Source organism: Pithys albifrons, chromosome 11 (genome assembly GCF_047495875.1).
Source record: "Pithys albifrons albifrons isolate INPA30051 chromosome 11, PitAlb_v1, whole genome shotgun sequence".
In the NCBI taxonomy this organism is placed as follows: Eukaryota; Metazoa; Chordata; class Aves; order Passeriformes; family Thamnophilidae; genus Pithys; species Pithys albifrons.
The window spans coordinates 19,141,513-19,213,601 of NC_092468.1; the positions used below are offsets into that span (position 1 = coordinate 19,141,513).

The 72,089-nt window shown below is 40.1% G+C and overlaps 2 protein-coding genes across 3 annotated transcripts; one reads left to right on the forward strand and one right to left on the reverse strand.

Annotated features, from left to right (window-relative positions):
• The first annotated feature begins 3,240 nt into the window (after nucleotides 1-3,240).
• DNAJC19 (DnaJ heat shock protein family (Hsp40) member C19) lies at nucleotides 3,241-6,909 on the forward strand. Its single transcript, XM_071566303.1, has 6 exons — nucleotides 3,241-3,330; nucleotides 3,750-3,801; nucleotides 4,054-4,127; nucleotides 4,473-4,549; nucleotides 5,453-5,523; nucleotides 6,776-6,909. The coding sequence occupies exons 1-6, from the start codon at nucleotides 3,328-3,330 to the stop codon at nucleotides 6,844-6,846; spliced, it is 348 nt and encodes a 115-aa protein (XP_071422404.1). The 5' UTR covers nucleotides 3,241-3,327; the 3' UTR covers nucleotides 6,847-6,909.
• A 1,884-nt stretch (nucleotides 6,910-8,793) lies between these two features.
• On the reverse strand, nucleotides 8,794-41,209 carry FXR1 (FMR1 autosomal homolog 1). Of its 2 annotated transcripts, XM_071566125.1 has the most exons (17): nucleotides 41,086-41,209; nucleotides 31,517-31,569; nucleotides 28,655-28,748; nucleotides 27,348-27,419; nucleotides 25,825-25,973; nucleotides 25,291-25,384; nucleotides 24,322-24,438; nucleotides 24,053-24,223; nucleotides 20,797-20,875; nucleotides 18,302-18,411; nucleotides 17,571-17,657; nucleotides 16,708-16,915; nucleotides 14,915-15,118; nucleotides 14,017-14,217; nucleotides 13,196-13,276; nucleotides 10,667-10,758; nucleotides 8,794-9,818 (listed from the first exon to the last, which is right to left on the reverse strand). In XM_071566125.1, exons 1-17 carry the CDS (start codon nucleotides 41,134-41,136, stop codon nucleotides 9,648-9,650), a joined length of 2,034 nt encoding a protein of 677 aa, XP_071422226.1. In that variant the 5' UTR covers nucleotides 41,137-41,209; the 3' UTR covers nucleotides 8,794-9,647. The 2 variants fall into 2 exon arrangements, with proteins under 2 accessions (XP_071422226.1, XP_071422227.1); XM_071566126.1 differs by lacking the exon at nucleotides 13,196-13,276 and having other exon boundaries at nucleotides 41,086-41,204.
• Between the last annotated feature and the right edge of the window lie 30,880 nt (nucleotides 41,210-72,089).

The following is a 72,089-nucleotide window of genomic DNA, read 5'->3' on the forward strand; positions in this document are numbered from 1 at the left end:
TATACCAGCTGCTTTGGATCGTCCAGTAAGATAAAGCTTCCAAAAGAAATATAATCTTCTATCATAAGGCACTCTAACCTCAGAGTGGAAACCTGAAGATAGCAGTAGGATAAAACACTTGCCAGAAGAAACTACAAAAGCTTCAGGGTTTCTCTGGCTTACAGAAAGGGAACAGTTTAGGAACACAGTAGGCAAAATAAAAGGTTTTGTACTCCAACTGAGACTATATTTCTTAAACACTCAATAATTTTGCCTTCCTCCTGATTTCAAATACAGACCTTTTGCAGAAAGGACAAAAACTGTAGTGCACCTGTTTCACTTGAGCCCATTAGAGCTTATTAATTTTCCCCTGTGAATGACCTTCTGTACACCAGCACAAGGCTGAGCGATAGAAGATGCAGAGGAATAAGATGCTATAAAATGGACTCATTAGGCAAATCAAACAGAACTTTGATTTCACTGTCAGTGATGTCCAAGCTGGGACCCATTTAGTTCTCCATTAGCTCTGACAGGGAAGCGCAACAACTGTGGGAAGAAACAAACTTTGAGTTGTCTTGTGGAGTAAAAAAATATACACAGCATATTTTAAAGGACTTGGGAAATTTTATCTAAAAATACTGTGTTGTTTTACCTAATAAAAATCAAATTATTCCAGCCCCAGGGTAAGCCTTGTCCATTTGCTGTTATCTAACATGCAAATAATAATGCAAATTCCTCCATCCCACCTCCACTCTTTCCAGGCTTTCCCACTTATTTTCCTTTCTTCTCCATAAAGATGCACTCTTCTTTTAAGCAAGCAGAGGCTTCCCAAGATCTTTCTGGCTTTTCTTTTAAAGGGCTTTCACAGGGGAATTAGGTTTATTATTACCTATTCCCAACTCAGTTTGCACACTTCATGACATCTGTCCTTTCTCTCTAAAAAGGAAAAAAAGAACCTCTAAATATAAATTGCCAAAAGCGCCTTTGCCAGTAGAACTACCATTTCTTCTAAACAGGGACTGGGGAAAGTGAGGAAGGAAATAAAATAAAACTTCCTTTCAGATAGTTTGCTCCTGAAAACCACTTAAGATATGGATCTAGCAAAAGGCTCTGTCAAGATGGAAGAATAAAACTTCAAGTAATTAAGAGACAGGGCCTTCTTGTTTAGATGATATGAAAAAATAAATTCTAGTCATGTCCCACTAAAGTCATTAACTTTTTTTTTTAATTTATTCTTTTGGAAAACCTTGTTGAAAGAAAAGGGTCAAAGAGGAAATCATCTTAGAACCAAATACTTTTTTACAAATGAAGATAACCTAGTTAGTTACTTACCAGTCCCATACACTTTACAGACTCTTCCCCCTACCTCCCCTAAAAGAAACATCTACTTTTTTTTCCACTTGCTTACTCCCCTTTTCATATTTGAACAAGTCTTATAGGCTGTCAGGGGCCTTGTGCTCTGTAATCAATGGATTCAATTCCTTTATCCAATATAAAAGTGTCCTTTTATTTACATCTCATGAAACACTTGTACAACATTACAAGTGCCTTAACCAAACCCCTTCTTCCATCCCTTTTAAAAGGCAGCAGGTCATTTTCTTGTAGTGTTACTAAAGCGACAGGGAAGGAAGGAGACAGGAGACCCCTTCAAATATTACCTTAGAAGATATTAAATGAGGCAGTCAAAATTTTAGTGAGAAAAATAATTTAAGCTCAAACTGAAATCATGACACATTCAAAGTGAACTCAGCACTCACAGACAATACACAGCAAGAAAAAAATATCCTGTCTTCCAGTGCAAGAGAGAGCAGAGAGTTTCTTAGCCAGTGGTCAACTCTGACACTAAACTGCTTATATGAGGGCTTGTGAGTCCTAAGCCTTAAGCAGGTAAAAGCCAGCTGGCTTTGGTCACGGGTCCTCCGGGAGTCCATGAGGTCACTGACATGTTCTACAAGCACAGAGGATGACAAGAAAGCTTTCACTACGCATCAGTCAGACAGTGTAACTCTGAGCCTTGAGCTGTCTGAAGCTCAAGGCTCGTGTGGTCTCCCCGCCATGTTACTCACGTTCCAGAACTGCGTCTTAAAACCAGAGCTACAGACAGACAGCTGGACACGTGACTGTTGTGCTGTGTGTCACACTGTGTTATTAACAGATGACACGATGTTATTAATAATATTCAAACACAGCTGCTGTGCCTGTAATTCTCCCTCATTCCGTAGCAATCTCCAGCCCCTCAGCCTGTCCCTGTGAGCCGGGGCCAATCGGTCAGAGCTGCGCTGGGAGCACAGCGGGGACGCTCCATTAGCGAGAGAGCAGGGAGTGAGCGCCCAGCCCATGGGAAAATGGGCAGTCACACACGGGGAGCAGACCCTTGAGATAAAAGACAAAAAAATTGAAAGAATCACAGAATTTTCAAGGTTGGCACAGACATAAGGCGATCATCCAGTCCAAGCCCCCTGCCAAGGCAGGGGCACCTGGAGCAGGTGACACAGGAACGCGTGCCGGTGGGTTTGGAATGCCTCCAGACAGGGAGACTCCACACTCTTCCTGGGCAGCTGTTCCAGTGCTCTGCCACCCTTAATGTACAGAAGTTCTTCCTCATGTTGAGGTGGAACTACTTGTGGTTTAGTTTATGGCCATTGCTGCTGCAGCTGTCACTGGGCACCACAGAAGAGTCTGGCACCACCCTCTTGGTGCATTAATGACATCCCCTCTCAGTCTTTTCCAGACTGAACATGCCCAGCTCCTGCAGTCTCTCCTCATAAGAGAGATGCTCCAGACGTCTCATCATCTTTGTGGCCACCACTGGACCCTCTCCAGTATCCCCTTGTCTTTCTCGTACTGACGAGCCCAGAACCGGGCACAGCACTCCATTACCCTCTGGAGGGACTGAGAAATTACTTTTTCTTAAAAAGCGAATCTGGGGTGTCAGAAGCCTGTGGGCCAGGGGCGAAATCCCTTAGTTACATTAAGAACAAGATCAGTACTATGGCTTTTACAACCCCGTAACACCGCGCTCTGCGAGAGCTCCCGTGCGGAGCTGCCGCCTCTACACAGACTCGGCCCCGCGGCCCCGGCCCTGCTGTCCCACACCCGCCGGGCTCTGCCTGCCCCGGCACTGTGCTATCCCTTCCCGGGGTCTCTGCCCTCCCTTCCCCGGCACTGTACCCTCCCTTCCTCGGGGGCTCTGCCCTCCCTGGGACTCTGCCCTGCCGGGGCTGTGCCCTCCCTTCCCCGGCGCTCTGCCCTCCCGCTCCGCCCGCGTTCCTGGGGCGGTGTCCCGGCTCGCTCCCGCCCCGCCGCTTTACGGCATTGGCCGCGGTGTTTGCGGCGCTCGGGGCCGACATGGTGAGTGTGTCCGCGCTGTGCGTGCCCTTCCCGGCCCGGGGGCTCCGCTGGCCGTGGCCGCGGTGCGAGGGGCCCGGGCAGGCCGCTGGTTCCGGCCTCGGCCGCGCAGCCCCGGCCGGGCCGGGCTGGCTCGGCCCTCGCGGCTCGGGAGTCTCCGAAGCGGTGTCCCCGCGGCCCTTCGCTGTGTCCCGCGGCCCTTCGCTGTGTCCCGCGGCCCTTCGCTGTGTCCCCGCGGCCTCTCGCTGTGTCCCCTCGGCCCTTCGCTGTGTCCCCGCGGTCAGCGGGGGCGCCGAGGCCCGAGCGGTGACCCCCGGCCGGCCCGTGGCGGGGTGTACGCTACTCCGACCCGCCCCACGCACCGCCGGTGGTTTTTTTAAATTTGTCCTTTGGTAAACAAGCGCTCTGTGTTCCCTGTGCAGGCCAGCACGATGGTGGCGGTCGGCCTTGCCATAGCGGCGGCGGGATTCGCAGGTGTGTAAGTGACAGGGGACACCCAACAGCCAGTGCTGTCTGTGCTTCAGGGCTGGTTTTAAGGTAGCCTGGTGGATGATACAGAACACTCCTTTGGGAGAACCTGTATTAATGACTGTGATTGAACAAAATTGTTACTTTTTATATAAAAAAACCTTATTCCACGTTCTAATCCACAAGTTACCAGTTGCATTGGATTGCTAAATCTTTGTGAAACTATACTTGGCCTTGATCAATACTCATCTCTTTAAGGTCGCTATGCAGTAAAAGCCATGAAGCAAATGGAGCCACAGGTTAAACAAGCACTTCAGAACCTACAAACACCTGTAAGTTTTTGTTCATCAGTAGAATCTTTTTATTTAAAAGTTTACTTGGTGAAACTACAGACTCTGTGGCACTGCTGTATTTTTCTCCATTACTAAACATAGTTTTGTCAGTAATAACAATCTCAGAGATTCTAGTGGTGATTGGCTAATAGAGAACTTTTTCTGGCAATGTTAATACTCCAATAATGATACTCTACTTCAACAGAATTTCTTATTACAAGTGCATAAGAAGCTTTTCTATTTTTACAGACTAAAATCTCAGCAGCTTCTAAAGCAATAATGACTTGTTTTAACTTACAAACTTAAAAATTAATGGTTTTTAAACTAACATGTTTTCTCTTTTAGGCCTTCAGTGGTTATTACAGGGGTGGATTTGAACCGAAAATGACTAAACGAGAAGCGGCTTTAATACTAGGAGTGAGGTAAATGAAATTTATTAGAAGTGAAAAGTGGAAGGGAGGCAGTGGTGTTTCCTGGTGTTTCCTTTTGTTTGAAAGGGATGTCATTCTCATGCGTAAGGCCATCCTATGCCCAGCATCCCCTGGGAGTGTCATTGCCAAGTCAGGAAACAGGTGGCCTTTCAGGGTTTTCTGTGCTTATTGGGCATTTTTTGCTGCACTTGAGCTTGGTTGAAGCTAATTCTATCTGGACTTCCAAACACCTGCAATTCCCTCGCACATGCAGAAGGTTTAAATAAGCTCTTTTCAGGAAGCCTTGGGGTTCACTCGGCGTGGGGAACGTGGTTGTGCTGTTTGCTGTGGTTCCTGTCACTGCTGGGCCATTTCAGATGGATGCAGGATGTGTGTGCTGCAAACCCACTTCTTGTATCTCTATCACTTCAAGAACATAATTGATCTGAGTATGGTGACAATCCCTGCCAAAACACCTAAGGCCAAATACACAAATCTTCCCAAACAAATAACTTCTGTTTGAAGGAAACTTCCAACTGTGAAGTTTGTTGTTTGCTGTTTTTTTGGTGTTTTTATTTTTAAATAAACCAAGAGCAAATTTTTTTTTCATTCAGCCTCTAGGAAGTTTTCCCAATAAAAATATTACAGTGTAGTTCCGTTTCTTTTGAATCATGTGGATGACTCCCATCCTATTGGAGTGCTGTATCATGTCTTCTTAGCAGTGTTTTGGAAAAACCTTAGAAACCCTCTCCAGGGTTTACACACTACACATCACGAGTAGGAAAAGAAAAATATAGAAGTTAGCCAAATAGTTTATGGATAAGATAGAGTACTCACTTATTCTCAGACAGCTTGAAGATCTGGGGCGGGTCTCATGAGGGTCCCTTAAGTCAGTTTTTCTCTCTCTTTTTAAAGCCCTACAGCCAACAGAAGTAAAATTAGAGAAGCTCATAGGCGGATCATGCTTCTTAATCATCCAGATAAAGGTAAGGAAATTAAGTCATGTTGATTAATTAATGTATGTTTTTAACACAGATTAATGGAACTGTGTAGGAAGAAGTGAGTGAGACATGACTACCTCAGCTACTAAAAAACCCACAGAAAACTGCAAAGAAATTTTAGGGTGCAGACAAATTCAGCAGGTCAGTTTGTTACTATGTCCTAATGTATCAGATTAGAATAGGATTTATTAAAATGAGACTTAAAATTGCCTTAATTTTAGATGAAAGCCCAGAGTATACTTCTATACTTTTATGTACCACATCTGAGTTGGAGTTCATGTGATGCCTTGGGAATTCACCATGAATGGCAAGTATTGAGCCTTCTGCAGCTGCTGAAAACACAAAATTGTGGAATATTCCCGTTTGCAGTACTCCAAAGGCTCAGAATCCAGTTGTTCTCAAAGTTAGTAACTCAAGGCATCTCTACCTGTTCTAAATTCTGTTCAGTGAGTCAGAGTCATGTGTTGGTGCTTGGCACTCACCTTCTTAGTTCGTTGTTTAAAAGGTAAAATGGCTTCCTTTAAAGTGACTGTTGAACTCATTACTTTTATGCACCAAAATCCAACATAATCCCTGGGATATGCCTTTCACAGATAATACTGAGCAGAAGTTAACTTCAAAATTAACTTTACTGAATATATGGAGAACCTAAAAATAGCTATCCAGAGACTGCTAGAGCATTTCATGTTTTACATGACCTAAACAAGTTAAATTAAGCTTCAAGTAAATAGAGTAATTTCAGTACAATTAAAAGTGTATATGCCACAAACACAGTCATTTGCACTGTGAATTCTGTTTCAGTGTTTCCCTAAGTCACTTGTTTGCTGTGTTGAAAAGCTGAACTAGTCCCTTGGTACAGCAGCAGTTTGTGTGTGGCCTTGAAGGAGGAGGAGGAGGAGGAGGAGGAGGGTTATCTGCAGAAATGTTAGTTCAATAGTTCTGTATTCACCAGACTGTGCTAAGTCATTAGTGACCAATTCTTTTATGACTGATAAAACAGGAGGAAAAAAACACTCCAGTGAACTAAAAACAGCCTGACAAGAAAAAATTGTGACATTGAGCTCCTGCAGTGACTGTGCCTGAACTGAGACAGGTTCAGTCGTAACCAGTTTGTTGTCTAGCTGGTAGAACCCTCAGACCATATTCACTTTCTTTTCTGTGTACTGTGGCAGTATTAACAACACAGAAAAAAATGGGGGGGTTCTTTCCATCTGACAAGAGGTTTTCTTTTTTCTAGGTGGCTCTCCATACGTAGCAGCAAAAATCAATGAAGCTAAAGATCTACTGGAAGACCAAGCTAAAAAATGAGACAAAATCTCTCAGAGGGTTTGTCCCTACAAATGATTATTTTTGATAAATGGCTTAAGAGTTCTCATGTCAGTCTCTGCCTTTATATAAATGAAGCTGGAAATACAAATCCAGGGAGGTGCTTCCCTCCTTCCTCAGTCACTATTTTGGGGAAATGTGGGAGGGAGTGAGGCTTAAAGTTTTTCCATAGCTGTTCTTAATTAAACAGCACCATTTGCCACTCAAATATTTTGTGTTAGAAAGCAGTAACTTGGTGTGGCCAGTGCATGTTACCAGGCACAGGTAGACTTTCATGCTGTTACCTATTTCTGTTAACTTGCCGTGTTTAAAGTGCTGCTGCTCTTCCATTTGCCAAAGTTGGCACAGTGAACTAGTTTGGGGAAGGGGTGGAAAAAACAGAGGGTTTTCTTGACGGAAAGAGCTGGGTCAAGTGTGTGGTTGACTCTGACTGAAGAAATAAAGTGCAGGAAACAATGTACTCCCTTGTCTTTGCCTTGTGAAAAACAAGGTTGGTTGAGTTTCCTAAGTTACTGATGAGTCTGGAATGTCCTAGATTTTAATAACTGAGTTTTTGATGAATTTTATAGCATTTAATAAATTCTGTATTTTTTGTAAAAGTACTGTAGTTTTAATACATTATGATATCCTACAAAGCTAGAACTCGCATCATAAGGCTTGTATTTATAGTGAGTAGGAAACAGGAACTCTTTATGCAGACTGAGGATACCCAAGCTGGATTTGTGCTGCGTGAAGCCTCACACCCACCAGCAGCTGTTCTTGAGGATCTCAGGTGAGGCCAAGGAGCTCTGTCGTACTTCAAGAATCTCCTGGTGTTTCTGCAGCACCTCTGGCAGCGAACGCCCACCTGTTCATTATCTTGAGTTTTCATGTCCCAGAACCTGGACTTGGGACTGCTGCTTGAAGCATCTGACATCGTCTGTGCAAGTGCTGCCTCTCATGCTGCTGTGGACTATTTCTAGGTCATTGTGAAAGATTACAACACTTAGGGAGTTCTGTGTCTTCAGGAAACAGGGTCAAGTGGTAAGATGTAGAACCTACCAAGAGGGGAGGGAAGTACCTTTTCTTTGCCACAGAATTTAAAGCAGGGTGAAGGACAGCTGGAATAGCACCATGCACAGTTCAACAGTCTGCACGTTCCAAGCTACAAACAGAATGTTTCTGTACTTAAGTTTTTCCCTGCCAAATTCTACTGCCTTCTTAAACAACTTTTTTTCCCTCTTCCCTCTTTTTCTAACTTTCTCCAGTCCTGTGCCTGCCTCATCAGCTGCGTTACTTGTGCGCACTTGAGTTACAACAATTAAAGTGTGTGTGTTCTACAGGAGGGAACATTGGGGCTGGGTGTCTCTAAAGTCATACTACAAACTGCCCATCTCCTGAACTGACACACACCCCCCAGCCTGTTTGGGACAGCTCTGCTGGAGCTGTACCAGGGAGAGCAGCTGGAGGCATGGGTGGTTCAGAACACTTATCTTTTGTCCTTATTCGCTCCTGACAAAATCAGGTAAGACAACTTTTTTCACTTAAGTCAGCAGAGCTGCAGCACTCCCATTTGCCGTGACTTCCTACAATTCCTTGCTAACCAGATGATTTTCCTTACCTCTTTTGTCCTTCATTGCTCAGGCTCTTGTGCCCAAAAAGATGAGTGGGTGTGCCATGCTTTTAACTTCTCAATCAAAAACTACATCTGCATTAATTCTTATATATGTTAGTCAGGTATGTGATTCTCCAAGATAAGGAGTCTAATGGTTTTAGACTTGTTAACTGATGTTTGACATCATCACCTTAAAGAAAGGAAAATCAGCATGTTAGAAAATCTTATTAAAAAGAGTTGAGGTTCAAGCTGCCTGACAAGCAAGCTTCCATTGTTAGTTACAGCTTGAAAACCTTAAAGTCAATAGTAATTTAAATTTCTGATAGAAACAGTCAACAGATGGAAGATCAAAGTTTATTTTCTTTTACTACCAGCATACAAAAAAAACATATTGCACATCAAACAACCAAAACAAAAATAAAAATACTCTACTATGGACTAACATATGTAGTTTATACAGAATAAACTTTCTGGAAATTGATCTTTTCAGTAGTTCAGGTTATGTCTTAATGGACATGACTAATTCAGCTTAGTGTTAACTAAAGCTATGTTTGATTTTTAAATACTGTACAGTTTAATAAATAAACCAAACAAAGCCTCAATGTAGAACAGTCACTGCCAATGTCACCCAGTGTCCCTGCAGATTATGAGAATTTAACAAATGTATTCCAGTGGTCTGCAGATTTTTCCTCTACATACAGCATTTAAAAAACATGTATTAAAACAGACCAGTTTCCAGACTAAACTAATGGAGAAATTACATTTCAGTGCAAAATATTTTAGACTGCATTTCTTTCTAGTATTCCTCAGGTGAAGAAGTGGTTGCATATTATTAAAAATGTAACAAAAGCAGCTAAATGCTTTCATAAAGAGTATTATGTTAGGGATCCCCCTCACATCTTTGCCGTATTTTGAAAACAAAATAACATTTCCTATAGCCAGCAATTTTGTTTATTTAAATGTTACATATACTATCTCAAGGCACATCTGATGATATATTTATAACACAGTAGGTGTCAAAGTATGTTTAACATATGATTTCTTCAGGATCCCTCCCCTTTCTGTATTCCAAAATGGAGGAACTGAAAGTGCGGTGTCAAGACTGGCGATCCATATTCTATCTTTGGCAAGCTTATACAAGCACTATTTTAAATGTAATGTAAAAGAACTGTAAACTAGGAACTTCAGTTTATGAAACACCATTCAGCACTGCTTCTTCCTGATTATTTCCATCCTCTTGAACAGTGACTTTCTTTTCATCAGGACTGTGCTGTAGTTTAGAAGGCTCATCCCCAGAAGTGGTAGCAGGACCATTCACTGCCTTCTCAGAAGGGCTGTTTTCGTCAATCGCATCTTTTGCCTTGTAAAAACAAGAACAGGGTAATACAAAAATTCCATAACAATACAGAGTGTAATGTTCTTTTCCCTCTGGCTCACACAGCAGCTCTGCAAGAGGAAACACCTCTTGTGCCTGTATCCTGTCATTTAGAGCATCCTATTACTTACCTTGTCATTTATAGGACACTTCTGCGGAAACCGTGCCAAGGCAACCCCAGGACTGCACAGCCCCAGCACACCCAAAATGCCTTATTTCAAACTGTCTAAACCCATGAAGGGGTTAACCGAAAAACTGAGTTTCATACCCCTAATAGCAAGATTAGATTTTGTTAATGGATCTTTCATGTTTTGCTGCACTCAGACATGACTTGTGGCAATATGTTCGTTGTTACTTTAGAACAAATTCTGCTTTATTCAGTTCTGGTTATTTTTCAGAATATGTAATGTCACTCTGATCCCTGAAGGAGAAAATATCTCAAATACGCAATCTGTGTAATATTAATTCCTTCTAAAATACTTTGTAGAAGTCACTAGAAATGCCACCTAGTATTCTCTATCCCTAAGGTTTAGTTCTCCAGACTTACCAGGGACAGTTTTCACATTTTATTACATAATGCAACATTACTAAAGTGTAATATTTTAAAATGTGTACAGACTTAATTCTAGCATTACCCTGGTTTCTGTGAAGTCTGCAATGACAGTCTACAAATCACTGTCAGCTCTGTTTACTCTGGGCCCTTTTTGCTTTTTATGATTTATTCTTGAACTCGAATATACTTATAGTCAAATGAGGGTGAGCTAACTGGAGCCTTGATTCCTTTACTGTTCTGCTGAAAGGAAGGAAAGAGATACACGTTAAAAAAATCTTACCGTTTCTTTCTTGGTTTTGGCTAGTGTCTCCTTTGGAGGGTTTCTCTGTCTACTTTGAGATTCAGCTCGTGATATATAATCAGCTACTGTTACTGTTCAAGGAAAAAAATCACAGTGATGCTCACATCAGCAGTCAATTCAGCATGAACCTTCATGTCTTTTCTGCACAAGTTACGCTCTAACTGGGAGACATCTCACAAAAGGCCTTCACACTTACAGGTTATCAACCACAGAGAAAAGATCAATTTGTTTCTGTTAAACACAATTTTTACTAAAATCAGTGGTAATGTGATGAACTGAAGGTGGACTCTTAATATTTTGGTCCAATTGCAAATTTGATTGGAAAAGAAGGGCTTTCTCTACCAGGTTTGAAGAGATCAGGCTGCAGGCTCTTTGAGCTGTGTTTGTCACTGAGGTTGAGTAGTGAAGAATGTCACACTAATAAAATAAAGGCAAGTTAAACTGTGCCCAGAACTGGGGGAGGTTCAGAATGTGGTATCACGGTAATGCGGAATTCAAATCTTTGTTATGCCCTGAAGTGACTGACAGAGAACTCTCCCTCCTGGAGGTCCTGGGGACGCTGTCCATCAGCACTGGTCCCTTCCTCGGGGGTGGGGCAGTCGGGGGGTGTGGACACGGACGGTGCTGTCTGAGGGGCAGCACAGCCATGTCTGCCTGGTACGGCTGCACTTACTGGGTGCCAGCCAGGGCTCCTCTGACCTCTTTCTTCTTACCACCTCAGCACATGCTCCTGGAGCCTGGTCTTGTCTGATCCTGCCCTCTTTCAACCACACCAAGAGTCAATTCTATCTTTAGAATACAGAGTACTGCAAATTTAAACATACACTTGTGTATCTGATGAGCTAAAGCACATTAAGATTGGCAAGCATTACCTATTGAACTGTACAGTCAATTATATTTAGTGTATCATGAATTCAGGTGATCCATTTTTCTGGATTTAGGAATGATTGTGCATGAAACTCAAATCAGACTGGAAAGTACAACACATGAATTTCTTTTATAGTAATTAGACTTCTTACAACTGAGTCCTTCCAGAAGTGTCAAGAGTTTCTGCACAAGAATTGTCTTCTTTAAAGTGAGGTTCTGTACCCAATTCCTCTAATGCCAAGAGCAAGCATGTTTCATGCACACAGTGCATTCTTAATATTCATCTACATGTAAGGACTCATAACATAGAGCAATGTACATCAAATAATACAACTAAATGAGTCAAGTATAGTGGTTGGCACTGGTGGGGGCAGGAAGGGAAGAGTTTCTTCCATCTTAATTTCACTCACTATATACTTAAGAAGTATTTATGAAGAGATTAAATTATTAGAGCATTTTTAACAAAGACAGTATAACTAACTACAAATGCTCTTAGTGTTGCATTTTATTTTAAGTATTCATTGTGCAAACTGAAAACAGTATCTTGAACAAAGACAGGAGCAGGAAAAAAAGGAGAAATCTTGTTTGGGAAATTTTGTTTTGTTCTTAGAATACTCAGATTTAAAAGAATTCCCATGGTTTTGTAGAAATGCCTAAAATCTCTATGTTGCTGGCTGAAATTAGTTTCTTAGAAGTAAAAGCTGATCCACTTTTACTTTTTCTGCCCCTTTATAAACTCGTATCACTGTTATAAAACTGGAATGATGAGAAGTAATGGATGGGTTTGAGTTTTTCTAGGAGGGTGAGGTGTTTGATATTCTCCTTCCCCTAGGTTTTAGTTAGCATAATGAAACAACTTTTATCTTCTTAATCAAATATTGCATGAGCACCACAGATATAAGGAAGACAAATATAGGTGAAATTTTGAACCTGTCAATCTAGAAGACCTTCTGTTACTACCTTGCACCGTGTATATACAAGCATTTTCTAAATAGGGCATTATACTGAAAATTAGCCAGTTCATCTTTAACATTTCAAGTGTTAGTACACACAAAAGAAATGCAACAAGCCACAACAACAAAAACTGGAAACATGCAATTTCACTTAAATTCCTCCTCCTTCCCACCCTCAATTTGCAGATGACTTAAACTACTCCCACCAGCCAAGGACTGACAGCAGCAGCGTGATGCCGGTGTGGGGCTGGCAGATCCCATGCGAGTTCCCTCACAGAGCTCTGCCAGGACCCACCTCCTGCCACTCCAACGCTGCTGCTCAGTCGCTGCTGAAAAGGTTGTGTCCCAGTCAGTGCAAGCGCACAGATGCAGGTGAGTGCAGACCATGAACCTTCATGTTTGTCGTGATCCTGGACCACAGAACTCAACAGCACTGTGGCTATTGACTTCCATGAGAGCTGGATCAGAAGCATAACTCGTATGTCCAAGCAAAAAGTTAGACATCGATTAGTTTCATTAGACAGATTTTAGAAGTTCTCCTAGTAGAAGGAATGTCTTTCATCTTTGTCTAGTAGTCTTATTAGTTATTGAGTAACCTTTTGATATTATGCAGCTCTATGTAAAACAGCAGACACAACATTCTCTCATGCTTTTGACCTGAGATTACCCACAGCTCCACTCGAATTACCTGGCTGTCTATCTTCTGCCTGACCCCTGAAGCGACGCCTGCGGCTACGATTGCGTCGCTGGGGTTTTTTGTCACTATCATCTGCAATTGCAAAGTTTATAATGAACTATTTCTGATCATAAAATAAATAAATTCTTCAGCAGTTTCAGCATGGGGCATTTAAAATTGCTTCTGTTAAAGACAGAGACTAAGTAAGACAGAAAAGCTAGAAGAAAATTTTATACTACAAGCATACACAGTAACACAGAAGCTAGATTTTACTTTTTGTTCTTGGTTCATTAAAACATTTAGGCATGTGCTTAATGACCTCAGATTTCATTTATTAAGTAACCATACGTCAAATTTTATCAACATAACCCAGAGGGTTTTCTCTACATTAAGCAACAGATTATAATCTTGTCCCAGTAAGTATCAAGAGAATTTATTGAGGGAAAGTACTTAAGCAGAATCTGGGTAGAGACAAATTAACAGATACTTAAGTAGCTTTCCCACACTGAGACAGGTTACCAAGGACAAAACAGAATGCTGATCCGACAGTACTGTTTCTATCAAAGCAGCAGTACCAATGGCAAACAACAAATCAAGTCTTTGGCGTCTCCATCAGACAGTTTTTACAAAAAAGGCACATGAAAAGGCTAGTGGAGCTCAGTAAACAAGAGATTCCATGGCACAGCCACGGAGGGAGTCTTCAATCAGACAGCAACCTTGAACAGAACAACAATTCATCACTAACAAAAACAAACAAGGGCTTCACTACACTTACAGGGACAACATGCTTTTTCTTAGCTTGCTCTGGGATGATCATCCAACCATTTACATACCTAAACCATTCTCATTAACAGAAGCTGTATCAGACTCTGTCATTCCATCCATAAGAACAGCATCTTCATCAGTCCTTCGTCGACGTGACCTCCTGCGGCGGTTACTGCTGTGGTGGGACTCGCTGGCGTCGGTGTCCACGGTCTGGTCTGACTCTGTGTTATCCAGCAAGCTGTAAGGGTTGCTGTCTGGATCTTTAAGCACTAAACAAATAGAAAGTTTCCATCTGAAATACTTCAGTGACACATAACTTCATTTCCAAGCTGACTTAATCTGTGTCTGAAAGTTTCAAACTACAGAGCACTCTTAGGAAAAGCTGTAACACACAGAACTGCAGTACCTGATTTCATGCTGGCTCCTCTCTGACTCTTAACCCAACAGTAACAATTCTGGCCACCACAACAGGCACTTGCCTTATTTCACCATGAAGATTTCCAAGGTGATATTTAGAGAACTTTTATTCTAAACACCTAAATATATAAAACAAAGCTTTCCCTTCATAGCAGCTTACTATGTCTGACACTACTACAGTGTTACGTTAACACAGTCAGATTCTAATAAAACATAACTTCCAGCCTTTAATTTCTTCTCTCATTCTGTATCTAAACATAAGCTTAACTCAGAAGGCAGCCATAGGCAACATCCCAAAGATTTATCAGCTTTACTAATAACATTATTATGTGTGAACAGCAGAGGAAGGAAATGAACATTGCCACAAACAGAAAATGAACAAAAATCTAACAACACTGTGTATGACACAAAACTATCACACAACTACACTGAAATCCCATGGTATTAAGACTGTAATGTAAAATGGAGTGTAGTAGTAAGAGGTAAGAGGTTATACAGAAAATTGACAGGAACAAAATCTAAAATCAAAATCCACTTGGAGGACAGTACCAGAGCTGATGGATGACTTGCCACCGCGAGGTCCACCACGCCCGCGGCCTCCAGACACGCTACGCCCTCGTCCCCCAGGGCGGCGTCTGTTGTCACGTTGGTGCCTGCTCTCTCTGTCATCTTCTCCTGCCAAGGACCAGTCACTAAGTTCATCTTTTCTCTCAGATTCTGTTTCAGATGGATTGGAGAGCTCAGAGTTTGTACCTTGTACAAAAAGAAAATTGGAATACATTTTAGGATTATGTTTTGGTTTCATACCCTCACAGAAGTATTTCAAACAGCATGGCTGGTTATATATGTCCGATATTTAAAAAGAAAAAAAATTAAAATCATTAATATACACTTACACAAGTATTTAATTATATACATAGTTTTATACATATATACCATATAAAAATATATGCACATGTAAAATATAAAGAGCAGAAGTTAGCTAAATTTCTAAGATTCTCAGCCTAAGTTTAATAGTATATAAAATAAGGGCTGAAAGATTACCAAATCTGTGATTTCTGTACACAGATAAATGAAGGATTAAGCAATGTTTCCTCTCTTTGTTTACACACTGCAGGCATTTGGTGCAGTTTCTAGGCAACTTCTCTGAAATTCCCAAGGACAAGTTTGCCACCTTATAGCCCATGGCTGTTGCTAAGCAACCCCTTCTGGCTGTTTTAATGCTGAACAATTTCCCTGTTTATATTAAATAGCATCTGTAATACCCAGCCATCTCTGAGCTAACCAAGCCCACACAGCTTTTTACTACCTGAAAATTCAACACCTACTATTTATTTTAAGCATCCAGGAACTCCCCCTACTAACCATTCTGGAAAAAAGAGACTTAAACGCATATGGATCTAACACGTGAGTCTTACCATTTTCTGGGGGAAAAAAATAATTTCAGTTTTCATATGAAAATCTGTGTATATAAACAAACTGAAAAACATTCATTACAGTTTAGTCTGTTCACTGGTAAACAATAAAAAATGTATTTACAAACATCATCAGAATCAGGATGACTAACATGGTATGGATCCAGGAAGCGACAGCCAGGGCCAGACTGTAAAACCCAAAAGGAGTCCAATTTTGTATCAGAAATGATCCACATGTAGAAATCCAGAGTCATTTACTGTATTGAATAAATAATGTTATCCCTGTTCACTGGAGCACCCATGTTTCTTTATGGAACATGTCTACATTGAAATGCAGTGTCTCCATTTGGGAAGCTGCTGCTGGGATGAGCTGGGGATGTTCACACTTCTCTGAACTGAACAGCACTGCCCTGTTAATTCAGAAATGCATCAGAACACCTCACTTCATCTTAAATCCAGCTAGTTCCCGACTGAACGAAAAAACCCACAGGATTTTTTCCTCCCTCCAATTTAAATAATTTTGGTTTACTTTTCAAAAATATGCTCCTCAAATGGGCATGATTGTAGACAAGCATTTTTTTCCTCCTCCTCAAGTCAAACATATAATGCTAATTACAGATTATATTTTTTAAATTTGTGTCTCCTGAAAAGTGTCTGTAGTTCCTTCTCTTTCCCAGCTTTGCAGACTTTAACTACTAACACCGAAGGCACAACAGTTTGGTTTGCCCATATTTTTCAATTTTACACTTCAGCAAGACTGTAAACCTTATGATGTGTTCTGAGCTACATACAAAGCAATATGGCAATCCTGAATTTTCAGCCTCACCTGAATTCACTCAACTGTGCTGAACACAGAGAAACCCAGAGAAAGTTTTGGATTCAAAAGTATCCTGAGGACTTGCTCCACAGATGCTCAAGAACACTCACCGTAACCAGAAGTGTAATTGGGGCCTCTGCGGCCTCTTCCTCTCCCGCTGTAGGACCTGGACCCTTGCACTGAGGAGAGGGTGCTCTCATCAGTTGTGTAACCCTTTTCCTTCTCAGGAACTCGAGCAGAAGAAGGTCTGAAGCCCATACCAATCTGACGCAACTGTTCATCAATCTGGAGCCTTTCCAGTCTTAGTTGTTCCACCTCCTTCGTAAGAGGTAACAAAAACCAGTGCCAATAAATGTCCTTCCCAAAACAACATTATCCATCCCAGTCATCTTTAAAACTAACATCCCTGTAGCCAACTTAGCATCACCTTGAAAGCTCTTGCAAGTAACAGAATTCGAGTGAAAGTTGTGCTATTTCAGGAGTTTTGGAAGAAATCTAAAACCTTTCTCCTAAATCCCCATGCAGAAAGACTGTTTTTATGATTATCACTCCCTTTCTTAATTAGCCTGATTATGTTTTCCAGTCAAAATAAAAAAGAAAAAAGGGCGAACTGACAAAGTAACACAATTCAAATTAATTCATTATATCAGTTAACACCACAAAGCCAACTACGCAGAAATATTGTTCTATTACCATACACCATTAGTATGTTATTATTAAAAATTCCATCCCACCCCAACAGAGCATTAAGCTCACAAAAGCAAAATATGAATATAGACGAAAAATTGTGCATTACTTCCAAAATGCTCTGGGGGGTGGGTTCAAGGCACCGAACCTTAAATCCGAACCTTAAATCCTGATAGAGGTGCAGTATATATTTATATATAAAACCAGGAATTTTTGTTGCTTAAAAATTCTGTTACTTCAACCCAGGGTTCCTCTATAGATCCTTTCTATTTTTAGACCCACTCACCTTTAGATAGGCGATGTGATATTCTAACAGAACTTGGACATTCCCAATGCTTTCTTTGGTACCGACAAATACAAATGGTACCATTCCCTGTAGAAACAAAGCATCAAAGCTTTTTATCACAGAGAATATCATTGATGAAACAGTGCTTTCTCTTTAAGTTAAATAAAATAAATCTGTTTTAAATTACAAAAGTGAGCTGAGCAAGACAGTAACTGAGCCTTGGGCCGCAAAGACAAACTAGAAATATCTCAGACTGGTGTGAGGGGAGTAGCTTCAAACTGTCCAGCTTTCCCAACAACCTACTCTGGCAGTCACGGTAACCTGGCATACAGAGTTTATATTCCCCCACGCAATGCATGCTATGTGTATTTACCACAGTAGGTGTGCAGAAGCATCCACAGTTTACCAAGAAGTGTCCAGTGATTCATTAAACCAACTTTACAAGATTAAGCAGCTTTAGAAGACTTTATCTTGTGTTCTTATCTATATAAAATATGGCACTATTATGGACACTATTAACACTATCAATCTCAAATTAGTAATGAGCTAACGTATATATAGGAGAAAGATTACAAAAAGTCTCACGTCAGCTGCAAAAAGCTTTCCTTGAATTGCTTCATATAAAATTTATTGCAAGCTGACAGCTTAAAAACAGTGCTCTCTATATCCACAGGTTGTGAAATAAAAACTGGTTTTGAAAATATCACAGCTAGAAAGGCTGAAGTACTTACATCTTCACGGGGCAGCTTAGTTTCATTGTCTCCTTCAATTCTCACCCTGACGACTCCAGACTTGTCTACAATCTCCTGAATCACTTTTCCATTTTTTCCAATAACTTTTCCTTCAGAGGGCAAGAATTGTTAATTTTGCACCTGTTTTCAGAATATTTTAACGTGTTTCTTGGTATTTTAAGTTATGTATAACAAACCCCAAAGAATACCCCACATTGTGCCACAGGAAAGAGGTGAAAACTTCCAAAATTCTACTCTCTCTACATATATATATATTCCCAGTGACAAGTAGTGAAGAAGATCACCACTATGTACAAGCTTAAAATAGAACCAGACCAAGAGTAAAATGGCACAAGAGCTTTGCAAATGCTTATTAACATTTACATATCAAAATTATTTGGACCCCCTGACTCCACACATGCCCTCATTCAAACTTTCTTGGCATTGTGACAGGCTTCTGTATTTGCTGGAAGCCTCTTAAGTAAAATAATACATGATTACTTTCTGAAAATTCATTTTGCCTTTACAAAAGACTTGTCTACTACTGATGCTTCCCACATTACTTTTAAAATATTTGAGATCATGCATGGCATCAAACCATAGGTTATTCAGAACTTGTATGTTTCAATCTCAAAAAAAGCAACTCTTTCACTCCTTTACAAAAAGACTTTAGCTCTTAAAATAGTTATGTGGAAACATTTCTTCATCCCAGCTACAGATATCTGGTCCTTAAAAACATATATGTTTAAATTATGGGTAAAGAAAGATAGAACAACTCAAAAAACAGTGTAGCAGCCAGAACTGTGAGATAAAATACTCCGTAAGGAACATTCTTTACAGCAAATATCAACATGATATAAAGTGCAAAAAGCATTAAAAATTGTTTCCCTTCCTCAACAGTTCAAACAGCTTATCTTTTTGTCTTAAAAAAATATGTTACTGCTTATCGTTTTGTATCCCTACAGTTTCACTTTGCACAGCGCTCCTGTTACCACTACTAAAATAAACCACACACATTATAAACATATTCCTACAGATAATGGTTAGCCAGTATTTGGGAGAAAGTGCTTGGTCCCAAAGGACCTCAGTGGATGGAATGGCAATTCAGTATCTGGCATAGAATGAAATGCATGGGCACAACACAATGTCTTCTGAGGCATTAATGAGCACTACACCTCTTTAAACCTGGGTGTCTCCATCAAGCGTAGCCAAGTATCTGCTTACATGTGTTCCCACAGGTGATTTGGGCAGGACACCAGCCTTTGTCACAAACTGGTGTTGTCATTGCTTAAAAGCAGCATTTTCAGTTAAACACGCTGTTGTGACTTGTGCCCCAATTTCCTACGTGGGGCATATTCACCTCAGTGAACCTCTCCAAAAACTCAAGCTGTAAAGCACTAGATTTAGCAAAGTTCCTTGGTTTAACCAGGTTTGCTGAATGAGACTGCAGAAAAAAACGTGTTCATATATAAATTAATTTGTTGAATGTTAAAACGAACATTAACATGAGGTAGATTCAAGAGAACCATCAAGTTGCATCAGGTACACAATTTGCAGAAGTCCTATTAAAAAAAACCACCAAACAAATTGAAACCCACTACACCTTCACCTGCTCAGGTTCTAGAATCTTGAAAGTCTTAAGTTTTAGGAGTTTGCACATGAATTATTTAAATAATGTTGCAATCTCCAAGCCCCAAACCACAGGAGGTTAAAGCCCAAGTTTTAACTTCTCCTTTGGATAACTCAAGCTGGTGTTGAATCAGGTACAACACCTGCACCCTCAACAGTGCCTTGATGCCCACACTGTCCACAGGCTGGTCATGGGGAGCTGCCAGACTTGAGCAAAAAGCAAGCTAAGGGAAGTAAAATGAGGGAAAAGGAAAAAAGTCCCCTGTGAAAGACATGTTTGTCTCTTGAAGAGGAGTGCAATTAACCCCACCTTTAAGGGGCTTTTAGAACAGAAGCTACCAGAATATGCATTTTTAAGCTTTAAGAAGCTACACCTTCATAAAGCAGAAACATGGCCGTTTCAGACTGAGGATGAGCACTGCCAGTTTATAGAGGAGCTCACCACCATCCAACCACCACCCAACAAAGCTCAGTCCAGGAGGGAGCAGTAACAGGAGAATCATCTTGCATCATTCTTGCAACTCAGCTGCAGTATTTCCACAGTAAATTTTGGAATTTAGTTTCAGCACTTTCATGCAGTGAATTTAGTAAAGCATAATTTTTTTACTAGAATCTGAAGTTCAAATATTACCACTTTGTACAAATCTGTAATGAAGACAGTTTAAGTCTTAAAATCCTGACAAAGTATTATTCAACAACAATATATCCAATTTCATAATTCCATGATACATATAGTTTTAAAAGATTAATCAGTTTTTACTTAAAAAGAGAAATCAAATACTGTACTGGCACTAAAGCCTCTCTGCAAAGTCATGCTGATTAGTCTCCCTTTCCCCAAGTTTTCAGATTTTAGCAGTATTACATACCAACGAGATTTCTGGGAACTTGAATAAAATCCTCCACAAATTCCAAGTAACTTCTGGCCTTTTTTACTGCATCAGCAGTCTGGAAACGAATTTTAAAAAATGGAATTTATTTATGAATATAACATGTTAAAAACAAAACCTCATAGCAACAGCTCCAAGTCTTCCACACAAACTTATTTTCAAAAAGAGGACTAGAGACAAGATTATTCTAGGTTTGAACTAAATTATAAAGAAGTAATTAAAATGCCCAGAGACAAAACTCAGTAGAAAAGCAAAGCATCAGTAAAAAGTACAATGTATTTTTTCATGTTGAATAACATTTTAGGAGGTTTTTAACATAATAAAATGAGTGTCTCATCCCTGGAAGTGTTCAAGGCCAGGTTGGATGGGGCTTTCTGCAAACACTGAGATATGACAACCAGGGCACTCTCTCCCTCCAGAATGCTGGCTTCTGGCCACAGTTCATCTAAAGTGTTTTCCAAGCAAGAGCAGCAGCTCTGGGTATTGGAGAGAACTCCTGTAAAAGTCCTCTCACAGCTTTATTATTAAATGATGGAAATTAGCCAAGTTAATGGAAGCTACACAGATGCTGAAGAAACAGGCTTCATTTTAGCAACAGCAGAAGTGTAGAAATAAAGAGTATCAGCCCCTAGTCAACAATGACAGCTTCTGAGCACAATTTCCATTTTACACTAACACCTCAGCCCTTTCATCTGTCACTTTTTAGGCAACACATGAAATAGAGTACCACCAACTTCAGCATCTTTCAGCCAAATCAGGCAAATCCAAGAAGAATAAAAAAGTATTAAACCTCTACTTCTGTCAGAGGTCAAAATAATAGCAAAAGAAATAGGGGTAAATTGGATTTCAAGACAATGAAAGCAGTGATCAAGCACTGGAAAGAGATGAAGCAGAAGTTCTGCTGCAGCCTCTCAAGGCAACTGTTCAAATGATACAAACAACACAAATTAGCAATTTTTCGCCTTCAGTGAACTCTGCAAACAGGACACAATTAACCAGAGTTCCTGCCTCAGTTATGTTTATCAATTCTGTCCCAAATAAGGATGAGGTAACTAACAGTGCATGCACTTACAGAAGCAGAGTCAGGATAAGAAAACGTACAACTGCCAGAGCTGGAGCCCTTCAGTGCTCCCATGACCCTCCTGTCTGCAGTTACCTCTGAGCACGCAGGATTTGTACGCGAGTACAACCTGTGTGACTCACCCACACCCCAACATGAGAGAGCTGGTTCAGACAATGCTTTCTCTGGTCCTTGTGGTGGACCATGGATTAAAGACCTCAAAGGATTCCAGTCACCAGCAACTACTTTTCTTAAGTTTTAATTAAATTCTACACCTCCACCCATGCCCTGCTTACTTCACACAGTAGCCCATACAATCACGACACATCCACTTTACCTGAAGAGTCTTTAAAAGAAAGGATTCAGTGCAGGGTATTTTTCTAAACTTAGCATTAAATCTACCTGTTCTAAGAATTGCACAAGATTTGACTGCAATTCCCTTTTGACAGTAATGAAGGTCTAAAAGAATCTCTTCTGTTTCTGGCACAGCTTTCCTTTCCTGGGAAGCACAAGTTTCCATAAATAGTCCAAGCTACTGCCCCAGCTCTGAAGTTCACAGGTCTTTGGTCTGTACAGGTTATCACAAGCAGCAGTTCAGACAAGCAGAAAAGGGTCTTGGAACCAAAATGGTCTTGACCAGACAGGAATAAAAGCACCCTATACAGTTTAATTTCCTTCTACCCATACAGATTTCCAATATTCTTTAAAAATTATTTTCCTGTTTCTTCCCTCAGAGTCTGGCACTGAGCAATAGCAAAGTTTTATTTGTATGCAAAACATCAGCTATGGAAAACCCTTAGATCTCATCTGCTGTGTCAATAACACTGGTTCACTATTCCCTCACATCTCAGCCTAAAATTGTCTGCCTGTGCACTCAGCCATTAGGGCCTGGCTGCTCTCCCACTTCAGCTGAAAAAAGGCGAAAAGGATAGGCAAGTATACCCGGATGCTGAAACCCTTATCATCAGAATATTTAAGCTGCCTGGCATTTTTAGAAGCAGTTATCACTTCTAGCAAGGACAAGCCTGGATGTGTCCAAAGGCATTTTTATTTAGGGGGCATCTGGTATTTATAATCATTGCTGTGCACTTCTGTAAGAGGCTGGTGACAGTCTTAACCTTTCCACAAGTTCCAGCATCACATCGTTCACACAAAAGAGATCAAAACAGAAATACCCTAGATATTCCACTGCATTTAAACTTGTACAATTCTTCTTCAGGAACTGAGAAGCAACTTACTGGTAGTAGTCGATCAAAGAAGGATCTGTTGCTACACTGACCCCTGGAAGCATTTAAGGTTTCCAAAAAAAAAGAACACAAAGTATCAGAGATACTGAAGAATACAGGAGTTTAACCTCCTCTCCACAGCATCAACTTCACCTGACCCTTGGATCACAACCAGGTCCTACTCCTAACATGGTGCAGAATTCAAGACCTCAGATTCCTGAAACAGCAGACCACCATGTATTTTTAAAAATCAGAGACTCAGTGAGTGGCACCTGTAGAGTTAGTAACACGGGATAAACTCCCTCAAAATATGTTCTGATAGGGCCCCAGTGACCGTGGCATCTTTCTCATTACCCTTCTGCTTCCTGAATGGATCATTGGTCCAAAGACCAGCTACATTTCAAGGTATTTGAGACATTTAGAAGAGTCACACAAAAGGAATTAACTCGGAGAGAACCACTGTTCTGCCAAAGCCAGCGTTAAATTGCCAAAATAAATGGGTCAGAATCAGCAGACACAGGTCTTAACACACCTGTTAGACACAGCAGACAGGCGTGCAGACAACACACAGCAAAACACACATGAACCAGAAAGCAGTGAGGGGAAGAACCAAAAAGGTTCTGAAGAAGAAAAAAAAGCAAAAAACCAACAAATCCACGATCAAGTAAAATAGCAGCAAATGATAATTCTCTCAGGTTGACCCAAGATACACGCTGCAGTTACAGACTCTGTGCACCGGCACACAGAGCAATTAGGACAAAATACATCTTATGCAACAAAGGCTTTCACTTCAAATACACACAGTAGAAACTGCCAGAGCGTGAACACACACACAGACACTCATGACTATTCGGATGCTTTCAGTTCTTCATTCTGGGTACAACTCTCACCATTCTAAAGGCACATAGAGTGAAATGCTCCCAAGATTCACACAAAGTTTCCCCCTTACCTCTCCATAGATTCTGAAAGTACCAGTATCCTCCTCAAGTTCAATGGTAGTAACTCCTGGAACCTTCCTGGCTTGTTGGATGTTACTGCCATGCGTTCCTATAGCAAGTCCCATTAAATCTTCTCTGACTACAAACTCCTCATGAAATGCTGCAGCAAGCTGCTTTGTGCACTGAAGGGAAAACAAAGGCAGACTCATCCCCATGCACTCAGCGTAACGTGCCGCCGAGCTCAGTTTCAAGCAACGCCAATCACCAGCCGTGACTTTACCTCCAAGTGTTTTGTAGCTTCTTCATTTCTCGACATAAGCATAAGTTTGGTGCGAATGCTGCGCAAATGCATGTCACTCAGAATGTTCACTCGCTTCACTGTTGCTTCACTGGCAGACTACAAAACAGATGGAACATGCAGTTTCTCTTTTTTTAAGCAAATCCACGTTTAAATGATAAATCAGGAACCTATTGAAACTAAGTCATGAACACAATCTCAATTTCCAGACCATACATGAATATTGTTCTTCTTCAAAACAAAGCACAAGAAATTCAGCACCAACCACAATTATCTGTTCTCACAGCACTTTTCACATTAAAGGTTTTGCTGCTGAATGTAACAGTAAATCTTTCCCCTTGATGTCACCAGACAAACAAATTAAATGCCTTTCTACCATATACATGCTTGCCATTCACCAAATGATAAAGCTAAGGAAATTATCGAGGTCAAAACAATTCTGCTGTGAGGTTCAAGTGGAAAATGAAATCATGAAGAGAACCTAATGCTGGGACAGGTCTATGTAGTAAAGAGAAAACCATCACAGAAGAATCTAAGTGAACAATTCCTTAATGTCTACAATAAACTGGGCAGTTCTCCATGTGGAAACCCAGCTGTGGATCAAACTGCACAGAGCAGTACAGCACAGGGGGAAAGTTACAGCTCCAGAGTGGAGTGACCTGGAGTTACCTCTGAGCCACCTGTTAACATCAGTGAACTGGCGCTCAGCTGAGAACAACAGAAGTCATAAACATAATGAGACTGAAAGCTGCTCCTAAATTTAGGTTACATGCAGTGCAGGTCTACCCCCAAAGATTAAATTTAAATACATCTACTTATATTAAATCTCTCACAATTTATATAGCTTGACAAGTTAAACCATTCTTCATACACACACACAGCTGGCTGCATACTTCCCATAAATAATATACTGAGAATTCACACAACATTTACGTAGAAGTAATTACTTACCAGTATTATTAGTTGAGCAGTTTCAGCATGATAAAAAATTCGACATGCTCCCACAGCTTTCTTGAAATCTTTATGTGCATTTTCATTAGCACACCTAAGGAGACAAAATGAGTGTTATTTCAAGACATTGCATGAAAATCGAACATGCAGTAACATCATCAGACCCGAGAATGTTTCAGTAGTTTATGGCTGACTGTTCAGAAACAGGAGAGTTCCCTTCTCCTTAACATGGTTCCAGAGCTTGTTTCCCTGTGGATTCGATGCCATCACGGCAAGTCTCAGTAATAGCCCCACTGTGAAACACACCACCCGCACAGGCACAAAACAAAACCCAAATTCCCATCTCACAACTTGCCTTTTGTCCCCACCCCAAAACCTCAGCAGGGATCCCAGCCAGCAGTTTTGAAACCACCTACTGCAGCCATAGCCACCCTTAAGGTTCTTCATGGACCTGTGAACTGGTCCTTAAAATATAAGCCAAGTATTCTTCCCCCTGCAAGGAAATGCCTTATTGAAGTGTGCAGAGCTACTCACGCATCCCTCAGGTCTTCTGGAACATCCACTGTGCACTTGAAAAAGGTGTTCTTTTTGACAGTCTTATTCTGATTCACAGGTCGGAGTCGTTCGTATGTGACAATTTCGTTGTAAGTGGCATCACAAGCAGCATATTCAATGACATAAAACTAGGGAAGAATTTTTTTTAAAAAATTCAGTAAGGAACAACAAAAACACAGCAACATTACCAGCATCACCAAGGAGGTACTAAATATGAATATACAGACAGGAACAGAAATCTAAGTTAATATAATGCTATGTTTCTACACAAATGAGCCTGAACATATTTCAGCATCCCTGTCATACCTCAGTGAAGTCAGGGCACTGTCATCAGCATAGTTTCAGTACCCCAAAACAGCATATTGAATTGATTTTTCTCATGCCCATTCCTCTTTCAAATACCTTCAGTAGTTTAGTTCTAGTTCCAAAATTCAAAATGTTCACTGGAGCTCTAATTCTAACTCATACCTAACAGAGAATCATTCTTCACAGAAATATCTACTCTGTAACACTTTAAAACAAACAAGCAAGGCAAATCCACTGATTCAATGGGCAAATTACCTGTGAATCATGTAAGATCAAAAGGCAAATAAAAATTCCATCTTTTTGACACACACACTATGCCAAATTTAGGAAGGCAAGAGAACTAAGAAGGTTCAGCAGTTACCAGTAATCTACTCCTACACTTCCACCCAACACATGCAAGTATAAAGAAGCTTGTGTGCACAGTATCCTTGAAGTCTAACTTTGTGTTAGGGATGCAGCATCCTCCTCCCCTCCCTTCCACCTGGATGCAATTCAGGAGTGCAGCAGTACAGCCTCCCCTTCCTCCCTAAACATGGCAACTGTTTTTGTCAACACACACGATTTACTCAAGTATCTAGAAAAAGTCACTATGATTGTGACACTTTTCCACATGTTATTTTCCAGTTTCAAGTTTTTTTAGTTAAAGTATCATCCTAATCACACAAGGCTGCTTTGAAACATATAAAACCCCAAGTAATGATAATGAAAAACTGAAGTATCTGAATCTGCAAGTTACCTGGCAGCTGCAACTAACCATTTATTTATGGTAAAATAAACCTGACATAAGTAAAAGCAAAACAACCAGTGTCCTTCCACTGCACTCAGTAAAAATACACAAAAAACCCCCAACCCACAGCAATAGCTACAGTATGCTTAATTTAAGGAGTATAAACAGATTTTAACCACAGGTATTTTACTTCATTTTTTGCATCAAGTTCAATTCACAAAGCAGGTTTGTTTTAATTCCTGTCCTTGTGCAAGCACACAATCCTCCAAGCAATTAAACCACTCAGCTGTAGGGACACAACTCTCTGCCGTGCAATGCAAGATGGATCATTCCAAAGTGCTCTCAACTTGTTATTCTCTTTTGTCATGTTTTTTAATTTGTAGTACTTTATTCGGAGTTTTTTCATGACAAGGAACTTTCTATTTACTGTGACAGCATGAAATCAGTAAATTTTAAAATAATCATTTACCTCTCCTTTCATCATTCGAACTTTTGCCAGCCACCAGCCACAAGGTTCTTGCTCATTTGCCCTAGAATAAACCTGAAAATGAAAGTTGTAAGAAACACTGAAAGTGCATACAGACATAATTCACTTACCTGCGCTTATAACAAAGAAAGAACCTCCCAACTTTTCTAATTTCCATTAAAATGGAAAAGTATTCTACACAGAAGTAATTGTTTTGTAAATTATCCAGGCACATGCTTCTTGCAGTACAAGGACTGTGAACTGATTTCCTTTCCAGATATTACTGACAATTCAACAGAAATTTCTGAAGGAAGATAAAACCTTGGCTAAACACCTCTTTGGGGCAACTCCTCAGTAAATTCAAACATTGCCTTCACACTGGAAGTTCACATAGAGTAACTCCACAATTCAGACTTGTTTGGCCCTTGGCTTACTTGATATTTGAAGACCTATTGAAATGAACCAAGTCATTACGACTACATGTTCCATATTAAACTAACGCTACCAAGTCAATACAAGATTAGATACAGAACAGATGACTTCTAGAACTCAGTTTCCTCATTTACTCCTTATATCTTCTGACAGGCCAGTCATTTGCATGGAGACTAAACAAATTTTACAATAGCAAGAAGCTAGAAAGTAACTCTTTACATATAACCTCTACCAAAGACAACAAATAGCAAGTATTTCAAATAAAGGAATAGAAAAAAAAGCAGCTATACTACATTTTTTTCTTGTATTAATAGCCAAAAACTACGACAGTATCCTAAAGAAACTCAATACTTTGATTTTAAGGACACACAAAGGAAAAAACTCAGAAGTTGAAGTAATTACTGAATCCCTAAAGATACTACAATGAGCTGGGAACAGAACATGCACCTTTTGATTTCTTTTTTAATACATCACTTCAAATTAACACTGTTTCTCTCTACAAACAGTGTAATTCACACAATCCCCCTGTCAGATTGGACCAGTTATTTCAACTGGGTTAAAACTCTTGTTATTAGCAGAACTTTATTACATCATTGTATCAAAATATTTCCAACACTTACACTTCGGGTCAAATATAAAAATTTTTGTTTCACAATTAGAATCTTCTCTGCTATTTTAAGTTTAGATTTTGAAAAGCTTCCATTGGTAGTTTTGTGGCAAAACTGAAATGTCACAGCTTCACTGAAACTGTAATAAATCCATTTCTAGAGGAATGCTGCATTTTAAACCTTCAGCTCGGTTAACACACTTAAAATCATCACATTGCCTGGAATGCACAACCAATTACAGTCCAGGACAGGTCATGAGGATACACTCACCTCCACCTCATCTTCTTCCCCAATTTCTTTCTTGATATCAGGTGGTGGTGGTAATCTGACTTCATTAAAGGGCACCTGGCGCTCTGGTTGCCAACTGAAAGTTGAAGAGGCATTACATATTATTTTTCTACTGTTTTCTTCATTTTAATTTTAGAACTCTGAGTTTAGTTAAAACCCATTCTTTCCATACAATGAAGTCTGTTTCCTTATTGCTAGAAAGCCAACCTTAAAAGTAAAGGAACAAAATAACCATGTCAAGACAAAAGCAGTATCAAGGAAGGTATTTTATGACAAAATTTTTAAATTAACTGAAACATTTAACTTGACTGGGTTCACTAATGGCCTTCATAAAAACCTAATGGGAGATTATTCGATCATGTACTTAACACTTCTACTGTTCAAGTCATAGAGTCTTTATACAGATAGAAGCTCAGCTTAGCTGTCCACAATGGGGTTCATCTGTTTCTCCACCTCAAGTTTATGGATACCTTTCTGAGAATGGAAGGTATTTTGGTCATAAAATCTTATTTAAATCACATTCTACTTCTGAGAAATGCTGAAGGGCGCTGGCAAAAAAAACCACTTGCAATTAAACTGCCCTTGTTGCAAAAACAATGGTTGTTAAACTCATGGTTTGGGTTTTACCTTCCCCTCCTCCCTGCCAGTGGAAGAAGTCCACAATGGAGAAGTGCACAGAAGGCTCAGTTCTCAGAATACGACAAAGTTTTGATGGTAAAACTTTTGGAGTCCAAAATTGGACATCTCACTGGTGAAATGCAAAACAAGGTGTTTTAAGATATTACTTGTGACTGCCTACAAATTACCTACCAGGATGACCTGACAGAACAGACGCCTGAGTTACAAGGCACAGGTTACAAGAAAGGATGATCCTTGTTTCCTTTCAATATGGCTGCTTCAAACTCCAATGAGCCTCTATGAAACTGCACTTCAAGATCGAATTTTCTGTCTTAGGCACTAATAAAAGTTTCCAGTTCCTGAAACTTCTGCATTTTTTGCCTCCTAACTCTCAAGAAATGTTTTTTAGAGGAATCAAGGCTACCTGCCCAGAGATTAAATATTGCTATGGCCACTAAATCATTGTTAGCAGTCTGTGCCAGTACATTTAACTTTGGGGACTTTACAATAGCTGTAGATAAAGATTGGCTAACAATGGCAGAAAATGCAAAGTGACAGTTTAGACTGCCTATTGCAGCAAAGATGTGTCTGCTTACTCAGTGATAACCACGATCACAACAGTGACAGGACAAGACACTCTTGCCAACTTCACTTCTACTGAAGCCCTTATGAACTGAACTCAGTAAAAAGCACAAGAATTGATGAGATTTATGTCACAGAGTAATCTGACTAGAAATGTGTACACACTTCCTCATCAGACCTATTTTTAGGCACCAGAACACTCTACGTATGTTGTAGTCCATTCTTTTTGGAACATGGCTGGTGCCATCAGGCTTTGGATACTAAATACTAGCAATGTGTTTGCCAACAACTAGACTCTGCTGTGAAGCACTGCCACCTCCCTGAGCTTACTTAGTCTCTGACATGAAAGTAAATATTTGAAGGCAAAGAAAAGTAATTGCTTTTCTTTAAGAAGTAATATGGATGTTGAATATGAAACTGAGCATTTGTCACATCTCCTCAAACCATCGATAGGATGAAGGACCCAGTTTTTTTCATTTCAGTTTTGGGGTGAGGGTATGAAAACCTAAAAGGCAGTAACAGCTTCTATAACCACCTCAGCATTAGTACAAATTAGGGTTGCCAACTCATTTTCTAACTCTTTTTCTTAAAGAAGGACTCAACAACATAGGTTAGAAAGAAACGAAGACTGGACTTCACACAGTAAACTGCAGGATTAGTTATTTTCCCCCCAGGATTTTTTTTTACATAGATGTATGTATGTACACACACACACGTATACATATACACACCCTGGGTTTATTTAACCAGAATTGTAAATACACTCCCTGGTAATACCTTTATTACCCAGCAAACTTTCTTAAAGAAAGGCTGAAAGACTAATCTACAGGTTAGAGCCGGCAGAGTTAGTAACAACCTTCACATCAAAAGTTGACACATTTTATAGCATCTCCATCCTAGTAACTGGAAGGCAAACAGAAAAGGATGTAGCTCACAGAGTATTTTGAATTAGCACTGGAGTCTCCCAGATAATCCATGGTGTTATCAGTCTGAACACTAAACAACAGCTACTCATTTGTACTTTATCATCCCATCGATTATCCTTGGCTTGCCCTGGTAGCACTGCTGTGTTTATATATTAAATGAAGAGGGCCTCATGGATAACTCTTTCTCAAGATTTTCTTACACATTTGCACTCTTTTCCACTCCAAAACAGTAACTATTTTGACTGGATATATACATGTATTTATTTTCCTAACCGTTAAAAAAATCACCATTAGGATATTTCTGTTTCTCCCTGGTTGAGAACACTGATCAACATTCCTCACATTAGACATATACAGAATTGCTTATTTAAGTACTTTGGTATTTTCCATCTTTTTCTGCTTTCATGTAAGAGTATCAAGCCTGTGCCACTGATTCTTATTGTAATTAAGTCTGGCTGTCACATCTGTGGGCAACACTAAAGATATCAAAGAATGGGCCAGACTGTGTAACTGACAAGCTGAATTCTGAGACAGAGATTCAAGAAGGCAATTCATGGAAGCTGAACAGAATATTGAACCTGTACTTCTAGAAATACACCTCTCTAATGAAAACTGTTTCCTCTTCATGACAAAACAATAAGAAAAAAACCCAACAGCAAAAGCACAAAACCAAAATAACCACCTAATTTTCAAGCTATTTTTAAAATAAAATACTTACTTGTTTTCAAATGAAACTGTGAGAGAGTCCTCATGAACATCTTTGATAAATCCCTAAAACAAAAATATTTTTGTTATAAGAATGCAAGTGCAATCAATGTAAGGCAGCAATTTCAATACAGTCTGAAACTAAGCCAAGACCACCACTAACACTAAGGTACTACTTTAGGAAAGGCCCAACACACACTCCCACTGTTCCCACAAGGTTGCTGATATCCTTAGCTGGCTGTTCCAGGATATACAAAGCACAGGGATTGCTTCAAATCACTGCTCACATCTGACCACCACGTGTACAAGTGAACTCACTATCCAGAGCTTCCTCTTTTATCCACAGGTGTGCACAAGGAACAAAGTGAGACAGACCTGGACAAGGGGAGTTCATCAAACAGCTCTTCATAGCACTATTTGCTTCGCAGGTGGTGTTCTCAACCCAAAACTCAATCCCAAACAACTCTGCCTCAGAATGGTATGGCAGCAAGTTTGGATCAAATCTGGCAATAGAAGCTGCCACAGAGCTAGTTATGGTATCATCTTTCAGGTACTAAATTGGGGACTGTATGAGGCCAAAGGCCCGTAGGACTTCTCAGCAAAGCAACAGACTATGGTATTTCACGGGTTTTTTTCTGCTTATATTTAGGGGGCACTGGTTATGTCAAAAACGTAAAGACAAAGATCAACCTGATAGTGTTATACCCAAGTATCCAAGCAGAAATTAAGTTCCTACATTTCTTGATTAAGGAAGGTAGGTATGCTGAAAAAAAAATTAAAAGACAGAAGAACACTACAACACTATTCCTCCTATTGCCACAGTCTGGTATTTGCCCAAGCAGGGGTGGTCAAGGAGGCCCCTGCAGTTTTAAAGGAGTAAGAGAGCTGCATAGCTATGTTAAGAGAAGTTCCAGGAAATCTGCTGAATGGATTACATCCACTTAAGAAACTGCCAACTGAGGAGGACGAAGAACGTATCAGCTGTGCAAGGAGCAACCAGCCCACAGAGGTATTATGTGTCAGCTCAGGGAAAGATAAATTTTGACACAGGAGATCCCTCCATGTAATGACAGACAGTGAAGGAGCCCACACTGACAGCTGGCTGCAAAGGGCCTATAAAAACAAATCTCCTTTTACCTGAGCTCTACTTGGGCAATGCTGTGAAGGCATTTGCTCAAAACCTGCTTTTCTGCTCCCTGAGCTTCCCTCAAACTCACCTGTCAGCAACACAAAAAGCTGGTTCTAGCAGAGAGCACACTGGTAACCCCGAACAAAGCAGGTCACTAGAAATCATCTTTCTGAACTACCCAGTGTGATCCTAATAAAATAAACCCTGTCAGAGGCCATCCTGCGACTGCAAGGGAAGGAAGGCAAATCTTCTTTGAAAGGTAACTGAAATAGTTGACAATAAGATACATTCATAATCAGGGACTTTCAGTTTCAAGAAGTCTATGGACAGGTAAAATGGATGGGAATATGAAGTTCTATCTGTTTAAAGATGCAAAGAGCATATAAAATTTTGCTGCCTAAAGTATGTGTAAATCAGCAACAGAGGGAAAGCAGAACTTTATGCTACCAAATTTATGCTACCAAACGTCCCTTTTAAACAAGCCCCTGAGTCAGGACAAATTAACATGGCATAAAGTGCAGGAAATGAAGAGTTATTCTACTACAATTCATCCAAACTCAATCCAGAGGCAAAACACCCAAGTCACAGCACTGGGAACCAATTTCAGGCAGTCCAGCAGTCTGCTACATGACAATTCATCACAAAAAGCAGTATTTACAACATAGAGACATTAACAGCCATTTATCTGCATTCCAAGACTCTGTGACTCAATGTTAGTCTTTGCCTCTTTGTGCTGCTTTAATTCATAGCTGAACCTGATCTCTTATTCCTGTTACTTTGGGTTCTCACAGTAATCAATAAGTATTCAGTTTCTAAAGTCACCCTGTAGTACCTAAAAATTTATTCTGCAAATCTGAATCCTGTTCCTTCCTTTATTAAAAAGCACAACTTCAAAATCAAGAGATTCAATATCAAGTACCATAAAACTTCTGAGAAACATTCAGAACTTAATGCCTGTGGAGTTCAGAAAGCCCTGAATCCACTAACTATGGATTTCATTAATAAGACAATAATAGTGCAAAAAAAGGAATCCAACTGCATTGACTTTTAAGGATTTCAGACAATTAGCCCATTGCCAGGTGAAGTGTGGCTTTCTGTGCAAGGCACAAACAGGTTCAGTATTCAGAAGCAACTTTCAGACTAAGCCCCACTGAAGAATGGCAGAGCTGAAGGGGAACAGTAAGGAAGAGATACGGCCTCAGCAGACCAACAGCTGACAGTGCACAAACGTCAGCTGCATAAACAGAAACACTGCACACTTTTTAATAAAATCTAAAGTACAAATTCCAACAGAAAGCCTGTACATTTTACGACACCACGTGGGTTTCAGGAACTCCTTCCCACAGGGAAGTCTTTCCGTTCAAAGTGTGTGCTGCTCTCCCTCCCACAGGAGAATGTCCTGCAGACTCAGGGCTGGCAGACACCAGGGCAGGAACTGCCTCAGAATTACCTGAACAGCTTTTTCAGCTGCCATTCCCAAGCTCTTTCACTCCTTAGTATTTACATATGAGAAATACTCAAAATCAAGTTTAACATTTATGAAGTATGTACTTTAGGGTCACTTTAGGGTCATAAAGTATTCAATAAAATTACATAATTATTAAATAATTACATTGTTGTGAGGCCTGGAAAAAGTCTGATCAGATGCACACAGGACTCATAGTGAAAACATAACATACAAGTCAAAAATCCCAAGTACAACTCTTCCTACTATTATCAATTTCTCTACAGCTGGGGGGGTGAGATCACATTTACAGCAACTGAAGCACAGCGATCTCTCAGGTATTATGGACTGTGTGGTTCATTTGTAACACAACTAGAAACAATGAGAATTCATTACAAGTTTTAACTACAGTTTTCTAAGAAATTATATCATTATTGCCAAGAAGGATGCCAAAAGTATCATCAGAACATTTGCTGACAGTAAAAATTCCTGCATATTACTTTCCTACCTACAGCCTTGACTATACACATTAACAGCTGTCACTTACAACTTTAAGATAAAAACAGAAATTGATTTCATGCATGTCAGGTTGAGATTTAGTGCAGTTTTTAAAACTTTGTTCCAAGAGCCTAGGATTATTAATTTTAAAAAAAGGTTTTACAAAAAACTCATGAAATTAATTTCACAATACAAACCAGACTTTTTTACATCAAAAGTCATAGTAAATCCTATAAATTCACAAGGATTTCTTCAGAAAGGGTGTGATGAAGATAAAACAGAACAGTAGATATCCTGGTTTTCAAGTAGGGAGTTTTGAAGGAGCTCTTTGTCAGTGAGGAAACCTATATAAATAGATTTGCACTAGTCAAAAACATTCTATACTAAATTAAGTAATGATGCACCACCTTAACTTTTCATCAAATGAACAAGGTACTCCCATTACTGAAATTTAATTTAATTGCACTGTTGCCTAAGACAGAAAATGCCACCATCTAAGTTTGAAGAGTTCTACGTTCCTAATGTATCATTCCATGTATCTTCATTCCAAAGAAAGGTGATGAGGCAGAGCTAACAAGAGACCACCAAACATACCACCAGTAAACACACTGGCACCAAAACACATAGTGAGGAATGGCACTATCAGCAGGTAAGCTTACACATAACCTTTGTGTGTTTTGCACACCTACAAAACTGTGGAGGGCAGGAAGAGAAGAAAAACTGACATGACTTCATCTTGCCAGACCTCTGATTTGGCCTGTGCAGATATTGCAGGCCTGTGTCAGTCACTCCCCGTGCTGAGAGCGGGATCTCTGGCAGTCCATGTATGCCTTGTTGCTGCAGCCCAGCTCAGGGGGCAGGGGACTGTACTGTACGACAGCTATTAATGTCCTGCTGGCTCCACAGGCACTTTGGCTCAGACCTGTCTCTGCCACTCACTTGGCAGGGGCCTGGCTCCCAAACCAGCACCTGTAAAGGAGGGGACTGGAAACCCAGCAAATCTCACACAGCACCGGACCCAGCACAGGATGAACAGCAGGGCAGAGAACTGGGAATGAATCGTTTGCCACCAAAATCACTAGAGCTGAGGCTTCCTCATTTCATAACAGACACATACTCTTTCCCTTTTACCTAGGTTTTGGTCATGGATTTAGGATTAGGATCTGCTGATAACATAAACGGATCAAGACTTACTGAAGTGCCCTTACAGTGAACTGTATGTCTCTGTGTGTGTATATATATCTGTATACACACACATACACACACATACAGGAGATTACCTTTTTTTTTTTTAAATCCAGCTCCAGGCAAAGTCATAAAATGTGTAGAACAGGCAGATGCAATACAAGTTCCCTCTGCATTCTGCTTTCTTAATTTTATCTGACCCCCAAGTAGGGCAGTCCAGTCTAAAAATGAGGTGCTGTTAGTTTAGCTGCAAACTTTCTTTCCAGGGACAGCCACTGTGCTGGCTTTTGAGTCACACATACCTGGACACTAAAACTGTATTAATATCACCTTACTCACTGCTGAGCCAATTTCAAACAGCAAACACTTGGGCATCTGGTACCAGGGACTGTTTCTGAACCAGGGACATAAAGGTCAAACACCTTATATCCAGTTACCAAGCGCTTCCCTCCTTTTCAGATGCAAGAACCCTTCCCATTTCTAACACTGATACACAATTATTCCATGCAACAAACACATGAAATAATTATTACTAAGGGATGTATCTCATGCTGAGCCCCCGTGGGAAAAAACAGAAAATAAATCAAAGCAAATGTAAGAAACTTGTAAATAGTAAAATCACTTGACAGGAAAGACTGAACCCAGTGAAGTATTATTTTCATTAGGAGTGATTAGCTGCACCTGCTTATACAAGGAATTGATAAAAGCAAGCAGCTGCAGCTTGCTGCAAAACACAAACATTACAGGTTAGAAAAATACTATCATATCCATTTTAGCAACTGCAGTTTAATTTATGACATTACTGCTTATTTCCATTCACAATTACAATTACCACAACATGTAAATTCAAGGGTCCTCCTGACAGTTATATAAGAACCTCAGCACTGAATCCCCTGGTTTAGGCTTATTCATGGCAGCCTAAATGACTCATTGCTTATACTGCTTTCTTCATATGCATATTCTCAAAGGGCAAAACTTCTGGAAGACACCCTCCATTGATCATGCACCTTAGTAATCAATAACCACTGCCTCTGGCATCTCCCTTCTATCAGCCTAAAAGGCTCAAGCAAATGGCTTGTCAACAGCAACAATGACTACGGGTTCTTCAGGCAGGACTCAACACAACTTTCAAGATATCATCATCAACTTTAAAACGCCCAAAATTTCCCACCCATACAGATATAGGGCTGGATGTAATAAAAAAGTGCTGACATTATGAAAGATAGTTGAGACCTTTAAAGAAAAAAACAAAGGTCATTCCAGTTACTATTTTTCCTGGTGTAGTAACTGTGTATGAGTAACTGTGTAAGCTACACTCCTAGTGACAACTTCCTAGTTTAATGGCCACTGACCTAAAAGCCACTTAGAACAACTCGTTTTCAAAGCCACTAATTAAAAACACTAAGAAAAAATTAAAAATAATTGTATTTTTATTTATGCATAAACTCTTCCACAGAATTGCTCATCATGCTTTGACTCTACATGTGGAGAAATGGTTTGTACTTCTCACTCATCATTTTTTCCCCTTAGTAATATTTTGGCTGGGCTCTACCCTGAGGCCAACGCCAACTTCTGCTACCAGCACTTTGCTTAGTCCTGTTACCAGAAAAACCACACCTCTTGAAAGAGGAACAGAGCAACAAGGAAGCAATTCAGAACCTGCAAATTAAAGGCTGAGTTCCATTCTAATTCATTGTTTTATTTATGTTATGCCCTTATATAATCTAAACAGTTACTACTGTAGAACTGAACACAAGTGCATGCAGCACCACAAAGCCCATGTTCTAGTACAGAAAAGTCCCTACAACTACAATGAAGAATGCAATGGATCCTTGAAAGTTATTCAGATGCCACTGAAGGACTCAAGGAGAGGAAGTGATTTATGTACCTTAGGTCTTATTGTAAGGCCCAGCCTAGTTCACAGAAGCTCCCATAAATAACACAGATCACCAGGGGTCCAATTTTCATACAAGTGAGCACACAGAGGCTGATGGAGATACCACCTAAAACAGAAGTTTTTGCCTTTTTGCCAAGAGCCCTTTACAACTGGCAGGTCCAGAGGCAACGGGCACAAACTGGACCACGGCTTTCTGTATCAATGTTAGGAAAATCTGTGGAAGCACACACAGCTTGTCTGGGAGACTGTAGAGTCTCCATCCTCTGATACAGTCAAGGGTCACCTGGACATTGGCAAATCGCTCTGGGTGGCCCTGCTCGAGCAGGGGGTATGGGCCAGATGAATTCCCACAGCCTCTGCCAGCCTCAGCCCTCTGTGAGTCTGTGAACTACTTCATGATTGCAATGACACAGAGAACCATCATCCTGACAACACTGCAGGCCAAGAGGAGCCTGGGAGTATTCAGCTTTCCCTTTCTTCAACTCACTGAGGCTAAAGAAACAGATATTTTTGGCCATTTCACATATAAAAACGAAAAGTCTACTCTAAGGTCCCAAAGACAAAAACTAACCTGCTATCTACTCTTGGCTAAAAAGCTTCAACTGCTCTGCTCTCAGGAAGCCCTCACTGCACCTCTAATATATGCAAACCCTTAACCAGTGGACATCAGCAACGCTGTTTTCCCCTCTGTTCCACAGCACAAACCTCCCCATTTTTCCCAAGCCTGTGACCACTTTGAGTCCCATCAGTGCCATCCACTCTCCAAAGACAATGGATACTCAATATCATGGTATTATGTAAAGTCTTATGAGCTGCAGAAACTGGCTCTGCTGCATAGTGGTTGAGAATCTGGGATAAAACAAGGTAAATGCCATCCTGTTCTCTAGATTACAATTATGTAAAGCAAATTGAAAAAAACCCCAAAACCATAAATTAGTTTAGTGATATAGAAGTTTAAAACTGGACCATAATTACACTTTCTTTTGTACAAAAATTAAAGCTACCTCAGGATCTACCATAACCAGAGTTACTGTCCACTGATTCATGCATCATGAAAAGCATTCCAAGTTTTCATGTATTTTAATAAAAAACCTAATTGTCTTTAATTTACAGCAGCCACAGTGTATACACATATAATATATGTTCATAATGCATACATTAAAAAAATGTTCTTCATACACATACAAAGAATTCCCAGGTAAAACTGAAATTATTAGAGGAACAAAAGAAACTATAGAGTATCTTTTACCATGGTCATACCTCCAGGAAGTATTGAAAATCCACTATAATGCTCCAACAGATTTAATCATTACATTTGTTCTACTACGGCCAAGTTGTAGATCATAGTAACAACTCATCAAAAAAAAAATCTCTCATGTTCCTGTTTACATAATTATTTTGGTTTTTGTCTCTGCTGGTATAGTAAGCTCTTTCTCATCTCATGTACCTGGAGGTCTGTTGTGCTAATGAATCTGAATTTAGACTGTTCTAAGGGCAAACCTCAAATTTCATCCCATCTTACAAATTCAGCTTTTCCCTGCAGAAAACTTTTGCCACCTTTCATACAATGTCCTGTGGCTTAGACAAGATGAGCCTCTTCTCATTATCTTGCACAGCATGATCAATGCTATTGGTGCCCAGAATAGGACATTTCCTAAATCAAACTGACACATCTCCCTCCTTTGCTTTAGAAACTTTAAACAGTAAGTGACTGCAAGTGTTGCCCAGTTCCAAAATACAGGCAGAACCTCTGCCTACCCCAACTGTAAGACTCACAAAATGGAGTCACTGATACATTTCACTGCATGTAGCTCACAAGAATAACCTTTTAAAATTGTGTTTGTTTGGTCTATTCACTTTTGGTGGTTTTTTTCTGTGGGAGTTGTGGGGTTTTATTCCCTCCACATTAACAGTGGATTACTCTGAGCTGGGGCTTTGATCACTGTGCATCCAATCACTCCAACCTGCCTTCATCCACCATGAAGATGCCACCACTGGACTTAATCCTCATTTCACTGATCTCAAAGCCATTATGCCATTTTTAATTAGAACTTCTACTTTTGTTAGTCAGCGTTCACAGGGCTAAAACACATGATGGTGCTAATCCAAGTCTGACAATTCTCACGGACTTACGAGAAGACATCACTGTTGCATATTTTAAATCAGGCTTATTGTAATAAATTTTGTGCACACAGATCCCTTCAGTCCAAGAATTCAGCACACCTGATTATACTCCCATAAGTCTCACATTCCTCTCATGAAGAAGAAACATGGTCTGTAAAGTTGTCCAAGATCACAAGGTAGAAAAATGGAAAGCTAAGAAGAGTGTTTCCAAATTCTGGGCTTCCTAATGGACAGTAGGGGGGAAAAACATGAATTCTATTTAGGAGCATCCTGTTCTAGATGCAAATGATTCTAATGTGGGGTTTTGTGTGGTACTTTGAGTTCAACAAAAAACGTATCTGATTTACAAAATTTATTATCTACTGATTTTAGTAAAAAATTTCAGAGGGTTCCCTACCAAGGGGATGCAGGTTACTGCATTCTTTCCTTATAAGAACATCTCCCATTTGTCATGGCCAGTTGAAAAAACTAACTTCTGAAGTCAGCTGGTTACAATCCCTCAAAACCGACTGCCTGTACATACTGTACAATTACCACATGAATTCCAAGCCAAAGCCACAGCTGCACACAGGAAATTCAGAGGGGGAGAAAAAACCAAGGCCAGCCCCACGCCCCCCAGCGCAGTCCTGCCTGTGCGATGCCACCCTGTGCATGTGGCTCGGCACAATGGCTAAAGAAAGTCCTGAGATGAAATCCTCCCAGAACACGGCCACGCTGCACGCTCACAATACCGCCTGGAATCAGCCCTTCTGGAAAGGAAGACAGGAGGCTATTGCCATAAAAAGAGCTGAGATTCTTAAACATCTGAAGCCAGGCTTAAGGGAAAATGACTGACAGGCAACAGCTGAGAGTATTCTGCATTGATCCTGTACCATCCTGACATTCCAGGGAGGGTGCTTGTGAAGGAAGGTATCTGACGGCATAAATAAACTCGAAATCTTAAAAAAATATTTTAAGTATTTTAATGCTTTTTAAAAAAGCATTATTATCGGCTCGCTTCACCCCATCCCACCCAAAAGCACCTCCATCTCGAAAAATCCACCTCCCACCCACCCTTCCCAAAATGAAGGCTCGGGGAATGCCCCGCCGAGCATCTGCCTCCCCCCGGCCCTGCCGTTCCACCGCAGCCCCTGCCCCGAGCGTAGCCCCCACAGCCCCGGCCCCGCCGCCCCCGCCCCGCTCCGCTCCGCTCCCTCCGCGCCGCCCTCGCCCCGGCCCCAGCGCCCCGGCCCCTTCCACCCTCCCCACGGCCCCGCCCGCGGCCCCCCGGGCACGACCCCCCAGCGCCCGCTCCGCCGCCCGTACCTTGTAGAAGGCCCCGTTGGAGCCGCGCACTTCCACCGTCAGCTCCTCCATGTTGGGGCCGCAAAGGACGGCGGGACGAGCTTCTAGAAACTGTCACCGCGGGGGGAGCGAGCGCCGCCCGCCCCTCCGCCTTCGGGCCCGCCCGCCGCTCCCGAGCCCCGGCCCGGCCGAGCGGGGCGGGCCCTGCGGGAGGGGCTGCGGGAAAGGCTCCCGGGAGGGGCTCCGGGCAGAGCTCCCGGGAGCGACTGCGGGAGGGGCTCCGAGCAGGGCTCCGGGAGGGGCTCCCCGCCCGCCGGCGCGCTGGCTGCTGAAGGGGCAGCGGGAGCGTCCGCGGGAGGGGCGCCGGGGGCGGCGCTTTGCGGACAATGCGGGGCGGGCTGGGCTGGGCTGGGCTGGACTGGGGGAGCGGGGGGTCAGAAGGCCGGGCCTGGGGCCACACCTGCGGCTCCGGAGCCGCCTCCGGGCTGGGGCGTTGCGAGATGGGGCTCGACATCCCTGACCCGCCTCAGCTTTGTCCCTCACGGAGCGCCGGGCCCTGCCCTGCCCTGCCCTCCTTGCTCTCCCTGCCTTGCCCTCCCGTCCTTGCCCTCCTTGCCCTGCCCTGCCCTGCCCGGCTCTGCTCGCGCACCGGGAGGTGTAGGCTGTGCTGTCCCGCAGCGCTGCCCCGTGTGCTGCTGCACAGAGGGAAAATAAAAATCATAAAATGCCCGTGGCGGCCGATGGCCCTCGCCACACACTCGAAGGCGAATTGTGCTGTGAGCTGGATGCTCGCACAAGCTTAGTCATGCAGAGCCTGATTAGAGGCCTGTACCTTTGCCAAATGCTTATGTTTTTGGAATAGCTTTAAATACAGATTCATAGAATCATCAAGGTTGGAAGAGACCTTAAAGGTCATCAACTCCAACCACCAACCCACATCACCCAGCCCCAGATCCATATGCCTCCAGGGCTGGTGACTCCACCATGCCCCTGGGCATTCCAATGCCTGGCCACCCAAAACAGTGAAAATGTTTTTCCTGATAGAGTCTGAATCTCCTGTCTCAGCTTAAGGCCATTTCAATAACAGCAGTTTCAAATGCCTTTTCTGGTGATCTTTCCAGTTGGACATCAGCTCCAAATGACCAGGGATACATGATGACATTTTACCCATCAGATGTTTTCATTTTTAGTTAGTCCATGTTAAGCTTCCACTGTAGCTTTTGTGCCAGTTGTAACCATGTCTGTCTGAGGGACGAGGATTGGCTACTGAATAAGGAGGCACAAATGCTCAAAGTGGTCAAAGAACATGTGGCTGTGGCACTTGGGGATGTGGTTTAGTGGTGAACAGCACAGTGCTGGTTTGGAGCTGATCATCTTGGAGGTCTTTTCCAGCTTTAACATTTCAATGATTCTGTGATTCTGATGTGCCATAACTGAAGGAAAGATACACATTCAACCAGTATCATGGACTTTTTTTCCCATGCTGTGAGGGTGAATATTCTCATTCCTGCATAATATTTATCCCACATGTATGTTGGAGGGTACCTTTTACTCTAAACATCATTTAAATCTTTACAAATGACCTGCAGTTTACTCTGTCCATGGTGCCCAGGCCATGTATGGGTAAGAGAACCCTTCTTGCGAAATGGCCCCTTCTTTCCTACTGGCAGAGGCCACTCAGGAGTTCCCAGGATAAAGTAGGGAACCTGATAAAACGAAGCAAACAGTTGTGCTACAAAAATTCTGCACCAAAAATTTTCATTGCTCCAAAACTGAATAGCCTCAGTTTCACTTATTCAGCTACCAAGACACAAGAGTCTCAATGTCAGCTTCTAAAAAATGGCGTCTGGGGTTTAAAAAGAAAAAATGCATAAATAAACTACATGTGAGCTGCTGTTTACAGGAGTAAAACCAGGACACAGATAAAAGCAATCACTCCAGAATGGTGTGAGGTGCCTGAGTGTCCAAATTTGTAGAACTGGGGGACGGTTCTGGTCATTAATGATAACAAGAACTGGCTTGAGCCACTGCAATCTGCCTCTGAACTTGCCTGATAACATTTGTTTTCCTGGAGAAGTGCAGATGGTAGTGGTTAAGTCAGGGTTGTTTACACGTTAATATTGAGGCAATTGCTATACCTGGGGGAAATGGGGGTAGAAGAGGGTATTGGCAGGTTGGGGGCCATAATGGTTTGCATCAGCCAGAATGGAGAGCATGAATCTGTTCTAAGTTTAGTTTCCACTTCATATAAATTAGAACTACTAAATTGAATTACCGTAAGTATTTAATGACATAGGAAAAAGGAGGATCTTTATTCATCATCAGGAACTCAAGGGTCTTCCTCTGATGGTAGCTACTTCCAACTTCTTTCACAAGATGCGGGAAGGTGACTGTTTTTTTGTTTCCATTTTGCAACACCCACAGTGAAACTGCCACCTCCATTTCCTAGAGCTGTTCTGGTCTGGGAGATACTGTGGGTAATTCTGGTTGAACCACTCACTCTCTGTCCTCAGTTGAAACTTCCACAGCTCCAGAGGAAGTGCAAGCCTCAGCATCCCAGAAGCAGGAAATAGCAGGATTTGGTATCCTTGGGACCCTTGGTTGGAAAGAGCAGAAAAAGGTTTGCTTATTTGAGTGAGCAAAATGAAGGGTGAAGGATTAAACACTGAGGGATTAAGATGGTTGTCTTCAAATAAATCAAAGCACACAGAGGGCATAACGATCAGTGAGAGACTGAGGCTATAAAATCAGAAAACATGACTAGCAAAAAGACTCCAAAATAGGTATGGACTGACCATCGATAAACTTAGTCTGGAAATGGATCTTTACAGTGGGAGGCTGAGGAAGTTCCATTAATTAGCTTCAAAACTAATTAATGGAAGTTAATAAAGACTGCCTACTTCTAAGATGGAAAAAGCATTTATGATGGTGATACATTATGAGCAATATAAACCATATTTTCAAGATAGAAAACTTTGAAAATATTGATTCAAGGAAATAAACAACCAACCGATACTCTCATCCTTCCAAGTGCCTTGTCTGAAATTCAAGAACTATGTGGATATACTGGAGAGGGTTCAGGTAAAGGCCAAAAACCAAGGACTGAAAATGTAACTCACAGTGAAAGAGTATCATAACAGAGTTTTAATGTTTTGAAAGAATAATTTTTTTCCACAATATACAAGTAACCAGGTAGGACAAAAAAAATATCAAGACCTCTTTAGGTTCCTATCACTAGCAATTTTGAAATCAATATTGAGTATGCTCTAGATCATACACAAATGATTTCATGGAAATGTTGTCAACTATATAACTGAGGGTCAGAATGGAATTGTCATTCTGGGGCATTCTGACATGAGACTCTGTTAAATGTTCACCTTACCCAAAAGCAGACAAATTCTAGCCATCTTCAGGGACTTGGGCAAGAGTGAGACAACTATGAAATCGACAGCATAAATGTTAAGAATAGCTATCTCCAAAAGTAAGGTATTTAGTCATGAAAAGATGCAGAAATTGATAGCTCTCTTACACTACTCGTAGGCTGATAGTTTATGTTTGAAATAAGTTTTGTAGTTTTAAACTATTAGTTACTTTGCTGGCAATTAATATTAGTGCCTTTTCTGCTATCAAAACAAGGAGCACTGCTGTATTTTACTGAGCATATTGCCTACCCTTCAGTAAAATAAAACCTCAGAAGCATCCTTTCATAGCACATTTTGTTAAAAAAAATAGGCAAAAATCAAGATCAACTAAATTGAGAGTTATGGCTTTACTTACAAACACAATGAAACAACCTGAGTTAAATTCCATTCAGTGACGGGAAATGCTGACACTTAGCAACTTATGCCATAAAAAAATAAAATAATCATAAAAAATTAATCTACTTTTGCCTTTTAAGTGGATAAAAACCTTTTTGGTTCTGTTGCTCGTTCTGAAATTTTGGCAGAAGGCTGATACCTGTGAGAGACATCTACACAGAGACTTCCACCCTTTGCAGAAGCTCAGACAACAGGCAGCACTGAGACCCTCTATAAATTGCTGTGCAGCCCTGATTCTCAGTGGAGACAAGCAACACAGATGGATATTTGAAAGATAGTATGAGATAAAATCGTGTTGGCCTCTTGTCTCACCTAATGATGAAACTACATTACAACTCAGAAAAAGTCTTGGAGAAGCTCTTTGAAAAATTACCTATTCCCAAGTGCATAGAGTTTACTCATTTATGTGTATGTTTTCTTTGTTCCACAAATTGTACTTGAGTGGCAGAAGGAAATTTATGATGTGTAAAATCACCTCCAGTATATCCAGTATAGAACACTGACATAAAGCCATAAGGCATTGATACAGATTGACCTATTGGGCTCTATAATAGGCCTGTAATTTGTTGTAAAAATGGAAAGAAAACTGTAGAAACCTTGCGTTTTGTTTTGGTTTGTCCTTCATTTTTCCTGTCATTTTTTCACTATTTGAATATTGAGCTGAAGAATAATCTGCCATTTTTCATCAGCCTTTCAAAACCTCATTTCTGACCTTTATCAATGAATGACTGATGTCTGGAGGTTCAGTGAACTACGTGTCCATGCCCAGCCACACGTGCAAGTACTGTAAGCAGACACTGCATCTGAAAATAGGACCCACAAAAGGTGTTGCTAAGTGAGTGTATGTAAAAACATTTTTGTGCAGTGCAGTTTCAAACCCCTCTGATATGGAAATCAGAGAAAGAATAAATCATAAGTGTTCCTATTATTGTAAAGTAACTTTTGTAGTTATTTACACCTAGCTTGAAAAATCTTTGGAGCTAATTTATTTTTTGTGTTATACAGCTGATAGCACTCACATGTGTCTGTCTAGACACAATGAACTTAAAATGATTTGCAGCTAGAGGGTTAAAAACCCCCTATGTTTGGAAGGATAAAAAGTGTTAAGAATGCATGGAATGCAGTAGGTGTTCACTATAATTTTCTACTTCCTGTTACTGCAGTCTAAAAAAGAAAAAGTCACTGAGCTAATTAAATTATATAAGGAAGACATCAAGAACTGATATTAAAAGAAAATTGGTTTTGACTACAGTCTGTATTTCTGATGAAGTAATGATGAGTAATATCATTCAGGTTTCATTTGTTCAAAGTCCACAAGACAATGTGCATATTCAGCAAAAGAAAAATATACATCCAAGCAACAGACTGCTATGTTAAAGTCATTTTGTGCTGAATGACAACAAATGAACCCTGTTTTTTCATACTGGATGAACTTCTGTCATACCATTGCTTGACTGGTCTTCCCATTTTTGTCAGTAGCAGCACAGGAAAGTAAGTAAAATAAAATTAAAAGTTTGATGCCTTTCTAAAAGGAACAAGAAGCACTAGACAATGCCTGCTGTAAACTCCATGTTCATCCTGGCACCATGCAAAGAAACTGCAAAATCATTTCACTGAAATTTTAATGAACTCCAACAGGAACGCTGCTGGTTAATGGACTTTATGCAATGGGCGGAAGCTCATTCATTCACAATCCAACTTTTCATGGGGTTGGCTTGGTTTGCTAATTTTCATTATCACTTTACAACTTCCTCCTTTGAATGCTGGTGTGGATGCAGTTGATCTAAAAAAACTAACCTTGTGCTTGACTTTGTTCCAAGCCAGGAAGCCAAGTGCCCTGAGCAGCAGAGGGACCTCGGTGGTGAGTCTGCAGTCATGCTGATGTAATGGTGTGGGGAAACCTGCCACACTATTAATTAGCTTTAGATGTCCAAGCCTAGCAGTTCTCACCTCCAAGTGTTAAGAGTTATATCTGTGCTCTTCAAGAAAGGAAAGAGTTGAAAAGAAATTTTTCTTCAAGTTTGTTGGCAGAACAATAAAGTAAAGCATTCTGTGTACATGTATTTTCTGGTTTCTCTGAAAAGTCCCACCCACGGAGTAACAGATATATATGTATATATAAATTACACATATATGTATTTGTTGTGTGTATTCTTATTGTGTGTATATATTAAAAAAACCCTGCAGATAAACAGAGAGTCGTAGTGCCCCAGGAACAAAGATAAGCATTTTCCAGACCAAATAGTAAGAATATAAGAATATGTCAGCATCACTTGTTCTCCCCAAATGGATTGCATTCAAGTCCCCCAAAAAATCAGGGGAACCTTATAGGCACTGATTTAAGAAATTAAATACTAATACTCAGAATATGGAATTAAACATGCACATTTTGATAATTTCAAGATGTAGCTCGTAACTCATATCACACAAATCTACATTCCTTCAAACCCAGTTCTACTGTTGGATATGATAAGGCAGTATGGAACAGACAGTATTTCAGTGAAATGAGTTATCAAGTAATTGAAACATGTTTCCTGTGGTTTTTGTGACTGCTTTATCAGCTGAGATGACCTTCCTCTGGTATGCGTGTTCCAGCTGTATCACAGATGCCATTGAAGAGGGTGGGATAAAATCTGGACTCTTGCCTTTTTCTTTTTTTCCATCTTTCTAAAAATACCATTCTATTAATAGCATAGCATTTTCCTAGACTGCCTGTCTGTTGAGATGAAAAGGGAACTCATTAAGCTACTTTGGTGATAGACAGTTCTGATAAATGCACCAAAACTGACCACCCTTTTGATCTAATCAGTAATATTATTGCATGAGTGCTCAGGACGTCATGTCTTTGGCATATTTCCACTCCCTTTTTTCAGTTGTTTGATCCCCTAATGCCAAATGCTGTGGCTGCCTGGCATATTAGACACTGAAGCATGTGGTTTCACCAGTGGTTTGTTGCCATAGGACTCATCATTTGAGCCCTAAAATTTGAGACTGCTTTAACCTGCTCTTTCCACAGCCTTACATGTCTGCTTGTTCTGTCCTGTCTCAGTGGAGTTGTATCTCCAGCCCTGGACTTTTCCTCCTGGAATGAATTGGTACTTTGGGAAGGAGTTTCTCTATTCAAGGTTTAAAATGCTTCTCCAGACAATTGAAAAAAAGTGGCTAATTGCCAGAAACCAACTACATTAGAGCTGTCAAAAGGAGGGGCTGAGGAGGATTAGTGCAAATGGATGAAATATGTAAGAAAAGAAATAGAAACAATGAGGAGACAAACAGTAAAAAGAGAAAAGTCAAGAACAGTGGGAAAAGAGGAACAGAAGAAAGAAAATTTCAAACAACAGTGGAAGAAAAGTTCAAAATTTAGCCTTTGATGAAGGAAGGATTAATGAATGAAGAAGATGAAGAAGATGAGGTAAGAAAGGAAGATAGGTAAAATGAGTGATAGATGAGGAAAAGCAAGAGAGCAAGAAGAGTTCTGGGGAATATATGAAAACATATAGAATCACAGACTATTCTGAGTTGGAAGGGACCCACAAGGATCATTGAGTCCAACTCAAGTCAATGGCCCACACAGGGGATTGAACCCATGACCTTGACATTATTACAACCAAGTTTTAACCAACTGAGCTAATCTCATGGTCACCTGTGGTATTCACATGTGTTTTTTTCACAAAAAGAGAATGTAAGAAGACATGGTTGAAGACCCCAACAGTATTGACTTATTTTATCTTCTGTAATGTTTACTGGTATTTGGGATGTCCAAGTCAAAATTTATTTTTTGATGTCCCAGAGAAGGAATCTGACTGCAGTTCTTTTACTATCTGAACTCTCTCAGCATGTCTGTACCACTGGTCAATGCCAGATCATGTCAAGATACTGGAATAAGCTCTGCAGGAAGCAGGATTTGCCTGGGAAGCAGCACAGCCCTGGAATGCAGTGTTGTACCCAAGCTAAGATACCCCACTTTTCAGCAGGTCCTTTGCCTCTGTGGGACACCAAACAAGCACAGACACTGTGTTTGTAGGTACCTTCTTCTGACATCCTTGTAAGCCGGCACACTGTCAGGTAAAGGTGTAATTCCAGCTTTTTCTGCTGAAGGTTTCACTTCCCAGAAATACTTTAGTGCTCACAAAGATACAGAGCACGTGAGAATGATTGTTCAGACTTTGAGCCAGTGAACGCTTGCACACTGGTAACAATTACAAACACAACAGCTTTTTCTGTATAAAGTAAAAGTATGCTTATCCAAATCAGTTTACAAGACTGGAAACTTCAAAAAAATTCACAATTTTCATTTCATGGAACTATTTTGAGCCCCTTTTAATGCACATGACAGGGGTTTTGAGAATTTAACATTCACATAATTAAATGACATTTTGTTTTAAATTAAAATATGTTTTCTAAGTGCATGGCAATGAAACCTGATGTCTTAGCTCTCCATACTTGTTCCTCTGAGAAAATAAAATCTCAAATACCCTGAATTCCATACTCTGGAGCAATTTAGGTCTCCTTAGAGATCACAGTTTGAACTACAAATGCAATAAGGGCTGCATCCTGCTGTAGCTGAAATCCTTCCTAAGTCTACTTCTGCTTTTCAATCTCTCTAATTTTTCATTAGATCAAGAGTCACACATTTTTGTTGGCAGTAAAGCAATTCCAATTTGAACTGCCTTCTGTCTTCAATAGGAATTTTCCCAAAGTACAGAAATAAAAATGTAAAACTTTGCTGTGTTTCATTACTTTCATTCTTTTGAACATTGCTGCTCTGAAAGCTCTGTGTGAAATTATTAGAAGACGGGTTTTGAAATGCTTGTGAAAGTAGATGCATATATGGGACTCAAAGGGCCTTATTTAAAAAAGAAATTTGCCAGTTACCCAGATCTCTGGTTGGTTATGCCCATTCAAGGATACAGAATCCATCATTCCTATGATTATTTTTACATCTGAACTTTTTTTTTATACTAGATAGACTTGAAACTTTCAGGGTCATTTGCCCAGCATGTAGTTGAATGTCCTGTGCTATAGATTCCAATTAGCAAGACCATGTTCAATGGTCCTACACCACCAATGCTGTCTAACTGCTTTCCACTTGGCTTTATATGTTTCTTCTTTGTTGCAGCTGCAACCAGGTCTATCTACCCTTTGATAGAAAAATTTCAATTACCCCAGGGAGAAGCTTTTAGCTTTATTAAGCATTGAAGTCTACACATTTGTTCTTCTGTTGAAGAGGAGTTCAAAAGGAGACTTTCTGAGGAAGTAATCTGATAAATTAGGATAAATCTTGTGGACTTTCACTGCTAATGTTTTTCCTGTAGTCTGAGCCCAAGAATCTGCCAACTCAATGTACTCTTAAGCATTTCTTTAACACCTTTAGCCCGACAGATCTTATACTTTACAAGTAAATGGCTCTTCAGTGTTTTTTGAGACTGCTGTGCTCTCAGCATAAAATTGATGTCACAGAAGGCTGGAAAGCTGTGCTCCAGCCTTGATAAATGGTAACAGAAAACTGTTCCCATCTGGTAGCTTTGTACTGACCTCTGAGTAAAGTAATGGTTTTCTTTCTGAGATGATGGGTGTCAACTCATCACCTCCTTTCTGCCCCGAGTAACCTGAGTTATCTCAGAAGCAGCAAGGCCTGCACACACCAGGTCTCCAGTCTGCCCTCACTTTGTTGGGCCTGGCCTCTGGGGGAGTGAGGTGACAAAGGGACATGGAGGAAAGCTGGCAGTAACACTGGTGCAACTCACATCTCTTTGTAGATTAAAAAGAAGGAGCTACTCTTCCTAACGCTGTCAATCTTGTATTTCACTTCATTGGTGGGTTCATTTACACCAGTAAATAAGGCTGTCATTTATGCTTTTTAATGTTTGAGAATTCCACAAAAGTTTCACGTCGCTGGTTTGAAATTGAATCTTTCATTATTGTCTCTATCTTGCAAATTAATTTATTACTGTATTTGAAGTCCTAAATGCCTCTTGAGAGAGCTGAACATACACTGTAACAATCTACCCATAAAGAGCAAACATGAGTTACACATTTAAAGAAGATAATCTTGCAGTTCTATGGAAATCCTGTCACTCTTGCTTTTCTGTTTAAGCTTCATATAATAAAGCCTTTCTTTCTGTTTTCAGAAAAGTTTTGGTTCTTGCTCACTCATCCCTGTTCTGTGTGGCAGAAGAAAATGGCACATTAAACAGACTGTAAAAAGGGGCACACAACTAAATGTAATTATTATCACCAAATTTTAACATTAGAGTTCTTGGATGAAATATATTTTTCTAGAAATCCTCTAGGAGAGAGATTGACAAGAAAACAAATAAACATGGAGAGAGTTCCCCAAACCCACTGAAGGTCCAGTGTGCTTTTTGAAGCACTGTTAAATAAGAGCCACTATCAGTTTCAAACACAGGTAGTAGAATTTACATAAGTAAATCGCATCTGGCTAAATACTGCCCCATAAATATACATATTATAATCTGTTATTAACACACAAGATTATATTGTCATAATACATCAAAATGTTACAAGTGGGGATTTTGAATTAATTATCACCCTTCAATCCTGTGCATCCATCATGAGGCCAATATGCCACCTACGTCTCTCTTACAAGACACACACATCCTCTCCTGTCCCTCAGGACAAAGGCACTAAACTTCTTTCCCAGCAACTCAGCCAACAACAAATACTTCCACTGAAACCAAAACAAAATTGAAAAAGAAAGAAAAGAAAATCCCCAAACTGTTTGCTCTCTCTTAGGAAAACACTATTTCATGGTGCCATACAGTTAGTAAGACGGAGGCAAAATAATTAAGATTACAGAAATTAATTCTATATCAAAGTCCACAGAAGGACTCCTGTTGACATCAAAGCTTTGTCTTTTGATAATGAGATTACACTTCATACTTGATTTTCTACATATTATTCTCTGCAGAGTAGATGTATTGCCACTCTCTGTCAATGATTCTGCACAAAATTCAATCTGTTTAATATCAAAGGATATATTTTTTGTGCCACTGGGTTTGGAAAACCTGCAATCCAAGACCTGACTCCATAACCGTGGAGTTGGAACCGTAGTTAGAGCTTGTGTTTCCAGTGTTTCATCATGTGCATCCATATTTTATGCTTTTACTTCCAGTTAGTTGAGACCTCTGTATTTCAAATTTCAATTTGTATCATCTACCCAGCTTCATTCAATGCATTTGTATACATGTAATTTCATGAAATGTAGTAAATAATTCTGTTGGCAGAACAAAATGGTCTCTCACTTTCTCACCTCATTGAGTCTGGAAAAATTAGATGGAGTAAAATGCAGTTAGAAAGCAGCACATAAGACTGAACATAAAGAAGGTGTTATATCTGCCATCCACATATCAGAGTAGAAATACCATAAACCAAATACTCAGTCTTACTTTGATACTCTCCATTTTCTGAACACTCTGGTAATACCACCTGGTGACATTTTGACATGTAACCTTTTAAGAGAAGTTCAAGGTATATGTTGCTGAATCAGTCATTGCTATTACTGATGTTTGCAGCATTAAGATAGAAAAACTACTGGAGAAAATCTCGCAGGTGCTAGACATAAAGATGCCTATATTAAGACTTATGTTGAATTGTTAATTTTTAGTTATCAGCAAAACCAAACTAAGAATATGCATGTTCAGCTGAGAGTGTTACTGGTGCAGCTTGTTCATACTTCAAAGATAACAGTTGCTTTCAGTATGAAATGCTGAGATTTTTTTTTCTTCTCCTAGGTTTGAGCTCTTCAGTTGAAAGCATACATGAAATTTTTGATGTTTATAAGGACTGAAGAAGATCATCATCTCCATCTGAGTGCATCTGACCTGTAGCTGGAGGCCAACCTCCTTCCCCATATGTGAAAACACTACAGTCCAGACAGCTCTTATGCTGCAATTGGTCCATAATGTATTCTCATCCTACTTCCAGCCATTCACCTTCCCTACCCAGACCCTTTCCCTCTTCTTCCTCTTTCCTCACTTCTTCAGCAGCAGTCTACAAATACACAAAGTGAGATCTGCAGCAGGGCCTTTCAGGGGAAATGAAAGCTGACTGGTTGGCCAAGAGCAGAGTCTGGCTGCTGATGCAGTGGAGGTGATTGGAAAACATTCAGAAGGTGATCCAGGAGCAGCTGCAGGTGCCAATGTCCAGAAGTGGCTTGGGTAGGGTGGACAGGGCAGGAGATCTGCTGCCAGGTCAGGCAGTGAAGGTGGTTTGGGTGCTGTGCAGAAGAGAATGACAGCTGGGAGAGGGGACACAGCCTGCAGCTGGATGGGAGAGTGTGTTGCAGGGCCTTGGAAAGCAGATCCAACTCACAGCTACCAAGGCTGCACATACATCTCTGCTTGGCATTATCCCACAACAGTAAAAAGCAGATGAAGATGATTTCAAATAAGCAGAACAGTTCTATTAGAAACTTTATACTGATCAATATGACAGATTGTTTCAGGACAGTGCTTTCACCCAAATGATACTTTATCTTCCTGATATAACAATTTATAATTTTATCTGAGTTGCTTCTGTTTCATAGACTTCTAAAGGAAGATCCTGTGTGATCATCTATCCTAAGGATCAGTTTATATTTGCTGCAGAAAATTCCTCCTCACTACATAATCTTCACTTGCTACTAAGCCTAGATTTTTTTTTACTCAAATATTATTTGGAGAATTTCTCTGCACTTAGTGATATCTCCAAGGCACTAACATTAGAGAAAGTCTGCCAAAGGCAGGTTGAGGAGCTGGCGAATCACTTTCTCTAAGATTTATGGTTACCCAGTGTAGCCTACAGTGTGAGACTATGCATGGGGGAGGTGAAGAGGGATGGGCTGTGTGCTAGAAACCACAGGAATGATCTATAAAACATAATGACTTAAGAAGTGATGGAGAACATTTTGAAGAACCCAGGTTCTGCTGCAGTGACAATCTCAGCCAGAGCTTTTAAGCATCTTCAGTCACTGTCTCATTTCAGGAAATTAAGGCCCCTCTATGCCTGATCATTAAAGGAGGTCGCAAAATAAGGAGTGATTTCGGCCTCTGCTGCTGCTGGTACTGCCCTGACTGAGAGCAGCAGTCACTGGAGTGGCATTGTACAGTGACACAGGCACCTGGGCACATGCAGCAAATGTTTGTGTCTGAATGCGTTTTTCCTCTCCAAAGAAAACATGCATTCTACAGCCTTCTTGTATAATTCCTCTTCCTGCATTACTCCACTTCAAGATGTTCTTTCTAGAACACTTCTTCAGTCCTTTCTCTGTAGGTCAGACAGCAGGTAAGTATGCTATAGTCCCAGGCATGGGAATTCCCCTCAAAACAAATACTCTAAGTCATTGCAAAAAGGAAACAAACAAAACAATGAACCCTGCTGACTGGTCTCGTGCAGTATATAGCTGCTATTCAGGTGACAAATTAAATGCTGGGCAGAAAATGACACTACTGGTACTGCTACATATGTTAGTAATACTTGGCAGAAAACAGCAGTGGTCCTTGCCCTCATCCCACCACCAACAGGAGCTGGCACCAGCTAACGGGATCTCCACTCCCAGGCGTTGTCCAAGGCATAAAAGAACCTATTCAAAGCAGAGAAGGAACAGAGAGTGTTTCCCAGGTAAAGGATACAGGGCCCTTACTTTCACTGCGCTTTTTCATCCCACCAGTGGAGCAGTTTGTCTGTGAATCTGGCATGGAGGGAGTAAAAGAGGGACTGTGAACACACACATCTGGCAAAAGAAATGCCACAGTTTTAAGTTCAACAGGACTCTCATTTTAACAGGAAAAAGAAATACTAATTCCATGTAATCAATATCTCCCTGGAACGGGCCCTCAGCAGGTACTTGTGCCTACAGGACAGGTGTCTAAGCTTTACCTAGTCCTCAGGAAACTCTGAGCTTGTACACATCACTGGCTTGTACCATGAGGTTACACAGGGCTGTCAGGACAGAAAGCTCCTATCATGCTTCACAGTCACACTGGCACCTGGTGTTCACCCGAAAAAGCCTCAGCACATCTAATGGCAGAGCTTGTGCAGGCCAGTGCATGGGCTCCCTGGGCTGCAGAGAAAGCCTGCAGTGAGAAGCACAGTACCAGCACCACCACTCAGTTCTGGGATTGCTTCACCTCTTCTTCCAAGGGAATAGAAGAGTTGGAAATATTTTTCAGTCTTCAATATTTGGTTTTTCCTGTATCTACTTTTATCCCTACTTTCCTTGGTGAGAGACATCCAAAATATTTTTAATAGAATTTATGATTTGAAATTGCAGTTAGGCCTGTTCATTGTAAGCAACTGGAGTTTAGATGGGAAAAGTGTCAGAAAACTTTCCAATAGTTTTAAGTAGTCTGAAACACTGGCTGGATAAGCTTACCTTTGGAAAAAGGAAGGAATTAGCCACCGTAGAAGAATGGAAAGGAGAACTTCATATCTTTATCAGAGTTTTGTTCAGGTGCTAAAGATTTTCTCATTTCCTTATCAAAATATTAACCACTTCTGAGTTACCAATTCCATGGATGAACTCCTTTAGGATTTATAATCAGAGAGATCATAACAAATAATTTAGAGTTTATAGTCAGTTGTTGGAACTTATGATCTGATAATTTAACTCAGATCTGATTTATCAATAGCTAACAAATATACTTATAAAAATATTTCATTTAGTATTCACTCAATAAGTGGACTGCCTTAAATTTGCTTCAGCTTAATACTGGTGATACCAGCTAAATTTTGGTTTCCTACTTTGAGGTTTTTTCCTAGACAGATAAAATAATTTTTAAAACAAAATAATAATTGCATTAAAAATCCAGTTATTAAATAAGCAGCACAGACCAAGAACCTTTCCATACTGACTGAATATTAAGTGATCAAGGTAAAAGGAAAACCTGATGGACTCCCAGTTAGAGATTGTGTCTCTCACAGAGTCCCATTCATAGATCACACTAACAGATCCCAGTGAGAGCATCCAGATTTGTACCTTTGAACCAGGCACACTCCCAAGATACAGCAAAGGAATCACCTCCACAGTGTGACCCTGCCATGGTACTAGGCAAAAATCTGTTTCTGTCAAAATGTGCTCCCAACACAACTAAAACTGGACCAGATGATAACCTTGTTAACCCTCAAGAAGCCTCTGAGACTGAGGTCAATACACTAGCCTGCTGGACAAAGTGAGTTCCCCTTTTTCCTTAATATTCCATGTCTACATTTGGTGATGCACCACACTGCCAGTCACACAGTCTCTGGTGGATATTGTTCTTTTGGCCATAACTGCAGTGTAATTACACAGGGTTAAATACCTGCAACAATCTGAACAATAGGCTTGCTGTACTAAAATAATTCTCTGCAGAATTCTGTGTAACCTCACCTGGCAGGTAATGGTTTGAATATCAAGGTATTACCAGACTGCTTGAGCTGTTCATCCAGCTGGGACCTTATCTCCATCAGGAGAGAAAAAAGCAGGGGAGCTGAGGTTATATAGTTCCACCTCCAGTCCCTCCTGCTGCTGCCTCCACATCAGCCTTCTGCTGAACTGGCACCTAGGATGCTTTCTGGTCAAACAATATTCAACATAAGTTTTACCAAAACTTTGTATATTCTAAGGCAAATGCCTTCTTTTCACCTCAAAGTCCTTTGACCCAGACTTATGCACGCAAAGTCCCTGTGAACTGTAACATGCAAAAAAATATACTTTAAAAACTGAATACATGATACAGTTACTGTCACTACCTTCTCTTGCAAAAGCTGTAATTCTCCTAACACACAAACCACGACAGGCACAGATTTTTAGGATCAGTACACTACATGCATCTGGAGAGGTGCTGTCATTTATGTTTTCTGCACATCAGTTCTCCGTTAGTAAAACCCAGAAAGGTAAAACATCACTTTACTTCAGAAGTGATTTATCTCTAAATGTACCTGATATTTAACAATAACTTAGGGGTTTTTTTCTTCTTTTGTGGTGGGAAGTGCCTACAGGAAATCTGCATTTTAACTCTCCAACTTTAACCTCCAAAAACTTGAAGGGACTGCACATTCAGACACAGCAGGAATACAATTAATCCTATTTTTCTGTATTTTGTGATGCTGCTGCCATCTAGAGTGTGTAAGTAATATAGAGTGAAGAAACACCATCAGCAGTATTTAATTAATGGATTTTGCATTAACACGGAGCAAGTTTAATCATAATCATACATTTTCCTCTATTTTGTTCCACTGCTGCCACCTAGAGTTGTAAAACAAGTAAATTATTTTTCTGACTACATCTGTTTAATTAGTGGCTATTTATATTTCTGGGTGATACTTTACTTTTTCACAATTTCGTCATTGCTTTGGCTTGTCTCTTTGTCCTGAATATCAGTATAATCCAAGTATTGCATCTTATCATGTTCTTTAAAAAAATTAACAAGGTGGTTAAGCCAAGTAATTAATTTGTTGCAACCTCATGTTTTTAAAGGTCATCTTTAAACAAGAGAATATCTGAGATCAACCTGTCATTTTTTCTCATTACAAGACATCATTCATTATAAAAATTTGACTTCATATTCATTTGAGACCTCCTAATCAGTATTAATAGGGAAAAAAATAGGCTGCTAATGTCACTAACAGGCAGACAGCTGGTGTTACTCCTGTAAAAAAAAAAACCCAAGGTTTTACAAACCCCTTTTTTTTCCCTTTGTGACACAGAAAGCAACACACATACCTGGGGGACTGTAAAACAATCAATAAAAGAAAATAATGAATAATAGGTTACCAAATCTGCAGCCACTAATGCATGTGCCCTCCTTGTATATTTGAAGGTTCAAAAGAAGTCTCCTTTGATGCCTAGTAGGTAACTACAGAAATTCCTGGAAGAAATCCTAGGCATTCTTGTTCTTTTAGCCTATTTAATTTTTAGACGGCTTTGGATGACTGCACTGGAGGTAACAGCAACCCTCCAAGATCAAACATTCACCAACTCTTTACCTGGATTGTTCCTTCCTCTTTGCTGATGTAATCACTTTCATTATCCCTCTTCAGGTGGCCTTACTTTGTTGGGAATCCTTAGCTTGTCATGTCTGGTGGAAACAGTAGCACTTTCTATATCTTTGTTTGACAGCTCTATTACAGTGCCTCAAAACTCAGGAATTTAATACATAGGCCTCCTCAATATCTCTAATGGAAAATTTCATGAAAAAAACCCTTTTCTTGGACTTTGATCACAGAACTTTCTCTAGCTGGCTGTTCTTGGTTCTTAGTTCCTCTGGCTGTGCCCCTTGCCTTCTTTCACCTACCTGTGAAGCAAAGCCAATGTCCTGGTTTTGTCTTTTCAAACTACCTTTATGAAAACGAGTCACAGCTCTTGTCACAATGGCCTCACCCTAACAGCAACATGAAAGTCACACCTGCTTCTGTGTATCCTCCAAATGGCTCACCCCAGGGAAACTGCTGCCGATAACTGCGAGCCAAATGGAGCAAGGTTTTATTCTCAGGTTGGTGTCATTTGTCTTTTTGCTTGTAACATGGAAACTTTTGAATAATGGATCCAATCAGTTCCACCATTTCTCAAAGAACATCCCAGGCATAAATGCATAGGTATTTACAGATTTAAGCAGAATCAAATGAGAAAGAAAACCAAACAGTGAATGTATGAAGCTCAGATACAGAGCTGGCAGAACCAGAAGCTACAATAGGATGTGTAATTGTCTAAAGATCAAAACTATTAACAGCATGCAGTATGACAACCAAATACCTCATCTCTGCTTGTCTTCTCATTGCAGAAACAGGAGAATGAACAGTGGCATGAAAGAGGTGTTGAGGATGGAGCCATGAGGGTCCAAGGTTTATAAAGAATGATGTGTAAGTACTGTGGGAATGGAAAGAGCCCCTGGGAGGCTGAAGGGGACGATGCACAACTGGCCATGTCCAGGCATTGGGAGGACACCCATAGTGTCTGACACAATGAAGGAAAGGAAACCTCAGGGTGTTCCCAAAAATATAACAGAATGGGGAAGTAGTGGATAGGACCTTTGCAGGTTAGGTAGGCAAATGTAAAGATTGCTTAGTGTAGGAAAAGGCCTAAAAAGCAGTTTCCTGAAGTATTCATCACCCTGAATAGTGATTGCTCTGTGAGATTGTATAAGAAAAATAATCCCATGCAAGTTTAGAAATAGCCTTTGTGTTAAAGGTATAACAAAAGCATTGGCAATAGGCTGTTGTTATCTCCCAGCCTTACCTATATCTGAATAATAAAAAAAAAGATGTGTGAACTACATAATCAGTACTTCCAGTAGTTGTTATAACCTCTTGGTCATACTGTCTGTATCCCTGTAGACTATCATGAGTTTTATCTAAGGAACTTTGATCCTTTCTGTAAAATTGATCCAGGAGTGAATGATAATACATGATTTTTACAAGAATGGACTATCTGTTACTTTCTTGTTAGCAACCACTGTCTGAAATTAGTTTTTTTTTATTTTCAGTTTGAAATAGGGGTAATTTGTTAGCATGGTTTGTTTGGTCTGCAGTGGCAACATTTTTGTACCTCTTGTTTTTGTAAGGTATTGGTAACTTTGGCATCTTCTTTTCCTTTGTCCGCAGGTCTCAGGTCTGGTAATTCTAAGAAGTGATACTATAAGTTTAAGAAGAAGATTTTTTTATTGATACTTTTTTTTATTTTAATCAATTTATCTGGTATTTATGCTGCATTTTTTTTAGTATAGAAAAGCCAGGATGTATTATACTTCCACTGATACAACAGGGAATTGCAAAAAACTGAGGGAGTTGCAGTTTGCAATCCTTTATCTATGAACTTGCATGGAATCCCATCTTGGTCAAATTACACTAAGCCTTTGTTATTCAGACCTATTCTATTCTGACTCAATATTTAAAATGAGAATTGATCAGAAGATTGCACCACTGGGTGATCATCTAGTAGAAAGATTCATCCTGTAAAAGCTTCTTGAGGGGTTTTTGTCCTTCTTTAGACTTAATCAATAATTTGTTTCTGTAACTTCATAAGGATTTTTCCCATGCCAGTCCCCCTTTCCTCAAGCTTCAGCCTGAGTGGAATGTGAAACAAACCAATGCTCAGGTACCTCAGCATGTAATGGTCCTTCCTAAAGGCTCACCTTGTGTGCAGCTGTCCCTTCCTTGTGGTGGTCTGATGAATTTGCCAGTGAATAAACTTCTATGCTGTTTGTTAATCCTGGTCTGACATTTGGCCCCTGCTATGTGTAGTACAGGCTGTCTCTCAAAGTATGGGACTAATTAGCTTTACTGCACATAAGCAGCCCAGAGATAATAATTTATTCTTCTTCCAGAACCCTAAAGATTCAGGACATTTTGATGGCTTTTAATAGCTGGACTGGGTTAAGGCTGAAGAGAAAATTTAGAAAGAGGTATCTACTAAGAACAGATGTAACACTTGAATCTCCTTTACTAAGTTGGTTCTATTCAAAGGAATGCCTTTTTTATTAGTAAAATAACAGTACTTCTGCATTTCAAAATGCACTCATTGTATCTGCCACTATCTTTGGATCCTCATCATGTTTTCTCAACAGTGAGTTATTATTACCTGAGGAGATGCCTGAACTTATTCAGCAAGTCTGATTTCAACAACTTAGCCTTCTTCTGGTGTTACCAGATCAGCACAATGGAATTTATGTCTGAGCTATCTTTTGCTAAAAGCACACAAAGAGTTTAACAAAGTCCTGAAGAGATTTAAGAAAAGAATTCAAATCCTGATCAGTAGAATAGGGCTACCCACCACACACAGTTGATAATTTGACTCTGCACCTTGCTCTTCCATCCAAATTGACATGGGATCCCTGCTCCATTGTTTCAAGTGCTATTTTCATCTTCTTGTGATGTGATTCAAAGTGTTTCAGACATAGAATCATAGAATCATAGAATCGATTGGGTTGGAAAAGACCTCCGAGATCATTGAGTCCAACCCTTGGTCCAACTCTAGTCCATTTACTAGATCATGGCACCCAGCGCCACGTCCAATCTGCGTTTAAAAATCTCTAGGGATGGTGAATCCACTACCTCTCTGGGCAGCCCATTCCAATGCCTGATTACTCTCTCTGTAAAGAATTTTTTTCTGATATCCAACTTAAATTTCCCCTGGCAGAGCTTAAGCCCATGCCCCTTTGTCCTATTGCTGAGTGCCTGGGAGAAGAGACCAGCCCCCACCTGGCTATAACTTCCCTTCAGGTAGTTCTAGACAGTGATGAGGTCACCTCTGAGCCTCCTCTTCTCCAGGCTAAACAACCCCAGCTCCCTCAGCCTCCCCCCATAGGCCTTGTGCTCCAGTCCCTTCACCAGCCTTGTTGCTCTTCTCTGGACTCGCTCCAGCACCTCAATATCCTTTCTGAACTGAGGGGCCCAGAACTGAACACAACACTCAAGGTGTGGCCTCACCAACACAGAGTACAGGGGAAGGATCACTTCCCTGGTCCTGCTGGCCACGCTATTTTTGATACAGGACAGGATCCCATTGGCCTTCTTGGCCACCTGGGCACACTGTTGGCTCATGTTGAGCTTCCTGTCAATTAGTATCCCAAGGTCCCTTTCTGCCTGGCTGCTCTCCAGCCACTCTGTGCCCAGCCTGTAGCGCTGCATGGGGTTGTTGTGGCCAAAGAGCAGGACCTGCACTTGGCCTTATTGAACTTCATCCCATTGGAATCAGCCCATCTCTCAAGTCTATCCAGATCCCTCTGCAGAGCCCTCCTGCCTTCCAGCAGGTCGACACTCCCTCCCAACTTGGTGTCATCAGCAAATTTGCTGATGATGGACTCAATCCCCTCATCTAAATCATCAATAAAGATGTTAAACAGGACTGGACCCAACACAGACCCCTGGGGAACACCACTGGTGACTGGCCGCCAGCTGGATGCAGCTCCGTTCACCAGCTCTCTCTGGGCCCGACCCTCCAGCCAGCTCTTAATCCAGGAGAGGGTACACCTGTCCAGGCCATGGGCTACCAGCTTTTTCAGGAGTATATTATGGGAGACAGTGTCAAAGGCCTTGCTGAAGTCCAGATAGACCACATCCACAGCCTTCCCCTCATCCACCAGGTGGGTCACCTGATCATAAAAAGAGATCAGGTTGGTCAGACAGGACCTGCCCCTGCCCCCATAGGAGTTCTCAGTCTGTTTACATTATTAAACAAGCCTAGCTTTTGTTGTTGACAGTAAGTGTTCAAACTCATAATGCCTCTAGTAATTACCTTTACCTGAATACCAATATTTATTTTGAAATTTACATCCAGGAGCTAATCAGGTACAAAATCCTGCTTTGAAAATATGTTTAGAGTCTCAGAGAGAACTACTCCCATGTGATCACAGCTTTGTCCTCAAGCTGTTCATATACATATCTTTGCTCTTAAATCCTCACAATTTTTCCTCAGTGGTGCATGTTTGCATTTATAAGCAGGTGATAGAAAGCGGAGAAAGGTGGTACACCTTAAGAGAACAAATGTTATAAATGGGAAAGACCAGCTTTTCAGTGCATATCCCTGTAAACTCAAACTTCCACACAAGTCACACACACCACATTAGTGCAGGACTGTATCACTCTGTTGACCTTCCTAAATGGCTCTGCCAAGATGAAACAGCACTTTGTACAACACTCCCAGTAAGGCCATAATTTAGCCTCATATTTCAAAACTGAACTATGGAGGCCATGGAATGTTTTCATTTCTCAAATATCATTACTGCCAATTGTCATTGATTGGCAATGGTTTTAGTTCTAAAGCAAGCCACTAACAGAGTCATGCTGTTCCAAGCAATGCTATCAATTCCAGGAACAGTCAAGAATTCAAAATAACTGGAAACAATGATTTGTAGATGTAGTGCAGTCCTCAAATTTCTTCCTCTCCTAAATGAAATTAAATAACAATGCTACATTACTTGTTTAAATATATACTTGTTTCAAAATTCCAGGTTCTGAAGTTTTGTGTAAACAGGGGATCTACCGGATCCCTATAATCTAGGTATTCCAGTATATTTTCTGTTGTAGGGAACATTGGTCTAAAATAATATTAATTTTATTTCAAAAAAAGATTGTAATCCAAACCAGAGAAATTATTTCAGATTAATATTATTTGCAATTGGAAAGAAATTACTTACATGGAGAAATTATTCCAGAATAGAAAAGTGAAATAATTATTCTGGGATGGTTATGCAAGCCAATTTCAAAATGAAGCCAAAGAATGAACCAACAGAATATGCCCCAAATTTAGGCTTTTCCATGCTTGAGGTGGTAGATAAATTACAGCAGTGAAAATGCAGAGACTGCACTGGAGTCCTGTGTTTGGAAGGCTATTTCCCATGCTATTACCCCTATGTTTACAATATCATTATCATAATTTGATCATTATTTAGTCGTACTATAATGAGTCCAGAGACTTGAATCAGGCCACTCTGCCAGGCAGTGTTCAAGCTGACTGGATGTGCAAGTCCCTTCCCAAAGGAACCAGGGAAAGCAAGTAAGTACAACAGAAAAGCAGTCACTCCAAAAGGTGCTGGATGGGGAGTTATCCCATGGAGGACAGAGTTTAGGCCTGAATTTAGAATCAAATTACCCTTGTCCTTAAACAAGGGCTTTTCCCCTACTGCCCATTTCTTTTGTTCTGCCTGATTTCATCTTGAAGACACAAAGCTGAATTTCCAAAATCACAACCATTTCCATGGCAACAGATGGGATGTTGTGATGTCCACCCTTAGAGCAAACAAAACAAGGTACAAAGCTGTTGGATTAAGGCAGGAGTAGGAGCACTTTATAACCCTAAAGATGCATTTCTAAAATCAATGCAGCCTGATATCATATCTATTTCAGAGACATCCACTACGACTTTCCCCATAGGCCACAATTCCTTACAGAAATTCAGGTGATGAGTTAAAGGGCTGATCCAATAAAGTCAATGGGAAGTCTCCTGCTGTTTTTTGAGGAACTGGATTGGATTGGAGATCATGCCACTATGAGTGCCATGTAGGTAGGTTTTGTTATTCTTGCTTAAATGAGACATAAGACAACGCCATGTGATTTATCTAGAATCATGTACTAGATCTCAGAAATATCTATCCTGGGACTGATAAATTACAGGATTCTTGTCCTATTTTTTAATAAATTACAATCTAACATTAATTTTCTACTGATCCTTCATGTTTGCACCTGCCCAACAGAATTAATTCTACTTAGAAACAGTGAGCTTCTATTTTCTTTAGGAGAGACAATCCTTTCCTGTATTATGGGGTTAAATTTAGAATTTGATTTAAACTTCAAGGTTAAATTCATAGTAAAGTATTAAAAAATTAATATGGGAGGGGAAAAAGAGGGAAAAATGAATTCTGCTTTATTAGCAAATTACTTGACTATAACATTATTTATAGAAATATAAATATGATATTTTAAGCTATGGAACTCAGTTCTGCTGCCATTGAAGCCAATGGAGATTTTGTTTTAATCATCTCCACTGTCGGGTTTATATTTTAAAAAACATTTTATTATAAAGAGAGATATATTTTAAAAGTGCCCCTTTGATAAATGGCAGCAGAAGAATGGAATCTTTGAATAAGCTCTTTGAAGCCTGCAGTTTTATGAGTTCAGTGCCTTCAGAAGCTTCTAAAGTAGTTATAGACAAATGGAGACAGCCAAGGCTTTGCACGCCTACTTCAAACATAAGTGAGTAACTAACATAAAATTGTAGTGGCCATTAAAACTTCAAAGGAGAAGTGTGACCTGAATATTACTTGTCATAATACAGGATTTGTTACTGGAAGATCTGATCAAGTATTTTTAATTATGGTATCTCTACCAAATGCCAAGATCATGATTTAGATAAATTATTCTGTCTCAAATAATTTTTTATTCCTGAGATTTCCCTTATGATGCCAGCGAAAGAAAGAAAGTACTGGCTGGATAGTCCCACAATACTGGCTCCCTCTCCTTGCTTCCAGCTAAAGCTGCTGTCCTCCTACCTCTCACATTATCTTTGCCCAGAGAGCCTTTCCTTCTGCTGCAGGTCACAAACTGTCCTCTTGTCTTACAAATTCCTCTTCAGAACTTACTCTTCCCCTCAGTATTTCTTGAGCTATGACCAAACTTTCTAGACATCCTACAGACACAATGAGACAAGAAGATTAAGAAGTCACTGTAACCAATTCCTCTGTTGGTTATTTCCTCCCATCAGAAATGTGGTAACTGTGTGAATTGATAAATCTTTTAAAAAAATCTATTGATCTCTTAGACTTGCATGTATTTATCTTCCCATTCTTTGTCTGCTGGATGTTATCTGTTTCTTTGTCAAGTCCTGTGGTATCTCCCTCAGACTATAAGATCCTCAAATGCAATGATTTCTTTAATTATATTTAAAAAAAAGTAAAAAATATGGGTATACTTACAGTGGTGTGAAATGGTGGTACCCTTTTAACAGTTACGCTTCTTTCTCTGGAAAACAACCAGAAACAACTCTGGACTTGGAATGATTCACCTTTATATATATAGAGAGAGAAGGAAGATAATCTGGCCTTTTACTATTACTTTAGGTCTCAGAACTATTTGTAACATTTTATGGAACCTTTGTTTATGGATAAAAACTTTATAACCTGTATTTTATACTCTCTTGAGCTTTTGAGCCTCTGTAGTGAAGTTACTTGGACAATTATTTGCATGCATAGAGTTGGATGATTGATAAGCAAAATTTATTGCCTACTAATCATCCAGAAAGATTTAAAAAAATTTGGAATGTGTCTTTTCTGGAAAGCTAAAATTTTGACAGAACAATCACAAGGCATCTGGAAATACCAAACAGAATGCACACCAATTGCTAGTGAGGTGACAGTTGGTAGAAAACAGTCTGGGAACTGCTGCTTCAGCCAGAACTGCAGATCTCTCAGTTTCAAGTACATTGCTTAGAAAATTACACAACCCATGGTTGCTGTGTTGGTTTTGGCACGGATAGAGTGAATTTTCTTCTTAGTAGCTACTATGGGGCTGCATTTTGGGTCTGTGCTGGAAACAGTGTTGATGATACAGGGGTGTTTCAGTTGCTGCTGGATGGTGCTCAGCAGAATCGAGTCCTTTCCTGCTCCTCATCCCACCAGCGAGAGGGCTGGAGATGACTGTGAGTTTGATAAGATGTAATGTAGAGTGACTATTAGGTTACACATATAATAAAATAGTACTATAATTTTAAAATACTGTTTAAAATCATCCCAAGTGCAACTCTTGATTATGACATTGCCATTAAATAATCTTTAAAAGTAACCTTTGTGTTTCACATCCATTAGTCAGAAACCAATCTGAAATAATACACAGTAGAGACTTAAGTCACTAAAACCACATTCTTGTCTGATATTAAAAAAGAAGAAGGAGGAAAAAACAAAACAAAAAAACCAACAAACAACCCCCTTCCTCCACCACCAAACAGACAAACAAAACTCACAAAAATTCCTGTTGGAAATCCCATGAGACAAAAACAACAACTACAAGCTCAGAGAAGCAACTACAAGTAATCTCTAAAAAGAACTGTCATGAGGCAAAGCACAACGAAGCCAGGCTCTGGGGCTAAGCTGTTGGAAAGTTTGTAAGTGAGAAGTAGGAAAGAACTCTGTGATCAAGGGGGAGTTCTCGTCCTAATTTTGATTTCAGTTTTGCAGTCAAAGAGATCACCTTCTCCTTTGCTAGAACTTCTGTATTTGCATAATATCAATAGTAAATTTAGATGAAACTGGCAATCACGACAAAAATTGTTGCTTCTCTAAAAGAAACCCCTCTAAAAATTAATCAAGAGGTGGGCTTGGTGGCCCCTGTGCTTCTCTGCTGGGAGGCAGTTTTATGGCTCTCATTTATAAATATGGTCTGAGAGTTATTGCTATAATAACAATGAGCAAAATACATACATATATATATATATATATATATATATATATATATATATATATATATATTATGTCTAGGAAATAGCTGTGTTATTTCAATCACTCACCACATGATGCCCCTATTTACCTCCTTCTTTTCATGCCTGAAGAAAAGCTACCTCCACAAACCTCCACAATTAAAGGAATTTTATGTGGAGATGTTTACTTCCCAGACCTACCTTCCCTTCCTTCAATAATCTTTCAAACATTTCTGTATTCATGTAACAAAAACATATACATATATCATGTGCATTATATTTATATATGTGTGTGAACATACAGTCACACAAATTCATAGCTATGTAAATATACATCCATATAAATGTACAGACATTGCTTGAGATGTTGCTTGGGCCATGCACAGTAGCTCGTGCTGATGTATAATGAAGCACCACTAGACAGAACAGTCACTTGTGGCAGGTAGCTAAGAAATTTCAATAAAGTAAACTCTCAGTATTATCAAAATTATACATTTGGGGCTGTTAGCATGGCCTAGAAAAAGATGAGGACAGGCTCATCTCATTAAATGAGAAGAAATAGTGGAATTAGCTTGAATCTAATTACAAGCCACACTATCTAATGTAAAAACATGACTGTTTTTTCACTCCCATTCATTTTGGCTAGTAATTAGTTTTGGCCTCTAAAATGCCACCCTTTAATCATCCAAACACAGATGTGATTTGCCGTGCAATTTAATCTTGCTTTAATGAAGAACTAATGGACGCATCGCAAATTACTTTCCCTGTTGGAGAAAAATTCTATTTCCTGCTTTTCAAAAGATCAAGAGTATCTTGTGATAATAGCCCAAGCGGCCCTGGCAGCCTCGGCGCACAGAGCAAACAAGCTCTTTTACTCAACTCCCAATTCAATGGAGAAAAAGAGGCTACAATTAGCAACAAAGCAGGGGAAACGCGGCATTACAGCCGAATCACTTTCTGCAGCTCAACCCCCAGCAACCACTGCCTTGTTAGAGCCAGGTCTAAAGTGTCAGGAGCGAACAATGTGCTGTGATAAATTACTCTCTTCAAACAGCTGCACTGCTAATTTTCAATTATACACACAAATGGCTCTCAGATTGGAAGAAAATGGAGTGCATGGGGAGAACAGTAGTAGATTTCTATGTTTGTTTGGTGGTGAGTGTGGAGGCGGGAGAGTGACATCCTGAAAAGAAAGCTGTAGCATGTGGAGTCAGTATTTCAACACCGGATGATGAGCACTCCCAAATCTTACAGAACCTGGTGGCTTCCTTTTCACATCTCTGCTAGGCTGATGGAGAAAAAGAAACAGAACCAGTTAGATTAATTTTTACAGCAAAATCTTTGACCATTGGCCTCATCAGTAGCCCTGGCAGCAGATACAAAGCAGCTGAATAACTTGGAAATAAAGGTTCAGATCCCAGAAGAGCTCATTCCCTTTCTCTGCTTTTCAACAGAAAGGCAGTGGATTCCATGAGCTTCTTTAAATAGATGTGCTGAGTGTGTCAACCCATGATTCATGTGGACTCCGATCATCTGACATGTTTGGTGGCTGCACCAATTCCCTATGATGAAGGTAAAACTTGTCGCCGTACAATCCACTACTGTACCACATCCTGATGCTGGTAGATTCAGATAACAAATTCTATGGAATATACTCAGAAAAAGGTGCCAGTGAAAATTATTAGGAGTTTTGTTTAAGTCACAATATCTATTTTTAATCATTTGGGATGAAAAAGGCAAGTATAGTCAGGATTACTGTAAACAAGATGTGGCTCAGCTTCAATAAATTGATAATTATTATTTCCTTGTCTTAAAAAACTTCACAGTCCTACTGAAGTCAAGAGCTATATCTGAATTTGACCCAATATAATCATTGATGTGTCATCATTATTTGTTTTCTAATAGATGGGAAACAAGTAACAGAACTCTACAAAATCAAAGAGGTTGCACTAAGCTAAAACAATCAGTTCAGTGCAAGTTTCACAAACAAAAAAAAAAAGGGAAAATGTTACTGTTTTTCTTTGCAGTGTTTTGCTTGACCTTAATTTTGATGAATGACAGCACTGGAGGGCCGGGAGGGAAGTCAGTGGTGGTTTGTAATTTTTTTACCTGCCCAAACTGAGATAACCTAAACTCAGCTTTCTTTAAGATTTGATACTCAGAAATCATGATTTCTTGCTATCAAATTTGATGTCCACAACATAAACATTTCAAGTCCTTTCAAAATCTCAGGCAATTTCCACATTTTCATAAGGCTAGAGAGAAAAAAAGCAATGGGGAATCTTGAATTTGAAAATGGCATCATGTTGCCTAAACCAAGGTTCCTAAAATTCTGTATTTGTAGCAGTGTCAGCCATTTCCCAGGACTGGTGCCTGAGCACAGCCCTCACAAAGGCTCAGGACAGAGGAGCCCAGTGTGTACAGAGAACAAGCAACGGTAGATTCTCAACAGCTCTACGTTCCTGTAGTTCCTTTGATTTGATTTCAGAGCAACAGCACTGTGATTTACATCCTTTCCAATTCTGGTTCATAATGTTTTCTCTTCGCACACCTTCCCATTAACCCCATGTTCACAATAAGTTTGGAAACAGATTCATGGTAATTGCAGTCATAGTGTCCCTGAGACAGTCAAAAATGACATATGTTGTTAAAATGTTTATGGAGAGTGTTGGAAAAGTCATCAGATTTGTTTTACAAATAGCTATCATTTCAAATGAAATGGGCAAAAAAAATCTAGTTGATTTTAATACTTTTCAGCCTGGCTTTTTTTCTACTTCCAATAAATGCTGGCATTGTGTCTCCTAATTATAAAGCGCATTACCATACAAAAAGGATTATTTTTAAATTTAAAAATGCCAGTCACAATTTAAAATGACTTTTCTCAAATATGTCTCCTCAGAGAAGCTAAAGAGAGAAGAGAAAGTAAGGGGGGCTGGAATAAGAGGGGGAGAGAGAGAGGATGCAATATTGAATTGTAACAAGACACTTTTATTTTTTTGCTGAAGTGGGATTTCACTCCCTCTAGTTTATAATCGTTACAGAAATTTAAACCTCAAACCATTTCAGTCCAAGCTTATACTAAGCTTGTTAGTGGTTTCTGATGCTGCATATGATAGTGCTACAGCATTACCATAAATCAGCAGAATTAACTATGATCTTCAGAAGCATGCCTGAAAGTGGGTGACAGAAGTCTGCAATTTGGTGCTCTGAATATTATGATAACATTCTATATTAAATGTTTATAATCTACTTAGAGCTGAGCTTCAAGTATATTTTATATTTGTGCTTTACCCAATATTAGAAATCATGGGCTATTACAGCTTTCCATGCCTATGTTGTTTGTAATATCCAAAATTAAAGAAAATATAAAAACACAAGGTGAGCAAGTTTGTTTTCCTACCAATGCAATGTTATTAATATTAAGAAGTTAAAGTTTACCTACAGGTTTGAAAATTTAAATGCATCTTGCAATAAATATCCTTTACCTCTTTCCATTCATATATAAAATAATCTACAGCACTGACCGGATTTCAGAAAGTCCATTCTAATACAATTTACAAACTCTCTGCTGGTCTTGGAGATACAGACTCAATTTTCCTTCCAGTCTTCATAAAAGTTACATATCTAAATTATTCATCTAAGAGTAAATAATGATGATTTGCAGAGAATAAAATCACAAACTCAACACTTTTGATAGCCAGTATAAAAATTAAGGTTGCCACATTACACAAAGAAATGTTCTGAACCTAAGCAAGCATGATCCAGAATTTAAAAAAAAATAGCATTACCTGTAGTAGGTGGGGGATCTCATTTCTTCCCTGTTCCAATTGCTACTCTCCCAACTTAAAAACCCCAAACATTTGAGTAGCTAGTGTTTCCCTACATACATATATAATCATATATTTACTATCTATATAATTATATATATATATATATAAAATTACAACTGACTACAGGACAGTAGGAGTAGATGTGATTTTATCAGAATTCCTACTGAGGAATACAATGGCCCTGCTGCATAAATGGTCTTGAGAGACAATGAACTATATCCTCACTAAGATATATCTCTGTGCACCCCAGCAAAAGCAGATGGAATTTACACCCGTCAATAACCCAACTTCAAAAATTTTCAAATAATTCTGAGTATGGGTTAGAAAACAATGCTGGGTTTAATGTTGAAAATTATGGTTAAGACCAGATTACCTCAGATTTAGACTTCTAGAAATAGGAACTAAGAGGTGAACCTGCTTTTTTTCTTTTTCTGAAAGGACCACATGCATACACACAACCACAGGCTGAACTCACTGTGCTGGTTACCAGACATGGAAGGTGACACAAAAGTACCTGACAAATTTGATTGTGCAACAAAATGATTTCATTCTGATTTCAGAAAAGTTTTATAATTAATGGACAAGAAAAGCAGAAGCCAACAAGTCCTTCACAGTTTGTGCACCACCTTTAGGCCCCAAATTGTCAGCCATTTAGAGGGAAAAATGGCCAACAGTACCAAAATGAAACCTCCATTGTCATGAGGCAGGTGACAAGACCAGAGGAGACATGAGGTGTGTGTCATGTCTGGGGATGGTCTACAGGTTGCTGTTTAGGGCAGCAGCAGGAGTCTCAGTGACTCGGTTTTTCTTTAAGTAAACACGTTCACTTTGCTTGCACTGGCTGTTCAATATAGGCAGGGCTTTTCATGATCTCAGAACTTTGGAAAGATAAAAAGAACACTAAATAATACAACACATTTGTTAAAATATAGGGGGAAAAAGGATGGAAATATGTCAGAAAATTGAAAAGCAGCATTCAGTGTTTTGGGTTGTTACTGCTGAAAAGTATCTTCTGCAAAGATCCCTTCATAAATTCTAACAAGGCACCAAGACCTATTGATTGGCTGTGTAAGCACTGCCCATGCAGGGCAGAGCTGCCCAGACCCAGCCTAACCAGCTCTTCTGCCACCTCAGTCCTCCTGTTCCTTCACACAGGCACACCCCACACTTGTCTCTAACAGCTGGAAAGTTTTTTCTAAACTCTTTCTGCTACTTGTAGTGTCTTATATAAGCTGAAATGCATCTACATATCTGCCCAGGCCACAAATCTTGAAAATTAATTATACTTGAAAATAGGGACAAATCAATTGAGCAACATCTGTGGATGGAGTTTTCACATACACATCCTAAACTGAAAAAGCAGTGAGTGCCTCCTCCATCCCTAACATGAGTAGCATTTGCAAGCAGTGTATTTCATGTTTTCCTATTCAATATGCTCTTTTCTCCCAGCCCAGATTTCCCACCTCTGCTGTACAGTCCCCACTTGGAAATGCA

Bases quoted from the DNA above. Each gene is read 5' to 3' on its own strand.
- DNAJC19 (XM_071566303.1), top strand. The intron at 4,128-4,472 runs GTAAGTTTTTGT...TTTCTCTTTTAG, and splicing joins TTCAGAACCTACAAACACCT to GCCTTCAGTGGTTATTACAG. The intron at 4,550-5,452 runs GTAAATGAAATT...CTCTTTTTAAAG, and splicing joins GCTTTAATACTAGGAGTGAG to CCCTACAGCCAACAGAAGTA.
- FXR1 (XM_071566125.1), bottom strand. From the start codon at position 41,136: ATGGAGGAGCTGACGGTGGAAGTGCGCGGCTCCAACGGGGCCTTCTAC. The intron at 20,876-24,052 runs GTAAGGGGGAAA...ATTCGTTTCCAG, and splicing joins CTTTCAGAATCTATGGAGAG to ACTGCTGATGCAGTAAAAAA. The intron at 15,119-16,707 runs GTGAGTGTTCTT...TTTTTGTACAAG, and splicing joins CAATTACACTTCTGGTTACG to GTACAAACTCTGAGCTCTCC.